General features: G+C 43.5%; 4 protein-coding genes across 4 annotated transcripts; 2 read left to right on the top strand and 2 right to left on the bottom strand.

Moving 5' to 3' along the window:
- Positions 1–21610: 21610 nt before the first annotated feature.
- Positions 21611–24149, bottom strand: LOC118795791 (carbohydrate sulfotransferase 2-like). Its single transcript, XM_036554522.1, has one exon. It carries the CDS (start codon positions 23520–23522, stop codon positions 22131–22133), a length of 1392 nt encoding a protein of 463 aa, XP_036410415.1. The 5' UTR covers positions 23523–24149; the 3' UTR covers positions 21611–22130.
- A 7278-nt stretch (positions 24150–31427) lies between these two features.
- Positions 31428–44191, top strand: pls1 (plastin 1 (I isoform)). Its single transcript, XM_036554394.1, has 16 exons — positions 31428–31542; positions 32186–32296; positions 33042–33205; positions 33671–33800; positions 34467–34599; positions 35465–35546; positions 36162–36327; positions 37691–37833; positions 37932–38027; positions 38822–39017; positions 40843–40921; positions 41472–41586; positions 42438–42571; positions 42752–42875; positions 43238–43362; positions 43989–44191. Exons 2-16 carry the CDS (start codon positions 32227–32229, stop codon positions 44125–44127), a joined length of 1896 nt encoding a protein of 631 aa, XP_036410287.1. The 5' UTR covers positions 31428–31542; positions 32186–32226; the 3' UTR covers positions 44128–44191.
- Positions 44192–44811: 620 nt separating this feature from the next.
- On the top strand, positions 44812–59796 carry LOC118796043 (short transient receptor potential channel 1-like). Its single transcript, XM_036554873.1, has 14 exons — positions 44812–44840; positions 45634–45740; positions 46467–46621; positions 47371–47472; positions 48347–48549; positions 49672–49803; positions 50601–50799; positions 51882–52218; positions 54148–54287; positions 55219–55371; positions 57190–57365; positions 58035–58236; positions 58564–58758; positions 59397–59796. Exons 1-14 carry the CDS (start codon positions 44812–44814, stop codon positions 59622–59624), a joined length of 2358 nt encoding a protein of 785 aa, XP_036410766.1. The 3' UTR covers positions 59625–59796.
- A 1342-nt stretch (positions 59797–61138) lies between these two features.
- Positions 61139–71224, bottom strand: LOC118795779 (procollagen C-endopeptidase enhancer 2-like). Its single transcript, XM_036554507.1, has 9 exons — positions 70897–71224; positions 70469–70577; positions 69077–69332; positions 67247–67371; positions 66565–66701; positions 65672–65835; positions 64220–64303; positions 63186–63353; positions 61139–62075 (listed from the first exon to the last, which is right to left on the bottom strand). Exons 1-9 carry the CDS (start codon positions 70965–70967, stop codon positions 61945–61947), a joined length of 1245 nt encoding a protein of 414 aa, XP_036410400.1. The 5' UTR covers positions 70968–71224; the 3' UTR covers positions 61139–61944.
- Positions 71225–71692: the final 468 nt, after the last annotated feature.

Raw genomic sequence — 71692 nt, 5'->3', positions numbered from 1 at the left:
ACTCCCACTCCAAGTCTACCCCTCTGAGAGCAGAATTTTCCATCATTCATGAGCCCCGGTAACCATCCCTGAGGAGCCGCTCATCCTGGGTACAGAAACAGCACTGTTCCAGAATCTCCAGCTCTCTCATTAACCATGCCTGCCAGACACGTTACACGCACACACACATACAGTATATATGTACATGCACACCTACACATCACACATACACACATGTACACGAACACATATATATTTCTTTCACTATTTTTAATTATGTTTTTTGTCTGCTGTTTAGGTTCTTGCATTGTGGCCATTGCCTTGATGTAGGATGATAGCGCTCATGGTGAGTAAGCACTGTATGCTCGCCAGACCGCAGACAGCTCCATTGTTCGAAGTGTTTGTATCAATTTCAGAGTTTTCTCCAGCGCCCTCAGAGAAACAATGGCCCTGGCCTTTTGTGAGAGGCGCGCGGATCATGTGGATTCTAAAACAGAACAATCGCAGATTGTTGAACTCACCAAGTTCTGGGGCACTGTCTCGAAGGCATGAAAAAAAAGCCCTTCAGACTTTTTGTTAATCTCTCTAGCTGGTGACTGCACAATCCCCAGTGCACTGGAATACAAGATCTCTGTGAGGGAGGGAATAAAAAAAAAAAAAGCAAACATGGGCGCGCCTCTGCCCAGACATCTGTTCCTGCGCGTGTAGTCAGGTGGGATTAGCCCTCGCAGAGTTATAGCCTCTCCCTCCACAATCTGGCGCACAGCGCTGTCATGTGTCTTCATACAGATTACAATGTGTCTGAGGTTCGGAAAAAAAAAGCAGAACAGATGGACTGCATTTCGAAAGGCTCGTGTGTGGGGAAAAAAGACACAGTTTATTTGACTGGTGCAGACACGCAGGGAGAGTAAGCGTGACACACTGCATTATGTCACTGATAATGTCAGGGATCTGGCTTGCACGAAGGATTCGTTGGCGGGGTGTCGGGGGGGAAGGGGGGGTGAAACAGGGGATGATGGGACTGCTGCCTCAGGGCGTACAGAAGGGCGCACAGCCCCTGTAAGGGAGACCGTGTCCCTGGAGCGCCTGGACGCGGACAGGTGACAGGGTCTGGCGAGCAGCGTGGATTCAGAACCTCTGGCGCTGTGCGGATTCTCTTTTATGAGCGCCCTCCTCAATAATGGATGCCGGTATTGAAAATTTCATCAGGCACTGCATGGAGTCAAATGGCTCTTGCAGTGAGGAGAGTGAGAGAGGAGAGGGGTTGGGGGGGAGTGGAAGTGGGATTGTGGGATTGTGGGAGGGGGGGGGCTATCAGGGCAGCGATTTCATGTGATAGACGAGAGGAGGGGGGCAGCGCTCCCTGCTCCCTGCTCCCAGGGAACCGGTGCGTGCCTGGGACTCAAAGTGGCTGTTTGACATCCCCGGGATTAAAGAGAGCTTTAGAGGTGTGGCGGGAGAGCTTAACCTGAGCTGACTCGGCCTATGCCAAGGAGGGCTACTTTCGTTTTTCTCCTCCGCCTGCCTCTGCTGCTCACCGGCTCATGGGCCTGGTGGCTCCCACACAGCCCTGGATTCAGCAAGGGAGCACAATCACCCTCACGTGCAAGCAGAATGCCCACAGGATGAAGTCTAGACTGTACAGCCCTGTGCAACCAAAGGATTGAGAAAAAGAGAAAAAGTCATCTTGGCTGCCAGACTTTTGTGTTTTAACTTGCTCTCCTGCGAGGCTGCCTTGCCCATTGGATTTATCATGACAGGAAAAGCTGCGGATTCATCATGACAGGAAAAGCTGATCCTTGCTTAATCATGTCAGTGGAGAAATAGGTAAACAGGAGCACCTAATCCGAGCCAAAACGGGAATGAAATGGCTTCACGAGCATCCTTACAGTTTCTGTAGAGTCGATCTCAACTCAAACAACTCAGTGTCTGATGGAGTTCACTTATCATTACTAAAAATCTCCAGAACTAAAATGTTGCTCCAAATATGCCGATAGCTCAGAGCACAATCAAACGAGACAAAGGCGTATCTGAAGGGCAGTGAATGAAACCAAATGGAAGTAATCCAAAGCATCTCTGTCCAGACAGTTACAGCTTTGTCTACAGGGTGATCATTTCTCACAGCCTTTCGAGTGTGTCAATAAGGAAGTTTCTGATAGTGATCTTTTTCCCAAGTCCTCAGGTTATGAAATTTGTAAACTGATTACGCTGACCTTTCACACCCATGTTGAAATGACGTGAATTCACAGGTCAAGATGGGTTTTACTTGGCAAGTTTAATATAGGCCTTGCACAATGGTGTTCAGGAACATATCTTGAAACAAGAGGATTGTATATGGACCTGAACTGTATCAGTAAACATGCTTTTGTGCAAATGGATCATGTGCAAAAAATAATGTAATAGATGCCATAGATCTTGCCATGAACCCCTCATGACCCCTAATGGGGTTTTAACACTGCCTTACAGCTGTTGTTTGGTTTACATACAGAAAATAAAACCCAGGGAAAGAATGTAGTTGGAAGTGCTTTCCAGATGAATTGGCATATTAATAATAATAATAATAATAATAATAACAATAACATTAACAACAATAACAATGATAAATTTATTATTATTATTATTATTATTATTATTATTACTGTTATCATCATCATCAACAACAACATCTTCTTGAATTCCCCCTCATATCATATCACATCTGTAAAGGCTTCACTGCATGCACAGTGAATAGTGGCAGCGCTCATTTGGTGCTGTCTACAGGTGCACTGAATCTCTGACTGACAGAGCTATGGAGTAACAGCTCCCTAGGCGCAGCAGTATCGGTGCGCATGGCTGCCTTGGAGACGCGCCTTTGCTCCCCGCTAATTACGCTGAGTCTCCCCCAAGTGAATAGGGCTAATTTGTTCCCCGGCAACCCTGCGGTAGAAAGAGAGTGCCCTGTGCATTAGGGGAGGCGCAGACAGATCGCTCCCCTGCTAATCCTCTACATGACTCATTTGGCTTAAGCCGTGGCGGGGTCGCTCCCTGGCTGTCGGAGACAGCCTCCCAACCCCCACTGCCTTCCCCCACTCCCCCACAGAGCACAGCCCAGGCCAGTGACTCTAAGACGGAGGCGTAGACAAACAGTTTCAAAGGCAGAGAGCATCAAAGCCACACTTGTCATCTTGGTACGTTCAGCTGGGAATTCTGCAATCCCCTTTACCTGGTCTGTACCACACTTCAGGCTAGACAGCTGAAACTCTGACATCATCTCTGAGACTTCAACATGCAGACATGTCTTTTCTCGTTTATTCCCAATTCACTCGAATACAGATTTACAACAGGAACGCATGACATGGTGAGAGATTAGCTACTGACAAAATTTGTGTCGGCACGTTCTGATATGGCAACAAGATGTAGTGTGATTTTTAAAGTACTTTATTGCTCGAATAAAAATCAGCAGCAGTGAGTTTCAGTTGTCTGAAAATCCTCCACGTTCTGGTGCTGAAGCGGATGCGTGCCGTCTGTGTGCATTTTCTGATTGAGTTCATGCCCCCCTTGGATGCTTTACTTCACTTGCCTTTCCCAAGCAGTCCGGATTTCTGTCAAACATCACATCACTGCAATGACTATTGCTACCTTGTGTTCTGTCAGCAATGGATATGTTTTCTCAAAAAAAAAAAATGCTGAACATACCGCCAGGCCAACAATCAACCTCAGTCATATTGTGGGAGAAGGAAATATTGCCCGTGACAGTCTAATTTCTCTGTCATTGACTCAATTTAACGTGAGCGGGAGCCTGATTTCGTTTCCTGACGTCCCGACTGGAGTCAATTAAGAACGTATGGTGTGACACGACAGTCAACGAAAAAAGTTCTTTCATATGACATCAGCAGTGTCGAGTGTTGAGTTATTGGCATGGGTATTACTGCAGCATTGTTTGCCAGGGTTTCTGGTTCAGGTCCAGGGCAGCGTGCTGCTGCTGTGACCTTGAGTAAGACCTAAACGGATCGTCTCAATGTGAAATATATGAAATGTTTCGGAAAATAAATGCATTACTGTCACAGTATAAGTCACTTTTCCTTCTAAGCAATTTTTCTATATGTTGAAAGATATTTGGATAAAACTAAATATATGAAAGTGGTAATTATGTATTCAATAGAACATACTGTGCTTGCAGCATTTGGACATGCATGAAATGCATTCTCTGAAAAGCAAAAGGTTTTATATTTTCCTTGATTACATTTGTATATTCTGGTCAGAATGAGCGCTACGATATCTACATAGCAATATTTCAACTGGAATCTGAAGATTTATTTTCTCTTTCATGAATACACTGCTTTATTGTTCTAAACCTGTACATTCTTGACATGCTCTGCTTTGCTAATATGAGTCAGGTGACTCCATCGAATTTCCTCATGGTAGTGTTGAGCGTATGAGCAGCTAAACTCTGACAAGGTGTTGACAAGAATCCACCTTAACATTCCAGTACACTTTCGGAGCAATACGTGTGGCTGCCCAAAGCCACGTTACGGGTGTACGAAAGTCATTTGTATTCACATGAGAGGAACCTGTAAATGCCAATCCAATGGCACAAAAATGTGTTGAGGATACAAGCGTCTGGTGTCTAGTAAGTGAAACTCTCCCTGCGTGCCCGTGTGTGTGTGTGTGTGTGTGTGTGTGTATCAGGTCTAAAAGGGGAAACACAAACCCCGAAGCTCTAAAAATAGTCCTGTTATCTTCAATTAGGTGAGGACAGCCGTCGGGGACGCGGCACGAGGCAGGAAGTGGAAAACAGGCAGAGAGAGAGCACGCGCTCACGCTGCTGCATGCGCCGCGGGATTGTTTTTAATGCTCTTGCCGTAACGCCTAAATCCGACAGCCTTCTCAATTAACGCGTCCCTCCCGGTCTCGCCACGTCGCTTTGTGGAGGCATCGATAAACTCAGCCAGCGCCGTAATTCTCAGTGGTTTTTGCACAGCAACACTCAACGCTGATATCATCGGGTCTTAAGAGGCAGCCCTGCCCTCGAGCGCGCTTCCATGTCCGAGACGGTTATGTCACTCCTCCGCTTCAAATCTCAGAGCAAATGTCTCCTTGGCAGCGGAAGACTAGTAGAGGTTTTGCACGTATGAAAGCGCACCTTAACGTGAAACACTGCAACACAATTGCACTGACAGTCGGGACTTATCTACAGTATAAGCTGATATTCACGGTAGCTTTCCATCCCTGCCTTAAGTCAAAGAAGGCCTTCTTAGCAATAAGGACAGCTGGAGCATTGCGTCCATGCACTGAATGTTATCAGCAGCAAGAAATTTAGATGCAATGGCACCTCTCTATACAACTGGGGCACACAAACCACCTTAGGACAGTGCCTGGAAACTAGAATTTAAACGTGAACCCTGCCTCCAGCCCTAGTCTTTCTCCTTCATCTTCTGTGGCAGGTTTGTCAGACCGATAAACACTCATCTTGCTGCACTCCTGTCCTGGTTTAGTTTCGAAGAAGAATAAGCTGAGCTGTGAGGTGTTCCTGTCTTCCCTCAGCTCACACCTCTAATCATAAACAGGCAAGTCCTGTGCAAGTAAACATATCGACACAGGGAGAAGGCACAAAAAACTAAGAGGTCCTCATTTTAGACCCAGATTTGACCTTTTCCAGATATGCATTACATTAGTTATTATTACATGAGACAAACATATGAATATGAACATATTAAAAACATATTAAAACAATGGGGCAAAGTCCAACTGAAAGACAGGTTGACATTTTGCAGTTCTAACAAGCAGAAAAATTAATCCAGATATCTGAAGCAGGACAGAGCCCCTCTCGTTCACTTACATCTTATGCTCAAGGCTCAATGTGCACCTTATCTTATGAAAGCTGGAAATGGAATCACAGTCATTTTAACACTGATCTGAATGTCAAGCATTTGTCAGACAAATACTGAGACTCTGACACTGACCAATCTTTTGTGTTGGAGCTCTGTTAAGTTCCAAGTTCCGGATCATCAGATATAGTTTGCCTGATGACATGAGAACCCTCAATAAATGTGTGTGTGTGTGTGTGTGTGTGTGGGGTGATAAAGACATGAGTTAGGGTAATGAAACCCAAAGAGTTTATCAGGGGAAAGGGAGGGGATGGCCAGTTTCCTTCTGAAAACAAAAAGCAAGAGTGAAGACTCTTGTGGAGCATTTAATATGGGATGGCGGATGTCACCCTGTGATTGTTTGACACGGAGGGTCAAAGCCATTAAGAGAGTGATTAAAAAGGCTGTCGCCGAGAGACGGCAAGAGTGCAGCATTCCCACACTGCCGAGGGAGGGTGGTGCCAAGCCAGGATGTTTATCTTCGTTACATTCCCTCCTCTTGCAAGTCAGCCAGGAAACTCCCCAAGATGGATCGACATCACATCCTCCACCCAGCATTTTCTCAGAACTCTGGGAGGAGATGCAATTGTCAGGGGAGTGCGTCTCTGCCCCGGCTCCCTGTTCAACGCCACCAAACTCTTTGGCGAAGGATTTCATGATGGTCTGGCTTGTCACATAGTAGCTTGTCATACAGTCTGAAAATGATGATTTCCGAGCAGGGGATGACAGCTCCATTGGAGACTGTTAATCAGGAAGACTAATTGCACTGCCTACCTTCCTAGTTTGGCGAGGTAGTTTCCTGCTGCTGAAAATGTTGAGAAGTTAAGGCGTTTTGGCAGTAATGACTTACAGTGGTATAAACTTTGGTGGCAGGGACAGAATTTGCCATGTGGAATATGTTGTGTCTGATTGCTGGTAACATCATGAGCTGTTCTCAATTGTCATTTGTTGTTTTTTGGGGGGGGGGGGGGGGGGGGGGGGGCATAGCGAGTCGAGCACAGAGAACGTTGATCTCTTCTGAGGAGGAGGGACTACGCAAAGCAACGTGTTCTTTTTATGCGAGAGTTCAACGCCAAACCGTAACTCTCTGGGGGGTCTGGCCCTGTAATCCCTGTAATCCTACACAGTGTGTGTCACATGGCTTGAGAAGTAGAGTTCACGCAGAGCGTGGGGAGAGAGAGAGACAGAGAGAGAGAGAATGAACGAAAGAAATGCTTCCAGCTATGCATCATTAATTCTGCTCCGGCTGCAGCGTCCACCAGTATTTCCTGGAAGGAACCCAAGTGGTCAGGGAGCGGGAAGCACTGCCTAACGATGTTCGCCATGCCTCAGATAATCGAGTCCTGGCAGTTCAGCCCACTCTGGCTCCTTAAACCTTTCCCTGTCCCCCCCCAACCCCTCCAGTGTGCATACATGCGCAAACAAGCACACTTTATTACACAGGCCACTCAGGGCACTTGAACTTCTGACCTTGCAGCTCCACTGGAGAGTGCCAGCATCTCTTGTGGTGTCATGTTTCCGGTGCAAGATGAGTTCACTTCACGGCCTCCCTTTGCAGTGATATTTCATCGACTTTAAAGCATATACAGCTCATGCCTACGCTTTTAAAGGGCATCTGGGTATATGTAAACATTCTGAAAAATAATCGGTGGAGCGGCTATAATTTTTCGATGCTGATCCGACTGGAGCTTGAAATAATTTTTAAAGCCTTTTGGAGGAGGCCAGTGAGTATTTGAAAATGATCCTGAGGGAAAGTGTTAAATTAGGTGCAACAAGCACACACTGAATCTGCAGCTCCTGCGAGGCAGCTTTACAGAAACATCCAACCAAACACTCTCTGTGGGTTTTTTTTTCCACACAGAGCCAGCTTTGATGGCTTTAAACAAGTTACCTGCTAACGAAAGTAGGTTGAGCACAACACTTGCCTCCTGGAGTAAAATATTGTTTCTGAACTTAAAAGGGCACCACAGCTCTGAAGAGGACCCTATGGTTGTAATCTCAGCTGCCTTTGTATTTGAAGGTGATGATAGACTTCTCATTCCTATTTTATTTCTTGGCTGCTGGGCAGTTATACTGCTATTGTCGCCCCCCCCCCCCATACCTCACTCTATATGTGGGGCTCAGCACACAAACCTCACAAAAACCTGCCCCCTTGGAAAAGAGGCTTATTGTCGACTAGAATCTCGAGGTCAGGATGTGTGCACGCTGTGGAACAAAGGTCTGTTGTGCCATCACAGGGGCCAAACTGGTCGTATCAAACCAGGATCATCTCACAAAGAAAGTTTACTGTACAAAGGATGGGCCACCCTTTGAAGTGAGGTCTGATCTGATTAATTTACCAGACAGCTCACAGACATTGTCAGTGTTAAAAATGGAGCCCATCTGGCGTACAGTAGGATTGCACTGCAGAAGGGGCATGGCAAAGAGATGAATCAGCCCATGCAAGGAATAATATATTGAGAATATATTTCAAAGAATATTTTTAGCTCAATCAATTACTTTTAAAATATGTAAATTACTGCAAATTACTGTAAATTTGGTATATCGCAATACATTTCTGCTGTAATACATTCCAAAAGTGTTTGCAATATAATCTTGACCTGAACAACATATTTCTCAGGATATTGCTATATATTACATATCCATATGGGAAGCATGAGGAAATAAAAAAGTATAATGGCAAGAACATTCACTGTTAATAACTGGAAAGATCGTGATTTATGAACGTGTCACAGCTTTATTTCATTTCAGGCAAGTTGAATTTGTCAAATTTACCACAACCACTGGGCAGATAAGCTTTTAAAGTTTTTTTTTTTACCTCACTGATTCATGACATTCTTCTGTAGACCCTACCTTCTCCCAAAAGCAAACTTTATATTTTATGTCATGGTATATGGTACTGTTGAGGAATTCCACCAGGACACCGGCAAAGAATGAACTCATTTCATTGCTTTTAATGCTATCCCTCTTGGCAAATATTTCTCTGTTGGTAAAGGCCAATATTATCACTGCTACTCTTCCACCTGCTTCAGATTATATGGGCTGTATTGTCTCCATGAGATGCGCTCTCTGACGTGACCCTTTTTTAAAGATATACCAAATAAAACCGGATTGATTGGTTGTGCCTGGCACACACTTATCACCGCTCAGAGTTTGGTCTTGAAGAATGCCGAGGGGGGTTCTCTGATTTCACTCCACAGCAAATCCCAGCAAGTTATTACATGCATTCATTACTCTCTGAGCAAAGAAATGCTTCCTTGTGGCAGTGCAATTATCCGCTTCATATTCATCTGCGTCTGACTTTCAAGGATCAAGGTGAGCCCATGAAGACATCACCTCAATAGCTGTTATAAGAAAAAAATCCCATCATGCACCAAAAGTGTGAGTGGGAGAGGCTATTTTTATATGCAGCTGATTGAGTTCAGCTTGTTCAGAAAGTATTCTGTTAAGAGATACCTTCTTTGCATGAAACACTAATATTTCACACTATATGGTAAAACATGAAATACGTAGCTTTAAGAATAAACATTTCATATATGACAAACTATATTGCACACTGTAAAAATGTATCAGTCATTGCCACTGTCGTGCATGTAGTCTTAGGAAATTATTTTCAATACTATTTAATTTGTTTTGAGGATATTCAAAGTGATGTATTCTAAAAAAGAATATTCTACAGCATGAAAAAAATCACATCCACAAGAGTGGCAGTGATTCATAATAGTGCATGCAGTTTAGTCTGACATACCTGAAGGATGTAACCTTCCAAATATGAGTTCTGTATAAATGTCATATTACCCATATTGTGTTGTAATACCACTGTGCACAAATAATAGGGGAGAGCTGAAATTCGGCTTACTTTTTCCAGTAAGTTGGAGCAGAAGAATACAGAGTTGCAGTGCTTAAAGACCCTCTCATTTCTGATACGCCACAGGCATATCTGGGCTTCATTAAATTCCATTCTGGAGATAGAGCATTGACATGCTGCATCTGTGTCAGTGCTCTTGCTCTTGAGTGGCATGGGTGCTAATAGATATTGTGAATGCTGCTGGGTAATGTAGGCATAGCTAATGAATAATATGTCTGCTTACAAGCCATGCAGGTGGTGTTGCTAATTTGGTTGGTGTTGGGTGCTGATGGATAGTGTAATTGTTACAACAGTATAAAGTTAGAATGGTTGATGGCGAATGTGCAGGCTGCTGGGTAATGTAGTTGTTGCTGCAGTGTAAAGTTGGTGTTGTTGCATTCCAACATGGATGCTGCTGGGTATTGTTGTTTCTGTTGTATAAAATTGCAGCTGTTGGTGGCAAAGATGGAGACTACTGCAAAGTGTAGTTGGGGCTGTTGGGTAATATGTGTGCTGATGGGTTGTGCTTTGTGTAAAGAGCCGAGAGGGAACAGAGTTGATTTGTAAAGTGCAATATTAAATGTTCTGTTGTGAATGAGCTGGTGTACGCTTCTGCCTTGACACTCAAACTGTCTTCAGTCATCTCTCATCTTGAATCCTGACTCTGATACAGGTCAGTGCTACGGGCAGTCAGTTTAATTCAGACCTTCATAGGTTCAGGTCTCACCTTTCACTTTCCAGACAAAGATACTCACCACAGCCACAACGCCAGTGTCCTTTACAGGCAGAGCACAGGATCCCAGCCCAGAGGGATTATGTCATGCCTGTAGGATCAGCATCAGGGGAGAAACACCACAATAGAGTGATTATTTCAGCTCTCTGTGCAAAATATCACTCTGTGTTTGAACCAGTGTATGTGTTTTTCTGTGAGCTGATCCTAGTAATGGCACAAAGATTAAGTCCTCCAATCAGATAAAGGAAGTGAGATTCAGTTGATCGTGCCAGCGTATATTTAACAGGGAACAACACTCTTAATTCTCTTCAATCTGCCTGATGTCATCTGTGTTTCATATGCACAAAGTTCTGCTGTTTATCACATAATGGCCTGGAGAACAGGAGCAGAGAGTTCAGTAACTGGATGTGGAGGCTGTGAAGCTCCAAGAACATTCATATGGAAATCCACGGTGAAACAGAGCCAGAGAAAGTGGCCTTCTCTGGTGGTTTGAGTGGTCTCCATCCCCCAGGTCAGGCCACTCACAGCCCACCCGTATAGATTTGGACCCACCTGAGAACCAGGTGCTCACATTCACAGGATGGTGTATTGGACCTGAGGTATGGGTTACACTCATTTCCATTGCCCAGGTCCTCTGGTCGCAGCGGTCAGCCTTTTGTATGAAAGCTTGCCCCAGCGCTTCCAATCCCAACCAGTCACCTGACCTCTGACCTATGACCTCCACCTTGATCAGAGAAGTCCTTCGGCTTTGTCCTGTTTCGTAACTCCAAGCAGAGATACCTGCACTCAGTGAAATCAGAGGGGATGCCAGAGGGGTATTGAAAAAGGCAATTACCACAGGATCAAAGAAAGAGAGAAAGAAAGAAAAAACATTGGATGAAATGAGAAACGAGGTTAGGCTGTCTTTCGCTTTGCTTAATTCCAGGTTTCAGATCAGCAGACCCCTTTGAAATCCACTTGGTAATTGTGAACAAAAAAGGATGCTGCCCTACTTATTTGAGCAGAAATAGGAAAATCTTGGCATGTTTGCGTGTGTGTGTGAGCGCTGTATGAGTGAGCGTGTGTGTGTGTGTGTCTGCTTACTTATCTTTGCTAGGTGAGAGAGTGAATTCGGGGTGAGAGGGTATGCTATTGTAAACAGAGACAGTAACATAATCGGCAAAAAAAAAAGTTCTCAAAGGCCGAGTTACATGTACAGTGTATTGAGACTGACCCAGTTTGGCCCAAAACAATAGCTGAGATGACAAAGGTGTCCAAGATTTTAATGGCAAGTCCTCTGAACTACTTCATCATCACCTCTATTATTATTATGAGGTCAAGTCACAGATACTCATATCCAGAGCAAATAACAGCATGTGTTATTAATCATTTCTTATGCTATACCAATGTGAACATATGCACACCAGTGAAAAGGAACAGTAAAAATCTAATAAAGTTTATGAATACATAATGATTATGGTGCCTGCCTAGGTCTCATCTTTTGGGTGGACTCTTTGGGATTGTATCTGAATGAGGGCCTCTAATCCAGCCTGTTTGTTCATACCAAAAGCAGAACAGTTTAACAGATGGATGAACAGCCCAGCTTCAACATTAATAAAATAACCCACTTACTCAGTATGCCAAGTTTCTGTTACAGTGACTCAGTATAATACTGCATTCATGAAAAAGTGATTAGCATGATTTTTTGTGTACTATGTGTGCGAGTCTAGAAAGATAATCTTTTGGCAAAAATATCTTTTTTTCTAAGCTCTCTGTGGAACTCGATAGCTTCATATTCTTTGTGCAACGTAGGTCAGCGTACGTCAGTACTCCGTAGGATGGACGGAATCTATTCTCATCCGTATCCATTGTCATCGTTCCAAGGGTGTTCTGGAAAACTCGATAGCCCACAAAAAATGTACTTTGCCGAGTTGAATAGCCATGCTTTCGGCAGGTTCATAATGAAACGACAAGAACGACACAGCGCTTGCTGTCTTGTGTAATGGGGAGAATTCTGTTACTTTTCATAATGAAATTGTGGATTATCAGTTTTTTTCTGGGTGCACATCAAAACCAAAAACCTGCTCATCGAGACTCTCGGATGAACCATTGGCTGAATGTTTCTCATAAGCTCGAGCTTTGAATTTCAAATGGCAGCGTGGTTACAACAGATGTGGGTATATCATGCATTTTTAATTACCAGGTAGGTATTCAGTGCGGGGACTGCTTTATTAGCATACTTGGAACAGATGATATGTTAATGCAGCTCGCACTGGAGGTCAGACTGAGAAAAGAACAGAGCCATTAGAGTCCCTCTTAATTTTCCCCATCAACAAGAAGGTGGTCCCTGACAAAAAAAAAAAAAAAATTAAATTGTGCGTTAGAATATAAAATCCAAAGTGGGAGGAATTTATTTGGGTTACATGTCACAAAACAAGGCATGTCTTAGAAAATAGACATTTATACACACTTACAGGTACACACACACGCACACACACACTGTGTGTATGCATATACATAATATACTTATGGGAAGATGTATAGACATATGTGTGCCATTTTGTACATAAATTAAAAAAACAATTAGAATTTATATATTTTGAAGTACATTTATTTGCCATATATAGCTATATTACATATAAAATTGACATTTTAATTCAAATGTATCCATGTTTTAACATATGTTGATGTATTGCTTTTTTATAATGAAGGGCATCTGTTTGCATATCTTACATTTCATATTTTGTGCTGGAAAAGACGGGCATTTACTGAAGCAATTTGGACTAGGTCATTTGCTAATGTATCGTAATGGCAATACCCCCCCCCCCCCCAGGATTTGAGACTGCAACCTTTGTACTACAAGCCCAGCATACATTACATTACAATATGTCATTAAGCTGACACTCTTATCCTTAGCAACTTACAGAGGTTACAATTTTATCCATTTACAGCTGGATACTTACTGAGACAATTGTGGATTAAGTCCCTTGCACAAGGGTACAACAGCAGTGCCTCAGTGGGGAATCGAACCAGCAACCTACCAGTTACGAGCCCTACTCCCACTCCCACTCACTATTCTCTGCTATGAACACAAGGGGTGTGAAGAGCTTGGCTGCATCCTCCACTCATAATTAGTGTGTTGGGTGTTTAGTCCCCTGCCCCCCCTCCCCCCCCATACACCCACCTGCATCCCCCTTGCCCCCATTTTGTCCCAATTCACATTATAGGGCATAACATTCCATGTAACTATGGCAACAGTAGCAAGCATGGACATGTAAAACCTTATTGTACCATTAATCATGTGAAGATGGTAAGGCTGTGCGTTATTGTAATGACAGGCATTATGGGTGCAAAGGTGAGAGTGTGTAGGGAGAGGTAAGGCAGCTGGGGGCAGGGATCAGGTAGAGAGGGGTTGTGCCTGTTTGGTTTTTTTAGGTTTGTTGCTGTTGTTCATTATTGTTGATGTTTTATTCTGTTGACGTTTCCTGTGTCAGAAGCTCAGCCATCAGGGAGCATGAGGGAGCTCTGTACTATGGAGCCCGTGACATGCCTGGGCAGACAATACCATCTCCTTGCGCAGGTCGGCGCTTGTGTAACAGGAGCCACGTGACCATTCCAGTGGCTTCCAGACACTCTCTGTGGAGTCACACCTTGCTCCTGCTGCCAACATAACAGGCGGAGCTCTCTCCCTCTCTGCCTCCCGTAGCTTAGATGAAGGGTAGGCCGCAGAGGCCCAACAGGTAGTTTGCCTCTCCCCCAACAATAACCTCCTCACCCCTTTTTAATTTGATGTGACCCTTTTCTGCCTCAACTGGTGTGACTTATGAGAACCTCTTTGGTGACAATATTCTGATGTGTGCATATAAATATGTTACAGCCTGTCCAAAAGCAGTTTTATAAAACCACCAAGCACTTTTACCTTATAAGGACCACAATTGGTTTTGTGTGTCCTTGGTACAGTACTTGGTACAGTCATAGGGTTTATTTTAAGACAGATGAACCCATAGACTGTTTAGTTGGACCTACCAAGCTGATTTTCAATGGTCCTTATAAGGCGGCAAAAAAAACATTTGTAAATGTTTTGTGCATCCAGCTAAACACTTCCTCATGGTTTTAACCTTCTGTGGGACCACCTCAGTTGTCTACAATCTTAGGGAGTGGAGTTTGGCTGATTTATCAGCAAAGGTTGCCACTACAGTTCTACACTATATTACACCACACTCCAGTACACAACATGCGTACAGTATAGCTTGGTAATGAGTGTTGTGTTGTGTTGCTTCACACTGATCCAAGATCTGTCCTTGATAGCAACGCATATCTACACCCAGTGAATGATTCCAGGTGTCACAGCTGATATGGTTGAATTTAACTGTAGATGCAGCTGCCACAGGTAAAGTGGTGTTCTTATGAGTGATGATAGATGATAGGAGATACAGTAGATTCTGCCCCAAGCACTCATCCAGGAGCATTACCCACAGGTTAAATGAATTGTTGAGGTTAGTATAAGAGCTGATCCTGGCACAATTGCTGGTAAGCAGCGATAAGCAAGGACAAAAGCTAATAAAGTGATACAGCACACATCAAACATTACAGACGGAATATATTTGAAGACATATAAATTATTGCTATTTTTGCATGTGCATTTATAAGCAATGTATACATACACATTGGGATGTACAATGTATGTTTTTACATAAGTAAATAAATTACTTCTATTTCAGATTTCACCCTCTACCATGTATTGACATATACAGCTTTTTTTTTTCATTACAGTGGCCAGTGTAACACACAGACGCATGCTTTTCCTGCAGACTCCGAGCCCAACTGCGGTGTCAGGAGGTTATTATTGTTCATAGTGGCTGCGCTGATCTCCCACAGCAGCAGTTATTTCAGGAATCGTAGAACTGGAGGAGGCTCTTAATTGCTGCACACAGCCAACTCTCTCCCGCCTTTCCAGTTTCCACCGCGGTGATGGAGCAGTTAGAGAAAAGAAGGAGGGCACCCCATTTCAATTTGCCTAATTCCCTAATTCAAAAAGGTGTCCCGGCAACTTCTTGCTCTTAACATTTCGACGCTCTGCTGAAGTAAATCCTGTTAGCACCTGGCACAGTTCCTTGGGTTTCTTTGTTACAGGTGTCGTAATTTACCACACAGGACCATGAAAAATCATTGTCTCTGTCTGTTATTGGAATTGCTATAACGAGTAGCGCACATCCAGGAATATGGGGTTTTTTTTTTTCAGATTACTAGTATTACTAAGATATTAGTTTGAGTGTTCAGTGTTATGACACAGAGTCCGAAGGTGAAAAATGGCATGTTCACCTTGATCTGCATTTCCACTGAAGACTTTCCAGTGGAAAGGGCAGGGCTTTGACCCCAGCCACACGTCTGAACTGGCCGTACCACGTTTTTCTTCCCATTTTATTCCTATTACAGTTTCAGCACCTCTGAAAGATCAAGCCACAGTGATTTATTCTGCATTTTGCTACAGTGGTAATTTGAGATTTCAAATATATATTACAGTATTGGCATTTAGCAGATGCTCTTACCCAGCAACTTACATTGGTTATATATTTTTTATATATAAAATATATTTACAATGTTATCCATTTATACAGCTGGATATTTATTGAGGCAATTGTGGGTTAAGTACTTTGCCCAAGGATAAGGCAACAGTGTCCCGGTGGGGAATCAAACTGACAACCTTTCGGTTACAAGCCCTTCTCCTTACCCACTATGCTACACTGCTGTCCACATACCAATAACAATGCTTCATGTCCAATGAGGACAGGGTCCACAGCAACATCTGCACTCCTCCATAACCTTGTGTTAGTCTTACCAGTGAATAAATTACATGCTAACAATGAATTTTACTGCTTAGCTGGAAATGGGAGCATTCATACATTTGAGCCGTAATTCTATCTGGCTGAAAAATGACCATAATAATTCTGTGGCTCCAAGAAGCATGAGATCTATGGCATTCTTCATCCCCCAAGACAAAGGTCTTCTAAGACTGTCCCTGTTTGAAAGGGCATCATAAAGAAATAACCCTCAAACAGAAAGCTTCAGCCTCTCACAGAGGTGCTTCACTAGCCAATTGTGTGGTGGAAACGAGATAGAGTCCACTGCCATATCCTCACACCTGTGAGTGGTGTGGTCACTTCCTGTTTTAATTTCCCTCCCAGGAAGTGCCACCAGGGGGCCAGTCAAGGCCCATGTACTCCTTCAGGCCTCATAGTAACATTGTTGCATAGTCTCAAAAACATGAGACCTAGAGTTACTGGGTCTGTGTGTGACCTTCAAGAAGTTTCAGACCAGTTTGAACCCTGTGGTCATTGCATACCTGTTCACTCTCTTAACATCTTCCATCTCCCTGGCCATCTCCAAACTCCCTGGTATTTATGTGTGCAATGTTGGAAGGAAGTGTACCTCAGAAATCGAACATAAACACACTCCAACCATTTAATAGAGATCTGCCTATGTTGAGTAAGACTTAAAATATGCCCTATATTTGTGTCCTTAACCAACTCCTCAGTTGCATATGTTCGCTTCGGTCTTAGTGTCTCTTTGCCTACCTTTTAAATATGGCCACCTTTTATGGTCAACAGACCCAAGGGTCCTGGAAAGTAGTTGCATGTGTTTGTTTTCATGAAAAATGCCTGCAAAAGAGCTGAGAGTTGTAAACCAAAATGTTGCTGGTTCAATTGCAAAATGGTTGTCTGCTGTTATACCCTTAAGCAAGGCACTTAACCTGAATTGCCACAGTAAACAGGCGGCTGTGTAAATGGACAACATGCAAAAGGTTAAGTTATGTAACTCTCATATGGTACACATATGTGTCGTTGCATGTAAGACTTATAAGTCAATGAACACAACAGAAAAATTATGTCAAGACTATATCCCCATGCTGTATATTTCTATATTTTAAACTTCTGTTGATACCTGTGATTTCCTTGACTCTTGTAACCCCAGAATAACCCATTTGAATTTCCTCTTAGCTCTAATATGCAATGTATTTAATAAGCAAAAAGGTTTACTGTTCCTTGGCTTGTTATTAATATCATGTTTTGGCTTAATAACTGTCATGCTGTTTCAACAAATATTACACAGCACTTAATATGGGAAAATACCTTATATTCACATGGAGTTGATATTCCTTAAAGGCTTTGTTTGAAATATCATTTGTTAAGGTCTTATCTCTTTCATGCATTTGATCTGCATAAGGATATTTAGGATTAAATTGTCATTTTTATAATAATAAGCGACTTACTTCTGTTCTTGTTCTTGGACATCGAACAGTAGAAAGATTTCATTTATTGGTGCTGAATAATCTCACACTTTAATTTAATAAGACCTGAAAAGGCATGACATGAAATTTCTCCAAGGTCACACCTCTTGCTTCATATTAAAGTGTTTTTTTAGAGTCTGATAAGCCATACCAACTTTGTGAATTTCTCTGCTGTTTGAATGTATACATTTGAAAGATGCAATCATTTTGCCTGCTGGGAGCCATCTGTACCTCTTTTTTCCTCTTGTGACATTTCATGTCAACATTTCATTTCAATTGTGGTTATTAAGGTAAAGGTCTTTTTACTTTTTCCGTCTCTACGCATGAAAGAACTACAAAGTCTTATGCATTGTGTTTTCCCCTTATCTGTGCATTCAGCAGAAAATATTGAGGAACACAATCAATGGCAAGTGTTGACCTGTTACAAATTTCCTATCTCCGCCACTGTATTCCATTTCCTGGTTTGAAAAGACATTGCAATTACCATTTTTTGTTTGTTTGTTTTTCATGGAGCTCTTTTGAGGATTACGATGTTTTACAGTTCTCTGCATGCTTCAACTATATGTACACCAAACTGCAGAGTATGAGCATTTGAAAATGACCCCCCAGGAGCATTTGTTTTGAGTATTTAAAAATGACCCCCCCAAGGAAAGTATCTAGTTGGACTCCTAAGTAAATGACCCATGCAAAGTAGATACCTAAATGCTCCAGTCCTTCTTTAGTTCACTCATGAGTGTTTATTCCAGTAACCCGAAGCATCTTAAACATATAACCATGCCCTACGCTTTAATAACTATAAAACAGATCAGCATTGGAAGGCTCACTGGACAAAAACTAGGTGTTTGCCAAATCACCAGAGAGCGATTAGACACAATAGACAGCACTGTGGGCTTGTAACATGAAACCTCTATCACATAGATTGCAAACCAGAGGCAGAACCATGGCACCGATACTGACCTCAGACCAGTGAGCCTGGGGGAGGATGTGGGGAGTGGTGGGGGTACCACACTGAGACTGTTGGCTGCTTTCACACACTTGGGTTTGTGCAGAAGAAGACCAGGGACTGGGAGACAGCATGATGCCACAGTGATGTACATATGAGCACACACATGCATGCACACACAATTGCACAAACAAAACCCCTGGTACACACACAAATACGCAAGTTCACCGAAAAACGAGACTAGACCCCCATGTGCAAGTGGTTCAGGAGGAATCAGGCTAGGTGTGGGAGAAAAACAGCCCAAACCAGCAGCAGACATCTTAGTGATTCTGCTTGCGAAACATGTCCTGCACAGCCTCCAATCTTTTAAAACATTTATCTCACCTTCCCTTTTGAAGTGGCATTTTCCAAATATTTAGACTTAATATTCTCAGCACAGTCTATAATACTGTATGATTATGCTGAATAATTAGAGGGTTGCTGTCTATTTTTATAAATTTTTATTCAAACTTTCCTTCCTATGACAAATGGATTTTCAGCTGAATGCTTCTGCATTTTCAAACGTTTGGGCATGTATAGCGCTCCAAAGTCTGTCCTCAGTTAATTATAGGACCGAATGAGCTGAAAGCTTTTCAGAATGTCTTTTTCGATCGGCGAGCAATTTACACTCAGCATGTCAAACAAAATTATACAATACCCATATGCAATGCTTCCACATTTCAATCCTTAATTGGTGTGCGTATTATATAACTCTCTTGCTCTTATCTGAAGTTGGTCTTAATCCCTTATCGCAACTACCGAACCAAAATCCAGCCCGTTTCACAGTAGGGGCTCACTGATCTCCATAACAAATCAATGCCGGCCTATTGGTCACTTGCATGTAAATGCAGCTCTGTAATCCTCTATTAGTTTCCATCTTTGCACAACAGTAAATAATCCCAAAGGATTTTACGTAATATTTATAAAATATCAGCTTTGGAAAACGGAAAAAAATGCAGCCTAATTGTGTAGTTTTAACCGTTCAATATGATTTTCTGCACGATGGAAAATGCATTATAGGAGGCCCTCCAAGTGTCCTATCATGAATTAGCATGTTTTCTGTTACCTAAATAATGGCTGCAAGAAAAAAAACATCTCGTGACCACGCCGGTCAAAGCCTCTGTGAGGTTCCCGAAACCACCAAAACTGAGCAGGAAGTCAAATCGTCGTCTCAGAGTGACGTCGTTTTTTTTTTTTTTGCTTTCTCTTTGAAAGCGATGGCAGAGTTCAACTATTTTTGTGTATGTCGAGTCAGCGATTTGGCCTTTGATCAGCAGAGCTCTAACATCAAGCGCGGTAAAAGGCTGAAAGCAGTTTCTGCGTCTGCTTTCTGAGTGAACCCATTGTCAATGATCAATATGCCATCTCCTCAGCTGGCCTGGTTCCCTCTCCCTCTTGGCTGCAAAAAGCTGTTGCTTTAACGGGGATATAATGATGGGAGTTACTGTACACGGCCATTCTTGTGCACCGCATTAAATGAATTCATTTATTTTCACCTTCTTAACGGTTTCAGCAAAAGTGGTATTTGCGGAATTCAGTTCTCGCTAATTATGAGAACCCATTCTCATACTCAACACATCACACGCACACCCAATGCATTAATGGCAGGTACAGGACAATAAAATTATTGAAAAAAAAAAGAAATAGAATCCGCCTACGCTGGTTAATATTTGTACATAGTGATAACACGGACGTCTCCATCATCTCGTCTTTACAAATAACCGCCACTTCAGCTAGTGTGATTGACGTCATAGCTCTAGGCTCAATTAGTTTTGCCAATTAATTGTGTACAGTGTGCATCATTGAGATTTCAACGATAGCCTATTGTACAGCACAGCACATACTGTGTGTTATTTTATCATGCACTTGTATTTTTTGTAACTGTACTGAATTCATTTTAAATTGTGCAAACTGGAAGTTATCTACACAGGTGAGACTACAATGTTCACTGTCCTGACCGCCGGCTATGGAGAAATTGTCCGTGTAATCAGTATGTGAATGTGGACCCATTCGGAAGCATTAGAGTAGCGTGAAAGCTCTTTTTGTGCGTACGAGTACAGTTCAAATGAATGTTTACATAACACAATAATGTGCTGACTAGTTTTGCTCTACCTGCAGTCATATCTAAGGAGTGAGTGATACCTACTTTGGGACAGATACTGTGATACATATATAATACATGTCATATATTTATAGGCCTGATGCATTAATTAATGGTTCATTGATCGTACCTCAATATAAAGTACCACCACCGTACCTGTGAGGTACACGTCACACCACGGGTTCATTTTGTGAGCAAAATTGGACCGCTGTTGAGGTGAATCTGACACTCTTACTCATATGTCCTACGCTCACGCCTTCAGCTGAGGTGGAACACACAGGTCGCGCAACAACTGTTCAATTCATGCGCCACACAGACAGCGGGAGTCTCTGTGACAGAGGCCGAATGCCCCAGGATTGTGCTGACGTCCACGTCGGAACAAAGAAAATCACGGAGGCATAAACACACTTCGCCTCCTTGACTCTCCCGGGTAACGAGAGCGTGTCTGTTTAGATGACGCATCGCGGCTAGCCAAGGGGAACACGGGGTCACTGTTCCCCTCTGTGGCTGATAAATTGGTACCAGGTGGGGAGTATATGATGCGCGGCGTGTCACTTTTGACCCTTTTTTCAAACGAGCACAACCGAGCCGTAAGATGTACAACGATGAAACCTTGATGAATTGTGAATCTGAGAGCCCTTTTGTCATATCTGGAGCTGTTAAAACACAGGCATTTTTTCCTCGGCAAAAGGGAACTTATATCCAAGGTTGCGAGATAAGACTTCGTAAAATCCACTTACACGCGGCTGCTGAAAAATATAGACTCACACTGTATTCAAGGTGTGTTTAAGGCTTCAGGAAAGAGATAACAGCTTTGACTATACAATTACACAACATAATTATTCCAGACCCTTTTAATGATTGTCTCCGATAAAGCTGACCCACGTACCAGTACTTATACACATATGTAACATATGTAACATTATCAGTTCAGACAACGACTTTTTAACCATTTGCACATCTGTCCTACAATTTCCAATTTTACAAACAGGAATGGACTGTATAACCTAACCAAATCCCATCTGAATAATTGTTTAGAACGTTTAAAATTACTTCAGAAACATTCACTTTTAAGTGCTACTATAAGATGCATTGTACACATTTGCGGTTTTCTTCTTAATAGTCCAAGATTCAAGTTGTTTTTTATAGGCGTTGCATTGTCAGACATCCAGTGGTCCAATTACAAATCTAGTGGTCCCGTCAATTACCACTGTAACGTATTTAAAACAATCAAAAATACATTCCAATGTGGCATATGAAATTCCCAAAGAACACTGAATTTGACATAAAGCTTTAACAGATCTGCAAATTGCACAACAAACTGAACTGATGCAAAATTAATTTACAAGTCATTATGTCTTTGGTGGCAACATTGTCACAGTTTAGGTAACGTCAGCAAGGATTTACTTAAGTCTTTCGCCTCCCCGGCTGTTCTTATGCGTTCGTAACCTAGCAAAGCCATTGAATGGTGACAATAGTCTTCGACTTGTTTAATTTGTTGGAAACTCAGTACAGTCCTCCACGCGCTGGCAGCTTGTGTCGCATTTCTGGACGAAACGATGAACGGCTTGGAGGATGAGCTACTTCCGCTGGTCATATTCATGGCGAAAGATTCGATGTCGTGGTTGGCAGACAGGTTAACGAAGCGATAAACGTTCCGTAGCGTCTTGATGGGATTTTCAACTAGGTCCTCATAACGCACGGTCATGTATTTCCCCTTGAGCCAGTTGGGCGGATTTAAAGCGGTCCTCAGCGTTTTGGAGGTCCGGTCGCATATCACTTCCATAGCCCCGATCGAGTGATAGTCCGACCCGTCCTTTTTGTTAACTTTGTGATTCGGGTCCACGAAAGGGATCCGGCGAAGTTTGGGGTCCCTGCTCCGGACCACTTGAAGGTTCTCCCGTATCAGCCCGTGCCTCGACTTGATCCTGGAATTCGCCACGGCCCTGGGGTCTCTCACCAGGTGAATCACCTTCAGGTCCAAGGAGGGGTCCTCCATCAGCGGGGCCAAAACATTGACATCCAAAATACGCACCCCTTTTATCACCACGGTGCTGTACTTTAGGCACTCCTCTTCCAACAGTCGCAGGCTTTGCGGGGGGCACTTCTTGCACACCTTGTCATCCACCATTCCCACAATATCTTTCCTGTACGCCGAGCAGAGAGGGTAAGAGCATATTACCTTGTTGAGAGTGGCACCGAAAAGCCCAAGGGAGCTCACATTCTTACTCCCCGGTGTATTGTACAGCTGGAAAACAGAGAGATCACACCGGTACAAAGAGCTTAGCATATCTCTGGCCGCCCCTTGCAACGATACCGCATCCCCGGGGTACAGTTTCTGCCAGATGTGCCACATGGGTTCGTACAAGAAGAATACTTCTGGGTTTTGGTTAAAGAGCTCTCCGAAAAAGGAGGATCCGGACCTCCAAGTAGTCAAAACATATACAAGCTGCCTCTTCTTCGCCAGAGAAGGTCTATAGAGGAAGCGGATGTCGGATCTGCTTTGATAGGTAGTGCTCCGCATCTGGTGGTTGCATTGTTGTGGCTCTTTAGTCCATTTGTAATTAGCCAGGTTCAGCATGGTCAAAACCAGCAGCAAAAAGTAGGCTATAAACAACACGATCCTCTTCCTGCGTAACACTTTCATCACGATTCCCGGGTGTGCGATTATTTTGGTGTGATTCCTGTAGGTTTTGAGCCTTCTCCCGAAGCTAGCATCCTTCTCCCAGGGTGCTGTTAACTTCAGTTGATACTGTTTGCTTTTCATTTATGACACAATTGGGGCTCGTATCGCGCCGACAATGCCTCTCACATTTAAATTGCACACTGTGTCCAGCGGGCTATTCTGAGGGGGCCGGGGCAGCGCTTCTACCAGCCGAATTGCACACAGAATGACTATAGGTTATCTTGCCTAAAGAAGTGACTGATTTACTGTCAAATTTAGCATCCAAACACGAGAGCAAACGCAGACAGGTTTTACTGCAGTGCGCAAGCGTACTCATTCGGCACAAAATACAGTGAAAACATATCCATAACGTTGCAGTTTACGTTTGACTCCGTAAGCGATGAAAAAGGAAGCGGATTATTTTCAAGAAGCATGTACACTCTTGGCTACCGACATCGTATGCAAGCATTTCGGCACAGTTAAAGAAATCTGAGGTAGCTAGCTAGCTCTACAAGCGACCAAGAAATGGCTTTAATGAATAAAATGCACATAATTACGTTCGCCGGCTTCCACATTGCTCCACGCTATGTTGATAAAAAAGAATCGGCAGCCTATTCCCAGCCTGGTAGACCTGTGTTTTGATCCATATCCGTTATTTGCTCGCTGTATTGTGCCATATCTTCACAACTAATTCGAACTGGACAGATTCAATCAGGTCTAAGGGGAACAAACCCCTCCCACCCTTTGCTCTGATTGATGTAAGTAACAGGATTCTGGCTTCAGTCCACCGCTCTATTGGTAGCTTCTCACGTCTGTCAGCTTTGACGAGTCCCCCTTGTACAAAGCACGGAGTTTGTGGCAAGAACTGGCTGGCGCGGTTTAAATGATGGAGAAAGATGCTGCTGAGCAATAATTTTGTAGAACTGCATGTCTGCTGTTTTATGCATGGCACAATGTCTGCATGTTTTCACATAATAGGCTGTGGCCCTTTACTTTTATAATAAATCCATGTAAAACGTATCACTCCGATTATTTACGGCAACTCTGTGTAGTTTCAGTTCTGTTGTGCAAATAATTTGTTGCTCTATATGTGAAATGCTAAGACTATTACCACAAAGATATATAAGCGAGTGGCTAATTCTAATTTATAAAAAGACCCATTTCGGTGCGCAAGGCTTGCTAAGTAGGCGGAGACATTTGTTGTCGGAGTGATAATGTGTAAATCTCAGCGCTCTTTCATATGTTAATGAATTCTGATATTAAAACGACAGCCTGGTCAAAGGCAAACTTAATTCATATGGGAAAGGCGTTTAAGGAAAGTTCAGAAACCATAAGAGCCCAGTAACAATGTAATTGAATCCCCAGTTTAGCATATCTATCGTTTATGGTTTATATTGTTTACTCTTATGTCGTATTGCAACCGCGAAGGTGTAAACGGCAATTAAATGTATCATACCGAAATGGTTTGTGGAAGGTGCATCGAGGTTTAACAGATATGTCGAGCATGGTGCTTAAGCTGTCGCATCCGGAGGCATTGAAAAACGGATGGTTTCTTCTAACCGTCCAGGTCCCTAAGTACATGCGCAGAATGTATTTTTCTGTTGTAATTGGGACAAGTCGATTTTCATTGTATATTTTGATTCTACTGCGTGATTTAAAATCGTTTTGGAATCCAAACGTATCTGTCTCAGAAATATAAAGCTGTTTAGACTTTGGGGAAGTAGTTACTATGTAACCCAGTTGGAAACTGAGCAGAAGTCCCCTTGCTGCAAAATATTTCAGTTTCACAATTTCACAATCAAATTCTGACAAAGCTGGGGGAAAGTGGTAGTACGTCTTTAATTAGGGAAATGTATCGGTGATACAGTCAAGCTTAAGAATTTCTCATGTTCAGAGTAAGATTCATAGATAGTAAGCCAGCTAAGGCGTACGTATTTGTTTGTCTCACTACGTTGTAAAGCACAATTCAAGCTATTGAAAGACTTGACCCCAGTATTACGCCTGACTAGACCCTAATTGGCATCAACACAATGTCATCCTCCAAAAAGATACCATAGCCTACTGGTAGGCTATATTACTCGTTATTAACAGCACTTTAAAAATCGTATAACCTACATTGTATACCTTCTCAAATATAACGCAAACAAAAATACCTGTAGGATGGACACATGGACTCGTCCATGGAAAACAAAGACATTCAACAAAACTATTAAATGATCCTCATTTCACCAAGAGCCGAAGTATGAATTTGCTTCAGAATTCTAAAGGCATTAATCAAAATCAAGCATGTGCTGTCGAGGACATATATTGAGAAACCAACTCCCCAGAAACGGTAATGCAATGTATTAATCGCTAATGCAGTAATGCATTGTCAGCAAGATCAGTAGTTTTCTTTTGCATATGCCATATGAATCGCCGTTAGTGTCTTGCATTAACTCTGACGGAAGTTGTTGCTAACATTTTAAGTAGAAAACAATGGGAAGCTTCCCGTGAGATGAATTAACGCTATGTCCTAATGATGTTGACACAGCTGCAACTGCTGAGACGAATACGTGCAGGACTTCAGATGAACGGGAATTGTCCGATTTTAATGATAGCCATCAGTCTGTTTCCACGGCCCGGTCCGGGTCTAGTGGTAATTGCTGAGGGCATTTCCACCGTTAAAACAAAACAGATGCACGGTCTTGTTGCTGTAGATGTTCTTGGCACAACTAGAACTAGTGTATAAAATTCCCAGTCTGTATTCGAGGGTGGGCAGTAGTTCGATGCTGGGTTAGACGTTTATTTACCAACTCTACGTTCTGTGTAGGAATTCCAAGGCTTTTCGTTTGTATAGGAGCGCCCTCTGCTGTTGCTATGGAGTTTGCATTTCAGCCACCGTAATATATTCGCTTTGCTTCAGATGCCCCAAGCAAAGTAAAAAGGAAAGAAGCAATCTTCGTCTGCGTTGTCTGTATGCGTTGTTGCTTAAGGTCTTTCTTGCACTGCTCTCTTCGGAGGACGCATTTCTTAACAATTATTACCTGTTTGGCCTGTATTTCTTGGATTTAAGCTTCTTAACTGCATTCACAGTCAGGAATATACTCACATGCTACAGCGATATATTGCCTACTCCAGAGTGATGTCAATTATGTGCTCATCCCCTAACAAATTTAATTATTAATTTAATTTAATTTAAAATTCCGTAAGGGTGACCGTCATGGCTATGAAGGAGGCAAGGAGGTGGAGATAGTTGTAGGGGAGTTATATAACTGGAGAATATAAAATATTGTATATTATATATATAGCTGGGGAAACCTATGCAATTGTAATCGTTCTCTGTTCTCTGCCAAGGAGCTAATGGCCTACATCAGTGAGGGAGTTAATGACGAAGTCTCTGTGGTATTCAGCAATCAGAGAGTATCAATTTTATGAACGAGTAACAAACGAATGTCCATTTGAGCTGATAATGGTAATCTAATTTGAAGATATGCCGTTGGTGGCTTTATAATTAATAACACTAAAACCCCCGGTGGTGATGATTAAGCCAAAAAGTCATTCACGTCCGTTTTCAAAAAGGAGCAGATACTTTGCCAAATTGAATTTAGAATTCAATTAAAGTGCCTCACTCCAGTAACTGTAGTTTCACTGACACCCAGGTATATACCGCCCACTCGTGCAGTCCTAGATCCACCAGAGATTGTGTGGCAGGATGCTGAGAGACGCCGTGAGTCTAATAAAACCAGAATGCTAAAAATGCTACTACTGCTACCGACAGTAATAAAATGAGCAATTTGATTCCATTGTGGTGTCACCCACTGTCTCCTAGGAAGAGATATATTTTTCTGCAAGGGTCACATTGCTCCCGTTTTCTCCTTGGAGATTTGTGTTCCTTCAGGGAGGAGTTGAAATTTGGACAAATCTTTCCAAATTTGCTCAAGAAAAATGCTTTCTTTTTATTTATTTATTTATTGCATTTCAAAATGTAATGTTGCTCTGTCCCAAACTCTGTCTCCATAGCCAGGATTTGCTCACAAAATTTATGCTTTGTCAGTGTTTCTCTTAGTTTTACATTTCTTACTGTGGTCAGATAGTCTGCCATGGTATAATTCCTTTTAGGGCTGGATAGCACGCTGTTTTGCTTTCCCGATGATGCAGGTTTGTTTGTGTTTTGCTATAATTTATCTGTGCGATGTTAGCAGGCATTAGTGCTGTAAGCCTCAGGACCAGCCGACTCAGGGCCTTATTGTGATAGGAATGGGATTTGCTAGTTTGTGGGTGTTTCTAGAATTTAATGGTCATTTAGTGACTGTTAATGTTGCTATCTCTCTCTGTCTACCTCATTTTCCTCTTGCTCACCTCTTTTGCTCTTTCAAACTCTCTTTATCCCTCTGTCACCTTGCTTCTCTCTTACTTCCCTCTCTCTCTCTCTCTCTCTCTCTCTCTCTCTCTCTCGCTCTCCCTGCCTGACAGCTCAGCCCCTCTCGTTGTGCCTCTCCATGGCCCACTGGTGTCACCCTAAGGCCTTCCGAAGATGGCCGCTGACAGTCATCCTGGAGAAGGTCGGGGACCTGTTCCCGACGTGACACCTGACTCCTCGGCTCTGCCAGGACCAAAACCGGGCCTGCGGCCCAGAAGCCTCCTGCGTTAGAAGATCTGTCTGCAAAGGGCATGGAGCAAGAACCCACAGGCAGCCTCAAAGCAATAAGCTCATTTCCAAAGCAGCTCACACCCATCCAGTTCAGTTTGCTTTTGCCTAATCCTATCCATCTGACTTGCTGCTGGTTTGTGTTCTTGAATGAACCCTAGCAGCAGCCATTGCTATTATTGCAAGTAGAGAGACACGTGACAAATTGGCCAGCGAGGTTCCCTATGATGTGGACACAGTTGTTGTGTCCACAGTTGTTGGGATGAATGTTTGCGGCAGCATAGATTGATATGAGTTATGTCATTTGAATGAAGGCTATATCCAGAATCGTGTTGCCAGTTTTACACTGGGTTTGGTGGCGCTGTGGGTGGAGGCCATTTTTCATTGTTGAGAGCAGAAGCATGCTCCATCTTGTTCTCAATGTTACATTACTCTACATGCATTGAGCAGATGTTCATATGCATATCCACTGCAAGAAAGCAGACGTTTATCCATCTAAGTTACATGACAAACAGTGACAGACCAAGTTAACAACATTCCAGACCAGCAAGTGCATGCACAACACCATTCTGTGGTATTCTGGTCATATGTTGTATCAACAACTGTATGAAATATCAGTGCTGTGTTTGACGCTGCACAGTCATTCAGTGAAGTCAATAATAGGCAGCAGTTTGGTGCACTGATGTGCTGGTCAGCAGACTGGGACTCACAAACTGCAGACTGAAGTTGAAGAATCAGGTGGGGTCATTTTTTTCAACTGTTGAGCAAAGCACTCAACCTGAATTGCATCACTAAATATCCAGAGCTGTATAAAAAGAGTTTTTAGAGTTAAAGTCACCCTGAATGATGGTCTTTTACTGAGCCAATAAAGGGATATGGATAACAGTAAAATGTCATAATGTACTGTTCACTCGCGAAACAACTCCAGACAGGTATATTGCCTGGCAGCTTTGTAGTAGTGACCTTTATGTTCCTGTTCACTGTGGTGTGCCAAAAAGTGACATCATTTTAGGGCAAAATGTTGTGGAAGTGAGCTTATCCCTACCTAGGTAGTACCCTTCAAAGTTCCTAAGCTCACATTGTGCCGGGTTGTGATATGAAATATACTAGCATCATGCCAGGCAACTGCTGGTTGAGACACAGTGGTGTGAGAGGTGGGATCGGAAATGGTGGGCTAAGGTAGAGCGCCTGAATTGGCATAATGTGTGTCTACCGGGGTGGGGGCGGTGGTAACTGAATCCGGCCGCGAGCTACATCAATAATGCAACCATGCGGCCAGCGAGAATAGCGGCCAGAGGGAGGAAGCCAAAAGCCTCCACCACTTCTTTTCAGAGTCAGCGAGCTAGCCCCCCAGATCGGGTATCAGCTGAGCGACCAGTCCGAGGGCTTGTGGCACAGGAACTGTCACCCCGGTGGTGTTGGCCGGATTCAGGAGCGGATATCGTGGAGGAAGAAGGGGCGGGTTGTAGGTGGACAGAGCGGAGTGTCAGTATGGATTTCCCCACGGCTCGCTCTGTGCACCGCCGTTGCTAAGACTCCGCTCACATTCAGCAGAGAAGGGAAGGGCGACTCCGATGCACCTCGAAGGCTTTCTCACGGACCCAGCTGTTTCGGTAAGCTGATTACGGCATTAGGCCTCTAATGAAACACTATATCTGCTTTGTTCTGGGGCTTTGGGTCATGTATTTAGACAATACATTGGTGACACTAAAAACTGCTTATGTATTGTTTAGTAGCGTGAAATTAATACGTTTCTTTCCAGCTGACTGGAATTCAGAACATTTTAAGTACGTTCGAAATATTTTTTTTATATATTAAGCAAAGAAATAGGTTTTCTGACTAGTTGCTTTGTTTGTTGTTGTTTCTGAAAACTTACCAAAATGCTTAGTTCTGAGAAAGGCCGGTTTTATTTGTCCCATTCTCCAAGCCAGTTCGTCGTCATCATATCAGGTTGCTGTCTGGGCAACAGGTTTTCAGCTTTGACTGCGGTTTGCATAGAATATGAAGGACTGTTGAGCTGAAACGGTTTATTTCTTTGTGCTGAAAAGCACTGTGTTTGTGTTTATAATATAACGGTGGGATGAATGTTGTGTACAATTGTAATTTTTATTTTACAATAGCTGCCTCTGATTATAATCTGTTATCAGGCATAATAATATGTCTCGTCACACCGAGTGCGGTCTGCAGGTATCGGATCTGTCACTTTGCATGGCAAGCAGCTGCTTTCTGCCACAGTGTACTGTACCGGCACAGAGCTTCCAGTATGTTCCCTGTCACAGTATCCTCCGCGCGTCCGTAATTATGTTCCCTCCAGCGACAGGTTTAATTAGCGTCGCCCTCCTCTTCTGCCAGGTGTTCCGCGTTGGCTTCCCTCCATCCTCTCTCCTAAAAGGCGCCTGTGAAATCCACCGCTCCTCAAGTACCCATGTCTTTTGTCTTCGGGGGCTTTTGTTTCTTGTGTCCAGTGCCAGGGTCACGTGACTGTCTTTTTTTGTTCCCCTGCAGACTGATGGGGTAGGGGGCCACAAAGTGCCCCATATCTTTTGTTCCTTGCTTTCACCCCTCCCCCCGCACTCCGGCAGTGCTCTTAATGCGTTAATTTTATTCTCTTTCCCCTGATTTTGTGTAAGTCGTGGATCCTGTTGACAATAGAGTGGGCGTGAGAGAGAGGAGTCACCCAAAGAGACAGGACCAATCCCACAGAGTCATTCTTACCTAGACAACAATGCATCTCAGCAGATAAACTGTGGGTCGTGCTCATCCCACTATGCCTCTTTCAATGCGGTCCGCCTTATTAGAGCTCACTTTCTTACATTCTTACATTTTCCCAGCGTTTAAACTGCATCCAATGAGTAGAGCTGTGTTAGCATGCCAATGCTAAATCGAGTAGGCCCAAAACTCAGAATCAAGTGTGAATGCATATGAACCTTTTATATCTCTAATATGTATATATAATTTACAATTTTCCATAGTTACCTTAAAATATGTGTCTGATTGCAGCTTGAAATTAAAGTCTAGGGTTTTTATGAGAAAGTCAATATGTATTTGGAAATGAAGGCCAGAGAAAGTGTGTAGCAGGGTGCCAGTGGGCACTTGCAGGGCAGGTTTACAAACGCTTGGCAACACGCGTCCAACCAGATTCTTTTCCCCGTGTTGCACTTTCTGACACAGCGGCCTTAATTGCCTTATGATGGGCCATAAAGCCGCAGGGCGTCTCTGCTGACATGGTGTTACAGGAACGCTGCTGCACGGCCGCCTGAACTCCGGCCCAGGGTGTCGCCGGCGGCGCCACCCCCTTGGCAGGGTCCGGGAGGGCAAAGTTCCGCTGCTTGCACTTCCAGCTCCACAAGCCAGCAGGGAGAGAGCAGGCAGCACTCCAGGGGAGGCCCGGGGGGTAAACGATCCCGCTGTTTCACGTTCGTAATCTGGACGCTCCCGAGCGTGGCGCGATAGGGAAGGGACTGAAGGACAGAAGAGAAACGAGGCCAGAGAAAGGTACGGCTGTGTCTTCGGAGGGGCGTGGAGAGGTGGGGAAGGGTCTTATCCCGGACTGCTATCTTTCCCTTGCGTCTCGAATTCTCAGCATGGGTGTGTGACTGGGGTGCTTTTCGAAAACCTCCCAGTGACATCTCTTCGCCTCACGCCTTTTATTGTGACAGCCACGGTGCTTGACCCTTATGTTTCAGAGGGGCACATTTTATGCAGTCAAGCACTAACTTTGTTTTCTGTTCGGAGCTGTATGGTTGGCTTCATTTCTGATGGCCCGTGCCAGGCACTGGGGCAATGTGAAGGGCAAGTCCTAAAGATCAAAGGGGATCATTTGCTTCGGGCCAAAGCTCTGCCTTTTCAAAAAGCGCTGCTTTTTTGTTTTGTTTTGATTCCTGTATTTCGTGTAAGCAAGTTTGTGCTGCAGACCTTGCATAAGACTGAAGACCTCATTTCTGTGATGCCTTGATTAAGATTAATGATTAAGAAGCCCCGGTGAGGACCGACAGGGTCTCAACTTCTGAGCTGATAATTCTCTGCAGAGACAGTGTTTCTCATTGATCTGAGCCCTTTAGCCAACCCTTACCACCCCCCCCCCCCCCCCATCCTACTCCTGCGGTGTGCTGTAACCCCCCTCTCCTGTCATTCCCAGGTGTGCTAAGCGGTGCGTGACGCAGTCCAGAGTCCGACAGCATGGAGAACAACATCACGCAGATCTCTCGGGAGGACCTAGAGGACCTGAGAGAGGCCTTCAGTAAGATAGGTCAGTGTCTCCCCACTGATTGTGGATCAGTTGTTTTCCTTGGCTCAGGTGTTGCTGTGCACTTTTAAACAGCCTTCCTGCTCGCTGTGCTTAGAGTGCACACTATACCATGACCTGCCTCACGGCATGACAAATCCTCATGTCACATGACACAAGCAGGCATGTCAAACATTGCCAGCTTTTACGGGAATGACAGGTATACTACTAAGACCTATATTGCTTTATGGCACATGAAATGGTATTCGGCATACAAAGGGTAGATAGTTATAGGTATATAAATAGCTATGCAGTCCAGTTTGGATGCAACGTATTCTTTATTTTTACTATTTTCCACATTTTAGAATAGTAGTAAAGACAGCAAAACTGTGAAACAACACAAATTGAATTATGCAGTGACAAAAAAGTGCTGAAAACAAATCAACACTATCTTATATTTGAGATTCTTCAAAGTGGCCAAAATTTTAAAAAATAAATAATTTTTTTTTGAAACTTCAACTTCACTACTTATATTTGTCTAAGAGACAAATTTCAAGCATTTAAGCATAGGTCTTTAGATCAAAATGGCTTTGAATGCATGTTTCCCATCATCTTAATCAGGTGTGTCCAAATTTTTGACTAGTACTCTATAAAGGGTAGTTAAAAATAGTTATAGATAGTAATGAACTTTAAATATATAGCCGTCAAGAGATTCCAATTCTCTGTTGCTTTCAGTGTTTCCACAAAGGCAACATATTTCTCTTTTCAGACATAGACAACAGTGGCTATGTGAGTGACTTTGAGCTGCAGGAACTCTTTAAGGAGGCCAGCTTCTCGTTGCCCGGGTTCAAGGTCCGAGAAATTGTGGAGAAGTTCATCGCCGCCGGTGACACCAACAAAGATGAACGGATCAGCTTCGAGGAGTTCGTATCGGTGAGCTCTCCACCCTGTCCTGTGTGGACCTGCATGCCGGACCCCTGCACGTCACGCCATACTTGCAATGACAGCTCAGGCTGTCAGGTTGCAGCTGATTGGCAGGGCACTAAAGGTGCTGAGGCTTGCAGGTTCAAACTCAGGGTGGGACACAGCTGTCACACTCTAGAGCAAGGTGCAGTAATTTTGACCTGAGTTGCTCTGTAAAAGGAAATTTTTTTACAAATGTAAGTGATCCAAGTCACAGTGGTTTTGAGCATCTGCTACATGAACAAATAATGAATGCAGTGTAATGCGAAATGTCCACTTTGCCGCACTCAGGAGAGTCACATAGCTCTGAGAGTCAGCTCTGAATCTGAACAGAACAGACATTATGTCATGTAGACTGAAATGTGATCAGGACCACTGATAAGTTTTCTCGGAATGTATCCTAAATGTTTTCTCCTCCATTGTCATCCCACGCAGATCTACCAGGAGCTGAAAAGCAAAGAGGTGAGGGAGTCTTTCCGCAAGTCCATCACCAGGAGAGATGGAATCCGATCCTTCGGGGGGACTTCGGGCATCTCCAGTGAGGGGACACAGCACTCATACTCCGGTAACTGCTGATTCTGTGGTTTTTTTTGGCGTGTTTAAAGGCTCATTGGATTGCTCCAATGTGGTCCTCTTGACCTTGTGCTGCAGTCAGGAGTAGAAAACACATCCCATGGTTTCTGCCAATTTCACATGTGTGAGCATTGAGGGAAAGTGAGATAAGTGACCATCAATTACCTGTTGTCATGGTTTGGTAAGCAAGGGCGCCAAGAATCGCAAGGTCCTTCCCTGTGTGGAAGGGCTCAGTTCAAGAGGCCCCATTCAGGACCAGTGTATTTCTGTTGTCTCATAATTGGAGCACTTTCATAATTGCACTTTCCAATTACAAGTTAGTGAAGCATGCTTGACATTTTATTTAATTGTTCACACAAATGCAGCACTGTGCTAAGCAAAATGCCAATTACCATTTTTGGCAGCATTTTCCCCTGTTCCCCCATCTCTTGTGTAAGTGTAAATAAAACACATCAGCACACCTGATGAAGCCTCCTGACACAAATATGTGGAAGGATTTAAAAAATGTGCAAGTAGCAGAAGATACTTTTGTGTCTTGTGCACAACAGATACAGTTTCCTGAAGCTTCAGCACAGTCCTTTGACACGCAGACTGCTCTCTGGCCTTTGAACCATTTGACCATCTCTGTTTTGTCACTTGTCATAATGCTGACCCTCAGACGAGGAGAAGGTGGCCTTCGTGAACTGGATCAACAAGGCCTTAGCGGACGACCCCGACTGCAAGCACCTGGTTCCCATGGACCCCGAAAATGACAGCCTCTTCAAGTCTGTCAGGGATGGCATTCTAGTCTGGTAAAACACGATCAATCAGTCAATCAATCCGTCATTTACTCAAATTGTATTACATCTAGCGCAAGATTAACAAAGTAATCATCAGAATTTTACAGAGCATGTTGCACTGCATCATTGCAAGTGGAATAACATTAATAACAAGGAGGAATAAAGATGCCCTTGGCAAAAGTGGAGAAATCACCAGAGATGATATTCACAAGTAATGAGATGTACTGTACCTGTACTATGCTACTCGGTAGACAGAAAAGTGATTTGATTTAACACCTTACTGTTGCATAAGGTAAAGTGTCATATAAAATATTTTCCCGTTAGAAGATTAAAAACTCATAAAACTGCTGTAAAAAAAAAGCCACACAGATAGTGTTGGTGCTATATCTGAGTGGCCTTTGTAATGCCGTATACTTCATGTCACATGGCTTGCTGTTGGTTTCACTTTTTGTCTGTCTTCTGACAAGCTGCCAAAAGCACAAACATTGACTCAGAATAGAATTGTGCCACACTGGTCTTATTGGAGCTAATGTGTGCATTTATCAGCCAAACATGCAGAATGTTGTTGTCAAAGCTGATGTATAAAAGTCCAAGGTTATTTCATATATCAAAAAAATTTTACATTATCAAAGTGACTTTGTTCATTAAATTTATTAGATTGGATTTATTATGCTATAATACTTCATGTGCAGAAAGACGATGTCTTTTTGTGTTCTTCAGACTATTGTGAAGGGCTCTGTGACAAATTACTTGTAAGGATGTGATAAACAAATTAAATTAGATTGATTAATTGACGTGAATGCAAGGCCTAGCACCATCTCAGTATGTTGTGTTGGATATCACATTTTTGCATTGGTGTAATGTGTTTTTTTTTCAGCAAAATGATTAACTTATCCCAACCAGACACAATTGATGAGAGAGTTATAAACACCAAGAAGCTAACAACATTCACCATGAATGTGAGTACCACATACAAGCCCAAGCTGATGTGTTTGCCAGGAATGCCTGATACCTAGTTACTTGTTACTGTTACGAATCACTGCTAGTTACTGTCCATTTGTCTTTGCTTCCCCTTTTATTCAGCTCTGTTGCAATGCGATCATTACATTAAAGATGCTGTTCAGTTTCAGTTCAGTGCAACCTAATAGTTCCCATCACTCAACATAGAAAGCTTTCAAAAATATGGCTTGTAGGTGCGTTCATGGTCCATGTTCAGAAAGTTACAAAGTTTTTTCCAGAACATATGAAATGCATTAAACATACACGTTATATGAGATGACCTTCAGATGAACCCTGTTAATATCAACGTTACAACCCCCTTCATCTCACATTATGTGAGCACACCATGTTAAATGAACTCTTTCAGTATCACCTGGAAACTTTACTGAAAGTAAAAGTTTAGCACTCTGTACTGGAAGGGTGATACTAAGCAGGTTACAGCGTGCTGATAAGATTTCAGTCCCAGGTGCCCTTTCATTGAGCGTGCCACATCACCCCGCCTCACATGTGACAGAGGGGGGCCAGCGGACTGGTGGGTGCTGTCTGGACAGCCAGAGTCTCTGTGTGTACCGCAGGAGAACCTGATGCTGGCCCTGAACTCGGCTTCGGCCATCGGTTGCACTGTGATCAACATCGACGCCCACGACCTGCAGGCCGGGAAGCCTCACCTCGTGCTGGGCCTGCTTTGGCAGATCATCAAAGTCGGCCTATTCGCTGACATCGAGATCTCCAGGAATGAGGGTGAGGGTGGCCTTTTTGTTCATTTCAGTCATCAAGCAGCCATTGTAAAACGCTTCCCACAGCGGGCAGAACATCGGAGTTTCTGGCCATCCTCTGTTGCATACTGTTGAATTCAGCTAACTCATTACGACAGAAGAATCTTTCCTTTGCCTATACAATATATCACTGTAGGGTATTATTGCCTCTTGACACTAGCAGTGTAATTTCTTTTAGCGTAGCACTTATTCTGTATTCATTGTGTCACTGGTTATTGTGCATTTCATTACATTGTAGTATATGCATTTATTTGATGTTCTTATCGAGAGCAACTTCCATTACAGAAGGGAAGAGAATGAAACAGAAGTGTATCACCAGCAACAGAGAAACAGAACAGTATTATAATACTGTGAGGTGACCATGAGTTTAACATGTCTGCATGTGGTCAGTCATTTCCTGAATGCACTGTGGTCCACGTGGCTTTAATCTATGCGCTCTTGCACCTTTGCTTTGCTAATTGTTCTGAATCGGAACATCTGCGAAATGATTCTGTTTTCTCTCGAATGTTCTCCCCGTCGCTTTTGGCAGTGGGGGAGGGACAGGGTGTGTGGACATGAAAAGAGATGCCCGGAAGTCTCAGCCACGGTCCCATACTAAAACCTTTTGATAAGATGATTTAAATGGAGCCTAATGTCGAGATTGTCCATGTTTAACTGCACTGAAATGGAAAGCAAGATTAGGCAGTAGTGGGTGAGAGTGAGGGGGGACTGTGGGTGCATGTGTGCACAATTATCAAAGATATTATATCAGTAGTTACTGTCAGGGGCGTTTTCTAGCTGTTGAAAAGATCAGGGGCTAAGTCAAGTTTGCCTGGGTCTTGTCTTTTTTTGAAGGGAGATCAGCAACGATAGGTTGGGGAGGTTATATCTACCTTTATAAGAAATTAATATTATCACACCTTCGGACGCTGCAAGTCAAGTTCGGCGCTGTCAGTGGGGCGCTGTCTGTCTGTTGTTTTGCTTTTCAGGGCGAAAATATTGGGGACTAGGCTTAAAATATTCGGGGCTATAACCCTGAATGATTGGACCTAACGACACTACTGGTTAATGTATTTTTAGTCTCTACAGAGAATGTTTTCTTACTGGATTGTTGACTCTAATAGTATCAGCCAGATGCTTGTCAGAATTCATATTCAGTCTGTGCCTCTGTGTGTATGCTTGTGTGTGTGTGTGTGTGTGCATGGGTGCGTGTGTATGTGTGTGTGCGTGCATGCGTGCGTGTGGGTGTGCGTGTTTGTGTGTGCGCATGTGTGTATATGGGTGTGCACGCATGTGTGTATGTGTGTGTGTCTGTGTGTGTGTGTTTGTGTCTGTGTGTGGGTCTTCAGCACTCATCGCTCTCCTTGGGGAGGGGGAGGAGCTGGACCACCTGCTGTCCATGTCGCCGGAGGAGCTGCTGCTGCGCTGGGTCAACTATCACCTGGACAATGCAGGCTGGCAGAGAATCGCAAACTTCAGCGAAGACATCAAGGTGCTGGCCCGCCACGCCGACTCGCCCTCTCCGAGCTGTGTCCGTGCACGAACTGCGCATAGGCATTCCACGAATGAACTGCCTCTTATCTGTTTCAGGACTCCAAAGCCTACTTCCACCTGCTCGACCAAATAGCGCCCAAGGGGGAGTGTGATGAAGAGCTGAGGATCTTTATCGACATTTCAGGAATAAACGTAAGGGAGAGAACAGAGCCGCACGCTGCCTGAGTGTGCAGGCGCTTTGGAAAAGCATTGCTGCTGTAGAAACTGCTGCTTCATGTAGGACATGCTGCACGTAGACACAGATGTGAGGCAAAGCATGGGTGAATAGAAACATAACGTGGTTGAATGCAAACAGATATGGGTGAATACAAGCATAGAGATAGGTGAATACAAATAGAGATGGGTTAATAAAACAGAGAAGGGTAAATACCCATTGGTAAATACCCAGAGATGAATGGCAGCATAGCATAGTGGTAAGGAGAAGGGCTCATAACTGAAAGGTTGCTGGTTCAATTCCCTACTGGGGCACTGCTAGGGCAAGGTATTTAACAGTAAATACGCAGCTCTATAAATGAATAACATGTGAAAATGGCAACCCATGTCAGTCAGTCTTGATAAGAGTGTCTACTAAATGGCAATAATGTAATGTAATAATGTTAAAACAAACTTAGAGATGGGTGAACACAAATACAGAGATGGGTGAATGCAAACAGAAATGGGTAAACACAAACATAGAGATATGTGAATCTGCAAAAGGATGGGTAAACACAAAGAGATGGGTGGCAATACACATTGGGTGATGGGTGAATAGATATATGGATTGGCGGGCGAACACAAGCATGTAAACACAGACACCAGCATCAGTTAAAGGGAAGGGCCAGCCCAGCTGAGAGATGAAGTGCTAACTGTACACACATAGCCACACGGACAGACGGAGGGACAGATGTGTGGACTACATACTCACAGGGATCGCTGTCTGTCCCCAGGAGCGTGACGATGAGCAGAGGGCGGAGCTCATGCTGAGACAGGCGGCGCGGCTGGACTGCAGGCAGTTCGTCACCCCTCATGATGTGGTGGCGGGGAACCACAAGCTGAACATGGCCTTCGTGGCCAACCTGTTCAACACGTACCCGGCCCTGAATAAGCCCAGCGACAATGGCATTGACTTGGCCCTGCTCGAAGGTGGGTGTCGGAGACTCGGCCTCTCACGCAGATGAAAATGACGTTGTGCACATTATGACCACTAGGGGACACTCAGCTCCAGAATGAACTTTGGAGAACGGTGAAGTCCAGTTTAATGGTTCCCGTAACAGTGTGTAGAGCTTGAGCCAGTCAGGTTAGACATTAGTTGCGGACCAGAGACAACCAGCCCAAATAGTGAATTCCTCAAGGGTAGCCAATTGCCATCAAATATACAAGTATTTGAAAGAGGAATGTTCAATCATGCAATAAGTAAATAAAAAGAGGCCAATCCTTGAACTAAAAATGGTCAAAGCTGGATATGTTCAGACACACACACTCAAATTTAATAAGAATGTTTGTGTGTATATATATATATATATATATATATACATATATATATATCCAACTGATCAAATTTAGTTCAAGGATTGTCCTTTCTGTATTCTGTATTTACCTGTCAATCAGTTAGGAAATTAGCAATCAAGTCAGAGGGTACTATTAGTGGGTGTAGTACAGGGAACTTCAAATCCTTTGATGTTTATGAGCTGAAATTCTAAGCTTTCCACAGACTGTTTCCCAACAGCCCTCAAATGTGCGGTTGCAGCTTTATTGCCTAAGACCCATTGCCTTAACTTTGGCTCGTAGAAGTAATGACTCAGAATTGATGGGCTTCCTTGTTTGTTCTTTTCCTCTCTGTCTCACCAACCCAGATCTGACCCCTCCCATTGTAGGTACTGTGTTCAGTCATCGCCTGTGCAGAATGCCCTTTCCTTTACTGTCTCTTCCCTCACCGCCGCTCCCCCTCTGTCTTGCTTAAATGTGGTGTCCACAGTTTCTGATTCATGCGCTGGGTGGAAAATGAGCTGTTCCGCGCTCCGCATTCCACCCTTCCACGGAGGTGCCGCTCTGCAGCCTCTCTGAGCGCCCCGTTCCAGATGGTCTCGATTTGTCCTCGTCGTTCCTGTGTTCCGTTCTGTTTCGGTTTTCGTCTGGGTTTGTTTGATCCCGTCGACTCTCCGCTGCATAGCCTGGAGCTGAAAATGCTTGGACGTGGCTATTTGTCAGCGCTGATTTCCCTCTATCACTCCAATACACAATTGCTGTGTCAGCAGATACATAATGCAAAGGCTGTATATTTCTCAAGATATTTCTCAAGACTGAAGCTGTATACTTCCCAAAACCTCATATACACACACACTAATATGTGTGTATATATATATATACATATATATATATATATATATATATATATACATATATATATACATATATAAAACATATACACACACAGAGAAAGAGAGAGAGAGAAATGGATGTTCTGTGTATATGGTAGGAGGTTGTAAAAGTTTTAAGTAAACTGGGGAATAATACAGGGTTATGTAATAATGTGGATGTTCTTCCTATGGCTGTGATACTGTACACATTTGTCTGTATATACTATCCTTGTTCTTTATATATACTCTCCTTGCTCTTGTGGTTTGTGTTACAGCATGCACTGTCTGACGTGTGCTCAATGCATCCATATATCCTTTACTGCAAATAAACCTGGATTGCTGGTTGGACATTAATATCATGTTTATGTGAGATGTGTAAATCTCCACATATAACAGTGGACTCCGGGGCTTGATGCTCAACTCGACCCTGTGTCATGATGTAGCATTTGAAGCTTTAAAGTTTATGCTGTTCATTAGCATTAAAACACACAGTTCAGGGTAACCTTGGCAATGTGGAAATGGACCAAAGGCCCCAGGTAGGCTCGCTGGTTGCAGTGTCATACGCCTGAGTGCTCTTCTCTGGCTGAGTGTCACCACTGCCATCCTCACAGGGGAGTCGAGAGAGGAGAGAACCTTCCGGAACTGGATGAACTCCCTGGGCGTGACCCCATACGTCAACCACTTGTATCGGTAACACCACAATATCTCTCATTACTATCACAACAGCAGCAAATATGAAGCTTTTATCATTATTACTTCTTTATTTGGCAGATATGTTAAAAGCCCAATATAGCATATTAGATACATTAAATGCATATATCCCTGGAGCAGTTAGCATATCTTCAGGTACAGAACAAATAGTACCTCAAGCCTAAAGATGAAATGGAAGTAGTTTACTTTAATTACTTAATTACCCAGACCCTCTGGGGAAGTTTATTTAAATGCAGCTGAAGGTTATTGTATTACCCCATTTTTCCACATTATTACCCCTTTACTCTCAGCTGTTAAGTAAATGGAACTGCTGAAAAGCAGTGCTCTTCATAAACATGCAACGTTAATTGTTTTAGTGTGCATATAATGCAGTCCCTAATAATGATCCAAACCACATTTAACATCATAATGCTTCTTATACTGCAGAAAGGGGGTGCGTGTTATTTTTTCAGCTGACTGCTGACTGCCAGAGCAGGCTTTTGCTCTTAGCAGACTGTGTCCGCACTGAGCTGAATGTCTCTCATTCCAGTGACCTGGTGGATGCCCTGGTCATCTTTCAACTGTATGAGAGAATCCAGGTCCCCGTGGACTACAAGAAGGTCAACCGACCTCCGTATCCGGCCCTGGGTGCCAACATGAAGAAGGTCAGTGGGGTGCACCATGCAGAGGATACAGCTGTGACTGGAGTGGACTTGTGGCATAATCACAATATTTGGCAGGCTCTGGTTATGCACTTTTATTAGCTGTTGGCTCAGCATATTCTTTTTTCAGGTGACTCACGCCTCTTACATTCTTAATATTGCCCTGTTCTAGAGGGATATTAACTGAAGAGTTTTGTTGCACTTGCCAGGGGTTTGAACCTGCAGCTTTTGCATGAAAGGCGGTAAACAGAAAAGATTGATGACTGTGGAACGTCTTTAATGCTTGTTGAACTGCATCAATGTTCACCTGCTACAATGATGGTACTATTTTTATGTGGTTTAAACCACGGGTCTATTCATATTTTTATGTAAAAATTAATCACTCAAACAAGAAATTGAAAAATTATTATGAGCACCTGTTGGGTCAATTTTAACAATTTTCTTGACAAACACCAGATGTTTCACTATCTGGAAGACGAAGCCTCAAGCAATCTTCAGAACATCCGGTTCAGATTGCTGCCCTAATTAAATCAGATCCCATGTCACAGTGCTCTGTTTTGATACTGAAGATATGACATGAATTTAATGAAGATCTGTCAGATGTTGAGATCAATCACGTGGAAGCCACAGTCTGAAGGAACTGCACGTTAACGCAGCTTAGACACTGAGAGGAAAAGTCTCGGATTCGAAAGCAAGCAAACCAGATGCCGAACGGAACAAGTTTGGCAGATAATTTAAAAATCTGTGAAATGTTTAAACACGTGCAAGCACTGTCTTTGTCTGATGACAGATGACGCATATATTTTTCACCGCTGCCATGAGGAGTCATCCAGACATTTGTTTGTCTCTTGTAGCTTGAAAACTGTAACTATGCAGTGGACCTCGGAAAAAGGGAAGCCAAATTTTCCCTGGTGGGAATCGGCGGAGAGAACATCAATGAGGGTAGCCAGATGCACACCCTGGCCTTGGTCTGGCAACTGATGCGGAGGTACGGGATTGCCTGTCGGCAGCTCCACGTCTTACAAATGTTCAGCTTGGCCTTACCGTCGTAATTGCCCTAGAGCAAAGAGCTGATTCAGGGTCAGATAGCGTGGATGGGGGTGGCCGCTGTTGCACCGATTTGCCCATCCCACTGTGTGTTTACCCGGTCCGTTCGCTTCACGCTCAGGTACACCTTGAATGTTCTCTTTGATCTTGGAGATGGCGAGAAGGTCAACGACCAAACCATCATCAACTGGGTGAACACCACTTTAACCCAAGGGAAGAAGAACACAACCATCTCCAGCTTCAAGGTAACTGGGTCGGGTGTGTTACACATTTTGCATGATTCCTCCTTTTGCTGTGTCATCTTGGTGCTGTTGTCATAAATCTGCACTGCAGATGTTCTGGTCTAAAGGTTATATCCCCTACGGTGTTACATCACATGCAATCTGTGGTCTGCCTACTTCCACAGTTGGATTTAACTAATGCTGCCTGTTGCAATGTCCCTCTCACTTGTCTAAGGGGTACAGCAGCAATGTCCCATATGGGATACTCACCTACAGCCCTTAGGTTATAAGTCCAGTGCTCTAACCATTACAATGTAGGCCTATTCCATTACAATATGATCAGTACTATATGATGTTGGTGATCGGTTGCATGAATATTATTTCAGGACAAATTGATAAGCACAAGCCTTCCTGTCATCGATCTGATCGACACCATCGCTCCCAACGCCATCCGAGAGGAGATGGTCAAGAGAGGGGAAATGACAGCCGACGACAAGCTGAACAACGCAAAGTAAGATTCACACCCCGGAGTGACCTAAACGTTCAAGCAAAGGGCGTCAGAGTAGGCTCCATGGAAAAATAAGCCTGTTTGGTTGTATGTACCAGTCAGCCTCATGAGAACTGTTGAGATGGTGCATGCTTGGTATGTCCAACCAAACAAAATAAAAAAGGGAAACTTCAGTTCAGTTCTTCAGTTTAGTTTGTTATGACAGCCCTTTGTAGTGCATGGGCAAATGTTCAAATGTGGTGTAAGGTTTCCTGTACATGCTATTCTTTGTGTGGCCTTACTATGTGTCCATATGTACCTTAGGTTTGTAAATCACTCTGAATAAGAACATCTGGCCAAATCGTTACATTTTTGTTTCCCAGAGATTGGCCTAACGTGCCCATTAGATATGCAGGTATGTACTCCTCTGTGCAGTGTCCCCCTTCACCCAGGGCTGGCGCTACTGGCTACTGGCTGGCCCAGTTGTCTCCTTATATCCCGATGTCTACATAATAATTATTACGTTTTTTTGAGATATGATGTTTTGTGCACTCCTCTGCATTTTCTCCAGGCGCCCAACCTGCCTTAACTCCACCGTTATTTTTAATATTAATATCCACAATTAATAGTTTTTCCTGCTTTTCTCACAGGTACGCCATTTCCGTTTCTCGTAAGATCGGGGCGAAAGTGTACGCTCTGCCCGACGACCTGGTCGAGGTGAAGCCGAAGATGGTGATGACGGTGTTCGCTTGCCTGATGGGCAGAGGGCTGAAGAAAGTGGATGGCTGAAACCCCCCCCCCAAACAACACCTGCCCATCTGCAGTGATTTTACTCCACCCCTGATGTAGACATGCCCCCTCAGAATTCTTATTATACAGCGAATGTCTCATGACATTTCTTAATGTGACTTTATATCCGCTTGTGTTGAAACAGCTAGACTATGGTTCTTGTATGAAAAGATGCAAAAATGAGACGCTGTTTGTTTCACTCCTGAAATGTTCTAAAATAATAATAAAAATGTGAATTTCCTTACCATTTTTTTTTTTTTAATATTTTCAGGTTGTGTGAGATGGGCAAATGATAAAAATCTGTCTCACACTTCCAGTTCCTGAATTTACATAAGGAAGCAAATTTGCACATATCTATGATTTTACCTAATTCTATATTCTATATTTAAATGTACAGTGATTAGATTGCATGTGTTTTGTGTCTTGTTTGTTGCAGCTGATGGTTAGTATGGCTACTTACCAAAGGCTGTCACCAAAAAAACATGGCATATTTTAGGAGATTGGGGACAGGGGATATGTTTTAGGGGATTGAGAAACATGAAAAGTGAAAAATGTGTGACCTTCTGTTTGCTTTCTTCATAAAAATGACCTCAGCCTGCTGGCACTGGAAAGCTCAAACTACCGTCACTGTTGTGAATATCATTACTAAAATAAAAAGCTAATAGAGACAAGACACATGCCACTATGTGTGTGACCTGTGACCTCAGCATGTGGTCAGTCGGAAAGTTCCTGTCATAAAGCATTTTTACATTGATCTTTTGAGACCACGTTTCTTTGGCCCTCAGGCCAAATGTTCTCCTTGTTGTAGCGCTGGGCCATGGGTCGCATGCCTGTGGTCCGTTAAATGTAGAGGAAAAAGAACGATTGAATTCGTCACTTACTGACATGAGGGTCAATGTTTCTAATATTTCTAGCGCATTTAATCCGCATACATACTTATACATACTGTCCGCAGGAACAGTTCTGGGAGATTATGAGGAAATAATTATATTACCACCTAAAACCAAATGATGAGTTGGCGTGTTTATTGCGACGGTATTTAGTTAAAAGAGAGCGAGCCCGGGAGCAGAAGAAGCAACCGAATGATGCACATGCGCACGGCAGCAGCACCATCAGGACCCCTGCGCTATCAGATCCTTGCTGTGATGTTGTCCCGACAGTCTTCGGCAAACAGCACGATACAGGGCACATCTTCGGTCAGAATGGGTCTACGAAGAAGCCGTCCTGACGAGCGCAATTGGAATAAAGTGTAAAGCAATCCTTGGAAAACCAAAGAGCGTTATAAACTTCACTGCATCATAAAAACACATTTGGAGAAACAGGAGGCAGACAACTCCCGTGAAACTGACAGCACCACCGGCGTGACCTCTTCAAGTACTAAACTCGGGGGAAACGAATCATTTAACCCCGCTCAACCTGGTGATTTCAAATGGACGTTTTTACTTAGAGCGGGGCACGCCGAAACGCTGTCTTTAACCCTCTCGGAGCGGCTTCTTTCTGTACGAGCGCGGACACTTCCTCTACAATGAATTATCTAGCCCTCAAAGACGTGAGAGATCTGAAGGGTGAAACAACCCTTGACGAAAAGCTCTTTTTACTGGCTTGTGAGAAAGGCAAGTGAGAAAATTTTTTGTCAGGTATACTGTGATAGAGCGAACCACTTAGCATTTGGTAACAGCACAATTCACGATCATAAGGTAGTTATTGTTATCACTTAACGTTGCATGTTTATCTAACATGATTATGATAATGGGCAATAACGACCCATACGTGCCAATATGCATGCCCCAAGTCTAGCTGCTCCCGTCTGCGCTGTGGGATTTAGCTGAGAAAGTAGTAACCTACATCAGCACTCAATCTATCAATACAGTTTCTGCAAGCTCTTCTGACATTTCTTTACTTCCAAAACGACACATTTGGCCTTGGCTGCCTGCAGCTTGTTTAACAAGGAAAAAATATAAAAGGTAGGGGTTACTCTCCAACAGCAGGTGGATGAATTAGGAGCCAGACTATTGCACAATTCATTTACGTTTTAGTGGTGCTTTATTTCAGGTAAGCAAAATACAGTATCAGTGGGTTTGCATCAGTTTATATTAATAAAATGTGGGTTCTAGTTAAATCAACAATGGTTGTGAGGGCGGAAGCCATTAGTTCTGCCATGTAAACGTACAGTTAACTAGCTTTGTGTTGTGTCTTTTAGCATAAGGAAATGTTTTGTTCAACTCTCCTTGCTCAGGGCAAGAGAGCTCTTCTAAGGCTGGCTGCTACTCATGGTGATATAATCACTTAAGTCTGAGTATAATAATAACTGTAAATATAATCACTGTCTCCATGGAAAGGCGACTGCTATATGGTGAGCAGGCTGCTGGAGCAGAGGCACAGCATTGGGTTGAATATTGACTGCGTGGACGTGCTGGGCCGCAGCGCCATCGCCCTCTCCATCGAGAACGAGAACCTGGATGTGCTTCGGCTGCTGCTGGAGCATGGCTGTGAGGTGACTGCATGCGTGCAAGCACACACACACACGCACACGTGTGCACACACAGATACACGTACCTGTACACACAGGCATGTGTGCACGCACACATGCATTCACACACGCGAATACATGCACCTGCACACATGCATACCATGCACGCACCCACACTTTCACCTACACATATAACCATGCACACACACACGCACACACACACGCACACACACACACACACACACACACACACACATACACACACACCTGTACACACGCATGCATGCACACATGCACATGCACACACACGCAGACACGTCAGTGGAGAACTGAGCCTGCAAATACACTTAAAGTAACACAGTACCTCACTAACCACAGCCCACACAAAGTGAACTGAAGGGTTGCACTTAGGAACAGCCCAGCCCAGATTAATGTTTAATGCAGTCATTCTCTATCTCTCTTAATAATCTTACCCTGAATCAGTAAGATCCTCTTCCTGATTAATGGCTTATGCTGAACAGAGTAATGGCGTGGTACCAGTAATGATCTCGTATTCATCCTAGATCTGCTCGCTTAGAATTTTGTCTCTTCTACCAAGCCGAAATGCATGTCCAGACTTGGAGGGGTTTTGCAGAGAGAAATTTACATTTTGGACCTATCGCAGGAGACATAATTCTATGCGAGTGGAATGATGGAGCATGTTAAAAGGCTGCCTGAGCACCACTGTTATCAGCTCCTCTGAAAACACCGGCTCTCACTGTTTCTGTGTCCAGACCACAGATGCGCTCCTGGTTGCGATCGACTCGGGGGTGGTGGGCGCCGTCGACATACTCCTCAACCATCGTCCCCGGAGGTCCTCCAAGCTCTCCATTGCGGTCAGCCTCCTCACAGCTCCCCTTCAAAGGCACTTAGTGTTGCTCTGCAAGCAGGCAAAGCCGACCTTGCTCGTGACGAGTAAAATAACATCCCGCTGGTCAACATTAGCTCATTAAAGTTATGAATGCATTTTCTTTTTGCCAAAGCTCCTTCCTTACCTCCTCATCTGAGGGAATCACATTTTCATTTGCCACTAAAAGTGTGGCAGTAGTGTAGCATAGTGATGAGGAGCAGGGCTCACAACCAGAAAGTTGCAGGTTCAATTCCCCGCTAGGACACTGCTGCTATACCTTTGGTATTTAAGCCACAACTGCCTCAGTAAATATCCAGCTCCATAAACAGATAACATTATAATCTAAGTTGCTAAATGACAATAACGTAATGTAATGAAAGTTGAAAGTTAAATTAATTTTAACACAGCAGGCCCAGCGCTTAGAACAGCCCCTCAAGTGTAAGTGTGCACGTGAGTGCTGGTGAAACGGGCCGTTGCGGGATGTGTCTGGAAGTGTCCCACGTTCCCCTCTGTGACTCTCCAGTAGCAGCCAGGACTTGGAGCGAGACATCTGGTCTGAATTTGACTCCTCTGGAAAGAAGCATGGCTTTTATCAGATCCTCTGACATCTGGCCCCACGTCTGTTTATTTTTTCAGTAGAGCTCTACGTTAGTAATTGGATCAAACAATGGAGACTTTCAGAGCAGAAGTCTAAACTGTTGACAAAAGCATTTCGGTCAGAGAGAGGCAGAGGTGCCCTGCTTTGTAGCATTGAAAGGAGGGGGTGGGGTAAAGTTGTAATATGCTGGAACAGGAATGAAAACAGTGAATTTTTTGGCAGGGGATTATATGGTACGCTTGGGGTGGTATGTTTCCCTCAGAAACTCATGCGGCGCATTCAGAACCCGGAGTACTCCACCACGATGGACATCACCCCGGTCATCCGAGCCGCCCACCGCAACAACTATGAGATCCTGGCCATGCTGCTGAAGCAGGACATCTCACTGCCGCGGCCGCACGCAGCCGGCTGTGACTGTGAGCAGTGCCACACCAAGAACAAGAACGACAGCCTGCGCCACTCCAGGCACGTGACCTCCGACCCCAGGGGGTGCACACGTCCACAGAGACACCCCTGTATCGTGTGTGTGTGGGTGGGTGTGTCTGTGTCTGTGTGTGTGAGTGTGTGTGGTGTTTGCATGCATTGGTTTGTGTGTGTGTGCATGTACAATTACTGATCTCTGCTAGGGTTACTTGCTCAGAAAAGTGGAATGCTAGGAAATGCCTTGAATCACTGGCTGTTAAGTCCTGCAGTTACTGTAAAGGACCAGCGTTTTGACTCAGGGCCTATAAATCATCAGTGAAAAATGGTTCAGCCTCACAGCTGTTATAACATTTTATGAGGCTGCATGCTGTATGGGTTTCCCTTGAATTTTGCTCGGTTGACTGAGTGGAATGGATAAAAAATGTAAAGCATTTGGGCATAATGCTTCTCAAAAATATACAGTTTTTATGTATTTCAACACATTCTGCATATTGATAACATTTGTGTGTTGTTTCTGCATTTAATTTGTCACTTTTACAAATTTAAAGGTGTGTATTTGGTATTACTTACGTAAATAATGGGCTAAATTTATAAAATCTTACAAGTCATGCACAGTGCTGCTAACCTTCCTGTTGTAGATATCAGCAGAAATGTGGTGATTTCTATTTTAAGACCTCTCTTTTATGACATTCATATTCTGTACAAATGCAGAAGGCTTTTATGGAACATTTCAGTGAGCCAACACAAAGAAGAATGTCTGATGGTATCCTCGGGGTACGTGCTCATGCACTTGCTGGGATCTGAACGCAATACCTCAGTCAGACAAGAGCCCTTTCCCCTCCAAACTGCAGTCGCATTGAACACCATCCCATTAGACTCTCAAACAGGCTTGGAGTCATCTTTCAATAGCAGTGTCCGTGGCAACTTGTTATTGCTGCACCTAATGTTCCCTCTGTTGACTCTGTTTCTGTCTCTCCCTCCCTCTCTCTTTCCTTACACTTACTCCTCCCTCACTCTTTCTCTCCTTCTCTATTTCTCTATTGCTCTGTCCCCGTCTCTCTGTCTCTCCTGCACTCTCTTAGTTTCTGTCTCTGTCACCTTGAGTATCTCTCCTTCTCACTTGCTCCCAGTCTGGCTCTCTCACTGTCTCTTGCTCTCTCTCAGGTTTCGCCTGGATATCTACCGCTGCCTGTCGAGCCCCTCCCTGATCATGCTGACGGAGGAGGACCCCATTCTGAGAGCGTTTGAGCTGAGCGCTGACCTGAAGGAGCTCAGCCTGGTGGAGGTGGAGTTTAGGTAGGGGCTGTGGGGTAGGGTGGAGCTCCTCAGCCTGGTGGAGGTGGAGGTTAGGTAGGGGCTGTGGGGGTAGGGCAGGGCCTTTAAAGGACTGACAAAATGGGAAGACCATTGGATGATCCTGATTTCTGAAAGAAATATACCTCACATTTTGACATTTGTGACAACAAACATTCTAATATCAAAGCTCCCAACAGTTTTCAAACAATCTCTACGCAGTTAGCCGAATCTAGACAAACTGGTCCCATCCACGACTATAAAAATCCCACGTACAACTTCCTTTCAGCGTTATTTGTTCACGGCGTCCTTCTTCCACCCCACCTCCCCCTTTCTTTTCCTTGCTTGTGTTGTTTATGCAATAACCTTGGACTGTGGCCAGGTGCGATCCTTCATCAGATTACAAGCCAAATAAAAGTACCACTATAACCACATCAGACACAACCTTCACGCCTTGATTGTAGAGAAATATCTACTGAACGAGCAGATATTACACACCTGAATTCCTCCCTCCTTCATGTAGGAGGTCCCAGTTTGTGGGGGGAGGTTCTGGTGCGCCTACCTGGGATCACTGTGGATGCTCTGATTTAGACCACGCCCATTCAAGAATGTTCATAATGAGCCATATAAATCTGCCAAAATAAATCTGAACACTTACAACACTAGCAGAGACAGAATTTTCAATGTGGAACTCACTGAGCTGAAAATCTGTTAAATTATAAAATCTGTGGCACCACTTTGGAGAACAGGGTCTAACGTGCAAAATGCTGACTGTTTTGTTTATGTGGGGGGCGGGGCAGGAATGAGTATGAGGAGCTGGCCCAGCAGTGCAAGACCTTCGCCAAAGACCTGCTGGCCCAGGCGCGAAACTCCCGGGAGTTGGCCACCATCCTGAACCACAGGTCCGGCGAGACCCAGGGGGACAAGGAGGAGGGTGCGCCCGAGGAGAGCGCCAGCCTCAGCAACCTCAAACTGGCCATCCAGTACAACCAGAAAGAGGTGCCACGCCCACTGCCCTGTGACCCCGCCTCCATGACCATCGCTCTGAGAAGTGGCTGATGCTCATGGGGGTGTAATATGTGATTTGTTTAACCTAAAGAAAAAATACCATAGGTTAAAATCTAAAATCTCAAATATGAGATGAATATTATAAATGTATGTAAAAACACAGGCACAAATTTTATAGAGCCTGTGAGTCATTTCCACCCTATGGAAAGTATATATCATTGCATGATTATATTGCGGTGCATATTGCGAAATAATATTTATTTAATTCCTATAAATGTGTTTAAGATTGGGAGAAAAATCTTTGGGTGTTCTAAGCTTAATAATAATGCAATGAAAAGACTTGCTTACAGCTATGGATGAAGTGGATTTCACTCAGCACTTCTAGATTGTTCCAGCACAGAGCTGGTACACAATGTCATACACTGTGCACGTGTTTCACAGGACCTGGGGTTTGATCGTGGAAATTCCACAGCGTTCTGCCAAAACCAGGATGGGAAGTTGTACTTCCTGGCTGCATCAGCCCAGACAGCAAGGAGAAATCCTCCACTGAGAATTTCCAGTTTTTATTAGCTTAGTGGTAAAAGATGGGGATTATTTATGGCAGAATACTCTCAGTTCTCTCTGTTTAGGCAGTATATCACGTTGTCATTAATGTGCAATTCTTATTTCACTGCCAGAACATATGGTGGTCGTGTCATAAATCTGTCACGGTGAATGTCCAGTGTCTAATGTTTTGTGATTAAAGACAGTCTTGATCAGAATGATTTGTAGATTACATGGCCCTGAAGTTTTAGTGTAATTGCAATTAACTACAGCCAGTGAGATGCAGCTGCAGCATTTGATTGAGATGCCACTTGGTACTTGTCCTGAGTCCAGGTCATCTGGAGTGACTGGTGGCATATGATGAAAGTAATCTGGCCTTTGGCTTTGTCTGTGTCTCTCCCTCTTTATCTCTGCTTGTCTCTCTCTTTCTCTGTTTCTCCTTCCTGATTCTCTCCTTCTGTTTATTTCTCTCTCTCTGCCTTCTTCCCCCTCCCCTTGCCCCCTTGTCCCCTTGTCCCCGACCCCCCCAGTTCGTGGCCCAGTCCAGCTGCCAGCAGTTCCTCAACACGCTGTGGTTCGGGGAGGCGTCCGGGTACCGCCGCAGACACCCGTGCCTGAAGCTGCTGACGCTGCTGGGCGTGGCCGCACTCTGGCCGCTCCTGTCCGCCTGCTACCTGCTGGCCCCCTGCTCCCGGCTGGGCCGGATCATCCGCGCCCCCTTCGTCAAGTTCGTCGTCCACGCCGCCTCCTACTTCACCTTCCTGCTGCTGCTCAACCTCTGCTCGCTGGTCTACAACAGCGATGAGAGGCGCTGCGCTGGCCCCGCCCTGGAGACCATCGACTACCTGCTCATCCTGTGGATCTGCGGTGAGACGGACCCACACTCTGGTGCAAGGCATGCTGGGTAGCATCTCCACACTGCTGCTGGTCGCACAGTGGAGACGCTTCAGTGCTGCCTGTGGGCTTTAAAAGCAAGGCATTTCCGCATTGCTGTAGGCTCCACAATCAAGGCGGCCCAGCTCCGCCAGGAAACTGTAACTCAGATTACTCAGGAGAACTTACGCTCCCCTGGAACAGCTATGAGGTTTTTAGGGTTTACTTCATCCTTGATTAAGAAATCCTTTCATCTTTTTTGCCCTTGATGCTTGATTGCCTTGTGCTGGAAGGCACAGAGGGTGGTCCTTTGAGATAATAAAACCCAGTATGAGTGTTTGGTTGGACGCATCAAGCGTTTCTAAATCGGCCAATGACTTGATGAATGCTTGGAACGCCTGAAAGAATGTTACCTGGGGTTCATTTCCAAATATTTTTGACATTTTAGTTAAATAACTTAAATAAAATAGCTCCAGGTTCCCTTTAAGTATTAATCATAGCCTTAGGTTCTCTTATAGACTGTACGTATACTTCTATACTGTTTTTGGTGTGTGAAGTAACATGTTATCATATGTATAGGACGTCATTAGAGACTTTTATACAGATAATCAGTCTGATCAAAGATGAATGAGGTCCTTTTCCCCATATTCTTGGCCCAACACTGTGAGAAGCAGAAAGAAATGGAACATGCTTCTTTGCCTTCCCAGAAGGCTTTGCTCCCATTAAACAAAGCCGTGAGCAGAGCAGGAAGCAGCGTCCATTACTGCTGTTGTTCCCATTGTTCTGTTTCTCTTTTCATTTCAGTCCATCTCTGATGCTGGACAACCTCCATAATGGGGAAGTCAGACAGGCTTAGCTTTCTCAGTTTCACACCAAGGTAGCAGGAACAAGAAACACAAACAACCTGGGATCCCATAGAATAGATAATATTGGTATATGTAAATGAATCTATTTTTGAGTCACATTGCAAAATCACATATATTGAAACATACAGTATATATAGATGTTTCCACTTAGATTCCTGGTACTGTATATTTGAGTTTTTTTTTGACTTGCATACCTTTTCTGTACAAATTTGATTTGCTCTTGCCACTGGATGTCAAACTCAGGCAGGATATAAGATGAGACAGCTATAATATGCAGTTCCCAACTAGGCTATGGTTTTCATAATGATTAATGAATATGCCATATGAATTTTAGTAATAGTGAACTGCCAGCGGCATCAGGAAGGAGATTTAGGCTTGTGTGCATAATCACGGCGCAGGAGTATAATCTATATTCTCCTGGTACACACAGCATAAATCAGATCAGATGCACACCTGCATTATTGGTGAGATTGAATGTCTTGGCCAAGTCAAGGAGTAATCACTCAGTTATATCTCTGCCCATCTGCAAGATCTAAGGCATGAACCTCGAAGGCACACGGGGAGAAAGTGGAGTCTCACAGAGGGAGACTCTGTCAAGGCGCTTTGCTGGGATTCTACCTGAGGTTTTACTGGCAGCGCTGATCTGGGATCAGGTTTTGATAAAAAAAAAAAAAAAAACTCCTGGAGAGAGGAAACAAGAAAAAAAGAATGTGGCTGCTGGAGACCTATGTAATTGTTAGTGATGGTGATGCTGTGTCAGGAAGTTAGGAAGTCAGACTCTGTTCTTCATATTGAAACTTCCTGTGCCTGCACTGTTTAGGATAATAGTTCCGGGGGGGGCTCATGCATATTCATTTATAATAAAACCGTTACTTTATTTGTCCTGATTCCAATCACTATGGATACATGCACAACTGTCATAACAGCCAATCAGTATACAGTTGTACTCCAGGCTGTAAATACTTTTTTGGAGGAGCGGCTCTTTAACAGACGTAAGAAGGAATGCAGAGTGAAGGATCTTGCTGTTGATGAATGATCTCTGACGGCCTCTCCTCAGGGATGGTCTGGGCAGACATGAAGAGGCTGTGGCACGAGGGGCCGGACAAATTCATGTCGCAGTCGCGCAACCAGCTGAGCTTCATGATGACCTCCCTCTACCTGTCCACCTTCGCCCTCAAACTGGTGGCACACAGCAAGGTGACCATGCACACCGTGGGCCACGTGAGCCCAAGGCCTGACCAGGAGATCTCCATCCTATCTCAGGAGATATCCATCCTATCTCACAATACCGGCATTACACCACTAAACCATTGCAAAGTAGGACAGCGCATTACATTAACAGTAAAAGGGTAGCGCTGTAGCATATAGCATTAAGGCGCAGGGCTCGTAACCAAAAGGTTGCTGGTTCAGTTCCCTGAACTGGGGAACTGCTGCTGTACTTGGGCAAGATACATAACCAGAATTGTTTCAGTAAAATATCCAGCTTTATGAATGGAAAATGTGAAAATTGTAGCCTATGAAAGTGGCACTGGACAAGAGCGTCTGTTAAATGACAATAATCCAATATAATGTGAAAACTGTACAGTGTATGAATATACTCCCAGCTTTTTGCTGTTGTGGCAATGTTTTTTTTTTTTCCAAAACACAAAGCATACTTATGCTGTTCCTTGAAAAAATGAGAAATCTGTTAATAACAGATTAATGTACTTTCTGAACATATTCAGCCTAACTGCAACAGATTGTTATGACAAATGACAAAAATGACTGACAAATTAAAGCAAATGTTACATATTTCCATTCATTGCACTACATTTCTCATTCATTTCAACAACAGCCAAGCTTACAATGATTTGTAAGAAACCATTTAAAATTAAGATTCAGTATGTTACTCATATGGATGCATGGTTATGGATAAAATGCATTGTGGTTAGAATGTGGTTAGAATCTGCTTCTGAATCTGCTGAATCTGCTTGGCATTCTTGCTGTTATGTTACAGTGTTAATGAATGTACTCCATTACTGAATATAGTGTGATTTTACTCATTAACAAAGCTAACACACTGTCCTCACGTTGTGTATAAAGATGAGATGACTATGTGAAATTAGTTCACCCTACATCTCGGTTTTAGTTTAAAAGTGTGGAAGACATGGATCAGAGGAAGAACTGGGATGCGTTCCACCCCCTTCTTGTGGCTGAGGGTCTGTTCGCGTTCGCCAATGTGCTCAGTTACCTGCGCCTCTTCTTCATGTACACCACCAGCTCCACCCTGGGACCACTACAGGTACCCTGCTTACATCACCACCTCCACCCTGGGACCACTACAGGTACCCTGCTTAGTGGTTACATCACCAGCTCTGTCCCATGAAAATTACAGGTACCCTGCTTACATCACAAGCTTCATATTGAGGCACTTACTGGCCCCTCCAGCACTAGAAGCCAAAACCTGCCAGATTCCAGTTCAGATTGCTGAACCAACACAGATTCCCACACTTCAATGTAATCAAAGCCCAGCTATTGCAGCAAGCCGAATGCTGTCTGCCTCTATTTTTCTGCCTTTATTCACTTCTTCTCCTCTCTCTGCCAATCACCTGTTTTTAATATTCCATTGTTTGTGTAATCACGCAACAGCCAGCATCTCATTCTCTCCCCCTGGACTGTTTTTACTCCAAATTCATTTTTCTAGAATATTCAGGCTAAGGCCCGCCAGCAGCAATCAACAAAATATTTATAAGTTTTCTGGCATTTTCTTTGTTGGGTGGTTATTGACATTTTCCTCTATTTCATAAATTACACCATCTTGACCTTTAATATGTTTTATTGATGGTCTCACGGAAGATTGTCAGAATGCAAACAAATAATAGTATAATTTTACCCATCACATCATGGGTGAAATCATTTTTGTTCCATGGTCAATTTTCTGCTGTCATAAATAAGTGTTTACTTGCTGTATCAGCTTACATCACATGACTATTCACATGAATAGTCTGCACTCTGAGAGTGGTTGCTTTCATAGGCACTTTTCCCCCACAAATCCTGTTTTTTTTACACATCACTGCACTTAACTAGAACAACACTGTCTGCACTGACTACCAGTAAGTGTGCAGTACACACATACATACTCATACACACAAGCACGCAGAGGCACACACGCACACACATTTCCACAGACTCACGCTGAGTCTTGTGAAAGCCCAGTGGTGGAAATTGAGGAGAGATAAATAGTTATGGGGATATTCCATTCCCCCTGTGGGCTGTGCTTTACCCCCCACTGGAAAGGGCTTCCTCCCCCTGCTCTGTCAGAACATATGAGCTGTCCCAGCTCTTGCCCCTCCCCCAACCCCACCCCCTCTCCTACCAGATGAAAATCACAGGGAGGGGCTATGAGCCCGGGGGCTTCACCCGCCTCCATGACTACAGGGCAGGTATTGGGACCTGTGATTTGGGCACAAACATCAGCCCTGACAGGAGATGGGATGTACCATCTTTCCATGCTTGAGTGAATCATTGCTATGAGCTGTTGACCCCCTACATTCCTGTAATATCTGCATGTACACACCAAGCATGGGGGGGTACTCAGGAAAGGCATGAATGCCTCACGAATAAATCGCTTAGTCACTCTAGGCAGACACATGGTTTGAATTCACCTTCACAGTGAAATGGGTAGTTTTTTTTTTTTTTTTTTTTACATCAGATACATTTCCCTAAGCTTTACGGTGCTGAGCTGCTGAAAAATGGGGTGCCACTGCTTATATGTTCTCTAGCAATACTTAGCAAGTATGAAATGAACCCATGGGGGATAATACTTAGGAGGCAACACTTAATAAGTATTAAATGAAACCAAGAGTATGCCTGGTTTAATAAACCAAGAACACATCAAGTCTTTGTCCCTGACAAGGCCCATTTATACATTCTAAATGTAAAATACATGTACAAATACAACTACATAACATTGTACATGTTAGGGCTACCCTTTTGTTTATTTTTATTTAATTAACTTCAGTATTAACACACATTTATTTAATCAGATTTAAGTTTAATGTGCTCTGCATCACATTGCAGTTTTGATGCTCAAACAGTGATACCATGTCTGGGTTAACAGATATCAATGGGCCAAATGCTCCAGGAGTTTGGGAGGTTTCTGAGCCTCTTCCTGCTGGTGCTGGTCTCCTTCACAATTGGGCTGACCCAGCTGTATGGCAGGAACCAGGGCACCCCCACGGGGGGCGTGGAGGAGGATTGTGAGGACCCCTCCTGCAACAATGATGCCTTCAACTCGTAAGTCTGGGCTTCACCACACCCTCAGCAACATCCTGTGTGAACCAGGCAGTCAGTTACTTTAACACTCAGCCATGAAATCAACTTAGGTCAGCATTTGACTGGTTGTCAGTTGATAGAAAAATGAATAAAAGTCCAGGGCTGTGTTCTTTCTCACCATTATTCATAAAGACAAAGCTAAGAGCCTTGGCTACCACAGACCACAGAACAAATAGCTTTGTAAATTGCAGTACTGAATTACTACAGTATATAGCTAGCATGGCAGTGGATGCCTTCTCATTTATCATGTAAAGAAACTGCATTAAAGCATAATGGACAGGCATGGATATTAACTGAAGGAGAATTATTAGTGCACAAGCAATAAGACAGTTGCAATGGAAAATGTATTATTTATCAGGACCCTCTTGCTATCTTCATTTACATGCATTTGAAGAGAGATAAATAAATACACAAAATAATTCATTGATATTGCTCCTTTCCCTGCCTGGATGGGTGACTGAATGCAGATGGCTTTGCAGATAGTCATGAGGTAGTGCAGATGAGGTAAAAAGAGCTGGTTTGATTATTTGGATAGTTATCTTTGGGGTCCACTCAATATTTGAATATCAAAGGACTCCACTCATTAAATGATACCTCGAGCCCTGACCCCCGCTGCCGGCCCCACCGCAGGTTCCTGGGCACGTGCTACGCCCTCTTCTGGTACATCTTCTCCCTGGCCCACGTGGCGCTCTTCGTGACGCGGGTCAGCTATACCGAGGACCTGCGCTCCTTTGTGGGCGCTCTCATCGTGGGCACCTACAACGTGGTGGTGGTGATCGTCCTCACAAAGCTGCTGGTGGCCATGCTGCAAAAGAGCTTCCAGCAGATTGTGGTGAGTGGCCTGTCCCCTCGCTGCGGAGGAAGATGTTTTGCATGACAGAGACGGCACTGCTTTTGCCTGGACCTGTACTGGCAGATAATGCAGAGAAGCTGCACAGAAATAGAGCCGTCACTGAATCTGCGATGCAGTCAGATGCCACCTCCTTTCGAAAGTAACACCTCATGCTGAATCCAAGTCCTGAATTAACTGTAGTTCTACTGACAGCAAAGAAATTGCCTGAAACCTGTCTACCTGTTCTCTCAGCTTCTCTGGTGTCAATCTGCACTGCCTTCTATCTCTATATCTCTCTCTGTCTCTCTCTCCCTCCCTCTCTGTCAGAACCACGAGGACCAGGAGTGGAAGTTCGCCCGGGCCAAGCTGTGGCTGAGCTACTCTGATGACAAGTGCACTCTCCCGCCTCCCTTCAACCTCCTCCCTCCCCCGAAAACGGTCTGGTGCTTCCTGACCAGCCTGGGCAGGTGGATCTGCTCATTCACCTCCACCGGCAGGATCAATAGGGAGACCAGCCTCAGGGTGAGTGCTCCCACTGCGGGCCCAAATCACACGGTTCATCGGCTGTAACGGTGGCAGCTAACATTTAACATATGGCTTACTGGAAGGCCAAGATTTAATTTAAGTCCTCTGCAAAAGCAAAGAAAGCGTCTGAAAATGAAACCCGGGGAAAGTGTTTGGTGGGACGCACAAAGCATGCACTGTAAGTAGGTGACCCTTGACCATGCTGGTTGTTAAATTCTTGGTGCCTCAAACCTGAAATTTGCCCTTTCTTTACTTTCATTGCAGCAAAAACCCAGGTGCTCTCTAAAGTGGTAGGATGGATAATTCCATCTGGGCCTACATGCAGGCCCCTGTCTAGCCTGCAGTCTAGTCCATCTTTGACGTTCAAGGGTGTCATTATTTTACAGCCCTTACAATAACAATCATTTTAACAACCCGTGCAGGATTGTAGCTGGTAATACTTACCAGCACAAGCGGCTTATTTGAAACCATATGTTTTCCCCCTGTGGGTGACAATTTGTGGAAGACGTAAACCCCCAATAAAATCAGTTTGTGAATCGCGTACGCGTGCGCGGTTTCCTACGAGCTGATACTGTGCATTGCTCCTGATGGTTTGAAGGAAGTTCATTCTCCTCCGTGTGCACCATTCTGTTCAGGAGAGCAGGACGAGGAAGCAACAGCGAGATGAGAGCTACCAGAAGACTATGTGCTGCCTGGTGCACCGCTACCTGACCTCCAGCCGGCGGCGGTCGCACAGCACGGAGCAGGCCACCGTGGAGAGCCTGGGGGACCTGCGGCAGGACCTCTCAAAGTTCCGCAACGAGATGAGGGACCTCATGGGCTTTGGCACCTCCAAGCATGCCACGTTTAAGCCCAGAAGCTAACTCCTCTCCCCCTCATCCAAACAAATTTTTTTTCTTCCTGGAACAAAAATTAGCCATTTATAGTGTGCTTCCAACTTACTTATCCATTCCACTAGAAGTAGTAGCCCTTGAAATAGTAGTGTCCTTCACTGAATTTTTGAAATGAACCTCGCAGTACCAGGTGGCACCACTAGAGGCACCAGAGGGCAGAAAGGCCAGGGGTGGAGGACTTGTAGACGCTCAGGTCTCGTTTTTGCTAAAAGTTGTGTCAACGGTTGTGTCAATTCGTCAACAATTTATAAAAAGACCAACCAAAATAAATGGCTGAAGATTTTTCTTCATTGTCATTGCAAACATGAAAGAACAATTGGGACCGTTTTCTAAAAATGTGTCAGTTAACATTTTTAAAAAAAAAAATTAGCACTTTTTTGTGTGCCTAACTGCCATTGAAATTAATTTGACCTATCCCTGAAAAAAACAGTAACAGTGAGGGTGCAACAAGGGAACAGCTCCGTCCACATCTTTTATATAGCTGATTTTAATGCTTGGGATGTCCAACCAAAATGTAAATAATACACGCTGTTATATTTTGACATCCATCTCTGGTGCTCTGCGAAAGACGTAAAAAGCCAGAGTTAGTGTATTTCAGCTTGGTTGTCTCCATCTTGCTGCAAAGAAGCATTTCGTCATCAGGTATTGCAATGATAATTCCACAGAGCACACCATGCAGGGCCAGATGTAATCAAATGCTGCCCTCCTGTCAACCTTCCACGCGCAAATTTAGAAACACAGCGAACGTGAAGAAGCACAGGTGCATTTCAGTGTGCCACGGAAAGCAAACACACACAGGCCTTTGTGGTGAGCATATGAAAGGGAGATAATGTTTGACTGTATGACACACTTACAGATTCATTTCAGATTTAACCCAATGTTCACCATTTATTCAGCGCTAAATGCTAATGCACTTTGTTTCTGCTGGATGTCACCCAAGTGTATTTACTTTAAGATCCCTAAGATCCTTGATTGTGAATGTATGTGACCCTTGTGTCTTCTTTGTGAACATGACTGCATAATGTCATTAATGGCAAAAGTGTTAGGTACAAAAAGTCACATTTTTAACATTTTTTAAACTGAAAAAACCAGTATGTACATTTGTTTATTATGTTTTCCCATTGAACCAGGGGTATGAATAAGTATGTCACTGCATTTGTGTTCAGAATCAGTTCAAGTACACTTTGTAAAGTAAACATTGCAAATAATTTTATTTTCAGTTATATAAAAATTTAATATAAATAGACATTTACCCTCTGAGACATGTGCCATGTCATTTTTATGGACTGCATGTTTCTAACTTCACTGCAAACATCAAATGTATAACTACAATAAAAATGGATATATAGAGATCTTTTTCATACACAATACAAATAAGACAAGATGGCAAAAAGGATGTAACTAACTACTATACCAAGAGAAAAATAATTTCTTAAGAAAATACTTTAACCGTTCTTTAAATTATTGCACTTGACGTGACCACACAGATTGCTTTTCATGTTTTGACCTCTGAACCACCACCTACAGAGAGTGTAGAGCACTCTTAAAGGACCTGTATTTGCCCATCATTTTATTTATTTATTATTATTATTTTAAAAGATTTATTCTTGAATGCAAAATGTTTCATATGGGTTTATGTATCCTCCTTATCCTATAGAATTTGACCATTATAAGCAACTGATTCTATTATCAGTGATTCTTCTAAGCAGAGTGCACTGTATTTTATACACGTTAAGTCAATAAGGTGAATCACATGATCTGCTCAGCCAAAAGACTTGCACTGCTGACCCCTGTGCTGATTTTTTCCTCAAATATGGCCCTGTCCTTGTGTGATGACTGACAGTGTGGGCAGTCAAGAAACCCTCATAAACAAAGTACTCTATGTTAAAATATACAATCCAAATTATTATACACGTTGAAGTATGCTGCTTAGATTAGAAAAAAATGAACATATCAGCTGTTATCACTTTCACATGTGCTGTTTCACACATATATTGTACAATGCACAGTCAAATTATATATTTGACTAAATGTGAAACTGAACACATGAATGTGGCATTAATTTAACTATTTAAAATATACTACATATGTAGCTATTTGTTCATTGCTTATATTTTGGATGTCATATTTTACCATATGCTGAATGCTGTGCTGCATTGTGAGGAAGAAAGTGGCCCATGATCAGATTCATCTTTTTACACACATTGCCAGGAGTTAGAGTTAGGGTGTGGTCAGCTGGAGAGTGGGGTCTGGGATCTGTTGTTTGGAGCAGAAAAACATTCTCATACGTTCAGCAGCGCTGTTTCTTCAGAGCAGCCAGGATCCTCTGGTTTTTGGCTTTGAAGGCCATCATGAAGTGGTGAGGGCCGATGATGCCCCGCCCCTCCTCATCTGATTGGCCCATGATGATGTAATTCAAGCCTGGCGAGTCGAGACAAGAAGAGCATGAGTTCAGCAGTGGAAAGGTAAATACATTCATATAGGCTGTAATGTAGCAGTGAGGTTAGGGAACAGGACTTGTGACCACAGAGCTGCGGGTTTAAATCCCAGATAGTGTACTGCTATCCCCTTGAGCGGGATTAGTTGAGTTTACAGCCCGATGTTTATAGGTAATAAACACCGTCTTTCAAACTGAACAAGGGAGCTTACTACACATACAAGTGAAATGATTCAAATGTGCCTGAGATAAGCAGCTCTACAAATTGTATTTATTATAGTCAGAATTTACACTTCTACCTGTATTTACTATCCTCGGGATCCATTTATAGCAACATGCTTAGAATACAGTGACAGCCCAACATAAAACATTGCACATCCAACCCAAACAGTTTTAACTACCACATGACAGCACCGTAACATTAATTATATTCAGTATTGACATCTCACAGCTGACCTTTGACTTAATGTCAAGCTCTGTTTTTGGCAAGCTGTGGATGTAGCGATAGACGGACTAAACATAACAGTGCTCTTGGTCCAGCCTGAGGGGCTAAACTAGTCAAGCACTACTGTTATTCTCAGAGTATTTCATGCACACTCTGCTTCCAGCTGTCAAAACAAATCACTTCTTTTGTGGCTTTCATTCAGTGTTATTCTGGGAAAGAGAGCCTCTGCTGTTTGTGCACAAAGACTTCATTTGCTGCCGTAGACCTGTTATTCACGCACAGAATATTAATATTTATGAAGAATAGTGGGGAGATACGAGCAGCTATGACTGGGACTGTTAATTGTTTTAGTTTTTATTATTTTTGGTATCTGGATGTGTAACCTGATAAGTGATCTCTTCTATGCAGGAAAAGTAATATTAATGAACATATTAATGGAATGTTTTTAATATTTAAAACCAATGTTGGTTGATAAGGAACTGGCCGAAAAGCTATGGGAAAAAACAAAAGGGTGGCCTACCAGTGAAGACACCTCAAATTAGGAAATGGCCACCCACTCCCCATATTCAAAATCTCTCAGCAGACCCACGTCTCTTAATAAAGAGGAACTTAACCACTCCCCATATTGAAAATCTCCCAGCAGACCCACCTCTCCTGATAAAGGGGCACTTTTTGCAGAGGATGACGATCTTGGCGCTCATATTTTTGCCCGCCTGCTGGATGGCAAGCGTCCCCTCCTTGTACACGTTGATGATGGAGACGGTGACGTATGCACTGCCTCCTCGTGCCACCGCCGTGATGACTGTGCCCGTTATCACTGGAAACACAGGGAACACGGATGGTGATGTCACAGCGGTCACAGGGTCAAGGGTCAACATCAGTCTTCTTATGCACTTTTACAAGGCACTTTTTGTGGAAACAGAAAATACACAGAAATAGTATTGTTTGGACGGTCCCACTCTAGCATTTATAAATGTCCTTTTTATGGCCCACTGAATCAGCCACTGACGTGCTTGGCACATCCACCTAAACAGTTCCCTGGAGTTCACTTTCAGCTATTCATTTGCCTCTAATTGCGTAAAATAATCTCAAGCTGCAGATATTCAAGTTAAATGATCACTCAGAACGATAGGTTTTGTGAAAACAACCCTTGGCACCACTTCACACAAGAAAGAACTGCATCAATTCTTTATAAATAGCTTTATAAGCAACTCTCTTAATTTGCCAAGTGAGATTTTCCATTGGGGACTTCCTTTACATTGCAAGAGAGAACATCCCATGTGATTCCATGGAAGGCTTTTCCTCCACAAATCCAAGGGTTCTCTCTGGCAATTAGTATGTATGAGGTGCATGTGATAAACAACCTCTGGAGCTTAACACGTAACGCCATGAATAAACCAGCCATCATACAGCACTTTTATCTACATCTTAGACCTGCTTCATTACACCTGGGTGGTTATGTAACATTCCAAAATATATCCCCATTCCCCAGGATTCTTATGGGACACACAGATGGAGACCAGAAGGCCACAGACAGGTTGGCGCAGGACCCACCAGGGGCAAGCCCTTGATCGGAGTGCAGAGAACCACTTTGGGGCACTGTGCAAGCCAAACAGCAGTCTATAACACTGAGAGCACCCAGACTCATGTTCCACGCCTGATGGATAAGCGTAAATTTCTTACCGAAATTGCTTGAGCAGTAGTGGCTCTCAAGGGTGCCCACACGCTTGCATTTCTTCTGGCAAAGAGCTGCCGAGTAATTCAACACTGGAACAGAAAGAGTACATGTAAGTGTGGCTTTTTACAGTGCTCCCAAACATTTTTACCTGGTTCCTGCACATTTTGGGATTGTGTTGCTGTTGTACCCTTGAACAGTGTACTGCAACCGAATGCAACTCACTTTAGTAAACCTGAATTACTTGAGTATAGCTGCATACTGCTGCTGTTTATCACACAACTACACCTGCATTACTTTAGTAACAATCAAGCTGCATAAACAAATAATGTGTCAAATGTAAGCCAGGCAAGGAGGGCTGGACACAGACATCTGATGATTAAACAAAAATAATATTAATGAAGGCAGTGACTGGCAAAACTCAAGAGGTTGTGCAGCTCTAACAGGTTAATTCTACACATGCCTCCTTCTGGAAACTGATCTGCAGAACCAGCATGTGAGAAAAAATGTAAATGTTTGAGTCCTGATGTAAATCTGCTACATCTGTTTATTTCTGCTGTTCCAACACATATAGGTGCAAAGCAGACATCCTAGAAAAATAAAGCCACTGTTCTCATGTTATTCTTCCTGGGGGAGGAAGAGAAAGCATAAATGTAAACCAAAATGAGCGACAGTCAGTACATGATGTCATCACATCAGAGGGCTGCCAAAAGCATGGTCTTAATTCGTTTTTTGATGCAGCACATTCCGTTTGGCTGTATGTGGGAGAAGCAGCTTGAGAAATGCAATGACCCACACTCACTCTCTGACTGACTAGCTGACTCACTCAGCAAGCAGCTCCTGCAGTATCAGTATTTCACCACTAGAGGAAGACTAAAGAGCCCTGATCAGTGGGCCTGAATGAGCTGATTCATGCCCCTTTTTTATTTTCCAGGCCTTTTGTCAACTATTTCCGCTGGACAGGAGCCGGTGGGACAGAGACTGTCCACCATATATTATCTTGTCTGAGTGACAACTTGGCAGACACACTGATAATGCATGCAGATAACTGGCTTGTGGACCAGAAGCTGTCCCCAGTCTGGGCATTTGCATCAGAGATCAGTAATGCAGATCAGCTACACTGTGAAACTCCAAATCCTCAGTCTGGGAACAAACTCAAACTGACGCATCTTTTTAAACATTCCCCCAGTTCCTAAATTTCCCTTCTGTGTGCACTTCAACTGAATGCCACAAACATGCTTTGATCACACCTCAGAGTAGCACATAATTTTTTTTACATGTATGTGCAAGGCATGTGTGACTACGGGCAGCAATGAAAACAGCTATTCAACTCAAACCTAAAAATGAGGGGTTGGAGAATGTGTGCATAGCAATAGCAGAGCAGGAACACCTGGTTTGGAGGCATTAAGGAGCACAAAAACAGGTGGCAAAGATAAACCGAGAAAATCCGTACCACCTACTTGGGGCTATGGTCGTGACCACTGGGGCGGCTGTAGTTGCTGGGGCGCTCGTGGTGCGGAACTTCTTCGGCCTGAACTTGTAGTGCCCGATGAAACCGTCCGCGGTCAGGCTCAGGTCAGAGAGAAACTGGATCAGGAGCTGGTTCCCTTCAGAGAAGACTGGGCTGGGAATAAAAGCAAGAGTGACCTCAGTCAGCACGCTGCGGTACTCAACCTTGTAAAAACATCAAAGATGCATCAGGTCCCATTTACTACGAGAAGTCTCCACAACTCACAAACAGGTTATTAACAGAATCTTTAATAACGTTTCAAGGAAAGGGACATCAGGCAGTACACATCCAAGCTGCCTATATAAGGGCACACTCAGAGTCAGACCAATAAAGGAATGGGTCCTTACAAACAAACAATACTGCTTATAGTTATAGTTTATAGTTTATAAAATTCCGTTCCCAGAAAGCTTCCCCGCAGCTTACCTTACAGTTATCTTTTACTGTGTGTATGTAATTGGAGATTATAATGAAATGTTTTCTGGAAGAAGTCAACAAGCATTTGAGTTTCCCCTGGCAGAGGATGCAGTGAGACGTGCCAAATACAGCTTGAGTAAATGGCCCTTGCAAGAAGGCTTTACAAACCTTTGTCCAAACTCACACCTTACCTGGAAGTTATTTTCTCATGGAACTGGCCTAGGAGGATTTTAACTCTACCATCATTTATACAGGCCTGTAAAGCAGTGTGTACATAACAAATGATACTGCAATGTGGTTTAACTACTGTCTTTGCTGTTTTCCTGTACACAGCCAGTATAGCCCGCATAATCACACAGTATCAAGAAGTAACAACTAAGCCATCGCCTGGCTCTGATGGCACAGCAGGGCATTGCATCTGTCACTCACGCTGGGGGGGTGTCTCCGCAGAACTTCCCGATCCTTTTGTTGTCATCCATTTCCCCCCCGTTGAAAATCACCACGTGGTCATAGCGGCAGTAGTTGTCTCTTTCGACGTCAAACTTCTCAAACCTCACCTCGATGATCTGCAAAGACAGATTGCCAATGGAGCAGAGCATGTTGTATACAAAACAAACAAAAAAAGTGCATTACTGTGAGATTGAAGATAAAAAGCCAAACCCCTGGTAAAATGAACACACAATAGAACTACAGATCCATTAATCTTTTCATAGTGCCATTATCTCAAGGTTACACCTAGTTCAGTCCACTCACTGCTCATCCTCTGATACATGACTATGGACGGTTCATCACTCTAAAACCACTGGCTGTGCAGTATTTGAAGTGAAAAAAGAAACAAACAAGTATTCAGTTTTTTCAGTTGCAGAAAGTAGTATAATACAATGCACCAACTGTCCCCATACTACATGCTTCTAAAAGCAGTTTATTTTGTCAGCATACACCAGACACTGATTTGATCAAAGGTTCATCTTTGTCCAGACCACTGTGGAATAAAATGTTATCCTGTGTGCACCAGCAAAATAAACTGCTCTCAGGCTATGTTTGAACATTTGATTCTTTCAGCAGTGAGTTACCTCAGTTTGTCTTTGTTATCTCTAGTCTCTGGTCTCACCTGGTTTCGAGGTGCTATGATGTGCCAGGAGCAGGAGACCCCAGCAGGATAGTCCTTGTCTGGCCAGTTGGGGGTCTTGAAAGACCCTGAGGGTTTATCCAGACGTCCCCCACAGTACCGATCCCCTATAGGACAAAGGCATTGTCACTGTAAAGTGAACTACCAGTCATTTTCCCAGAAAAAACCCTGGGTGCCCTTTAAGCTGTCTCGTAACAGAGGCCAGAATGCTTCTCAAAACTGTTGGCTGCTAAGCAGGGAAGCTTGGATTGTTTGACATTGAGTATCTTCGTATTCGAATTCAACAGCTAGCTGAAACTGAATTGGACCAGTGAGAGGCCTCGGTCACAGCTGGTCCAGATGAACCCAAACCGTCTATTAGCCATCTAAACACAAGGTACACCCTGGCATTAAAATTCCACATAAAGTGTGAGTGTCACAGAGGAAACATTACACCGCTGAGTTCTGGCGAATCAGAGACAGCTTGGCTCCTTCGTGTTCCTCCGACACTCTGAAAAACAGAGTCCTGCTGTGAAATCTTCCACTGAGGCGACAATCTTGTTCTTACTCATCCACCTCTGTGCTCTGAATGGGAAACAGAGTTTAGCTAAGCCCCAAAACAGCCATACAGATTAAAAAAATCTTTTATACTGCATATCCCTTGTTGAGAGCATTTCACTCTGTTGTTTTATTTGGTTTTATGGAAATTTTTGGTGACAGAAATACGCTTAGCAAAAAAAGACAACACTGGCAGTAAGACCTGAGAATTCAGGGCATGTGGTCAAGGCACGTGTAATATTTCTGTGTACCCGAAAAGGATTAACTAGACTGAGTTCTTAATTTGCAACATACAATAACTGCAACAGCTTTTAAATACCACTGAAATACATGATTACAAGACTTGAAATTGGTATCATTACAAAATCTGAAACGGAAATTTTTCAGGCCCTTTATAGCCAGCCAGTTGGCCCGCACATACTCGAAAACTATGCTGTTGTAGAGAATTGAATATTTTGCATTTTCACTCAATCAGCAACAGACCTAACACCTCATTAGTTAATTAGTGCACCGTATGCCATACTCTTTACATGAAGTGTTGTTTGACATGCAGCGGGTTTAATTTGAGAGCAATAAACATCCTGTCTCTGCCATGATCTAGTACTGGATACCCCTGTCTAGGATGTTAGGAGCTGTGTACATACTGAACCTGTATGCAAAAATATGACACTACTGACACACTCCCAAGTAAAGTGCTCCCAAATCCTGGACTCGATGTAGTACTGTGCATGCTAAGTTTAGTATCAATAGCTCTTATTTCATTACGTTTTATATGGTGTTTATTAAATACTGTAAACAGATGTCCATATTCATTACAGTACTTACGCTCATAAGCAGGCCCATTTAATACCTCTTCTAAGCCCTATAATGATAATCAAAATGAAAAACTAACTACTTTGAATAAAGTAGAATAGTAATCTATTAGTTACATTGATGAGGCGTCAGGAAATGAAATTATGTTGAAGGAAATCTTTTGCAGTGATGTCTCTTTTGGCAAGCTCCAAGGATATAACTCTCAAGAGGTATCTAATTGAAGTCAGTACTCAGTGGAGAGTTCATCAAATCCAATAATACAAACCAACAAACCAAACAATCCAGCATACACAAGGATATGCCAGGATCAGAATCTGGTAACACCGCACTAGTAGACCCTCAGCGGTCTCTGCATTGTGGCAAAATATGCCAAAACCTCAGTCACAAACAGCAGCATGAGTGGAGTGTTGTTTCGTTCACAGAGAGGTGATGGAAAGCTGGCCATGTTGCGCATCCCCCCACCTCGTTCATTTGGCAGAACAGCGGAGAACGTGGCCAGGAAGCCGCTTCCGGCAGTGTTGGCGTCCGACACCATCTGCACCAGCATCTTGTTGGTGTTGGAGACGAGGGCACCAGGCCGGAAGGTCCCACAGAAGCGGCCGAGCCGCTGCCCGTTGGCATGCCCGCTGTACACGTCCACATAGTCGTATTTGCACAGGGGGTCGCTCTCCAGGTCAATGAACTGGAAGGAGAGGGCAACCACCTTACCTTCAGGGACCTGCAGAAAAAAACATGAACACATGAACACATCAGCATTAAAAGACACTACAATGCAATGTTTAAATGAACAAATCTGTCGCAGGTAATGTCTGGGCTCTGTGACAGAATGTCCACTTTTAAAAAATATATAAATGATTCATTTTACACAAAAGAATTTCACTCATAAAAAATGCTACCCTACTGTTTTAACACGTAAAATAATAAATTTGGCTAAAACATATGCCTTAATGGTTTGGTTAGATATGATAATATTTGCAGCACTGACACCTGTACTCAGAAGTGTGTCTTACCTATAACTGGATGTGCTGGCTAAAACACTGTGGTACATGGTGGACACCTTGGCACTTTGTCCTTACCTTTGTCTTTACCACCTTAAGCCGGTCATTTTTCACAGTAATTTGGCGTCTTGTACAATATTTTGGTTTAATTTCAGTGACTGCCCAACTCCCAACTGCTGAACATAACACCATTGTAGTTAATACACAGCGCCATAGCGGTTACGCTGAATGACCACCTGGTCTCTGCAACTGTAAACCACTGTAGAGGCTCCTACACATCGATTCATTCAGAGAGCAATTCACTGGTGTAGAAGCTGTGACTCTTGTTGTAACATTTTGAAATAACCCCATGATATATAAAGCATACCCAGCATGACAATCCTGTATTCAAAACACTTCACTAAAAAAAAAAAAAAAACAATGCCACGTGATTTAATATTGTTAACATTTAATATAGTATTGTTGTCGATACTTTCAGGTTTATTCGTAACAACGACAGTATTAATAAAATAAAACAACAGGCAACAATAATAATTTCCTCGCTTGGAATTAAACTACATTATAACAAAACTTAGCAATTAAAAGAACAGACCCATAATATTTCCAGGACCGCAAATGGTATCGACAATATACCTTCAGGGGGCTGAATATGTACCACGTAGACACACTGAAAATGGAGTTAACAGATCACTGATCACTGCTCTACTGCTGAAAAAGGTTCAACGCAGCAAGCAAGGATATTCAGTCATTTCAAGTGCGAGTGAACGGTCCAGTATACTTCGCGTTGTATTGAACTCTCACAGTATAAACAAACATGCAAACAAATAAAAGGCAAAACAACCCATGTGTTGCTTACCGTAATTTTCCAAACACATTTTGAATTGGGAGGATACACCCCCGGGTATCCTTCGCTACCGATAACGCCGGAGTCCCCGGTTAGGTTTCCACCGCACGGATATACGGGCCTAAAAACAGTACGGACGTTAGCAAATTATGAACTTTTTCCCGTGTCTCCTTAAACTTTATATGTACAGTGAAGTTTCAACATGAAAATGTGTCAATAACTTCGGGCGGCTGAAGGACCACGCCAGCGCACGTTCTGTATGAACGTGTATTTAAATCTTAAATTACGATGGGTTTGTTATCCCCCGATACCCTTAATAGCACCAACTCCACGTCAGAGCGAAAACTCCAGTTGCCAGTGGATAAATGGCTGGGCGAAGGTTTTGATCATCTCTCAGTGCGTTTAAACGAAAAGTTTTATGCACATAAAAATCACAGTACCTCCGCTGATACTGCGCATGGACCCACGTGAACAGCAGCGGACACAAAATACGGCAAATGATACTCCGCATAGTCACCGTCAGATTATCCGTTTTAACGAAATTGCCCTGGCGCGCAACACTATGCACAGTAGTTTGTCGTTTCGCGAAGGGAAAAAAGTAGTCAGAAGTTCCTCAAGGGATTTTCTCTGGGCACGATGTGAACCATGTGAATATAACGTTTGTTCCGAAGAGTAGGAGGGAGCGGCTGTCTACTGCCTCCTCTTCCCCCCAAAAAAATCAAAAAAGAACAGAATGAACGTGAGGAAGGTTGTAATCTTGCTCCTTTTCCGGATGGACACCTGACTAACTGGAGTGGATTTTAGTGTGTGGGTGATTTTAGTCACGGTAATGCCAGGTTTCACAATGCAATCCCAAATTAGGTAAAACGGAATGCGGTCTTTAGGCTAGCTGATGTAGATACATCTGTAATTATGATCCCATTATATTGTTTATAGATTCGTATTAGTGCTGCGTAATTATTTTCATTTTCATTTTAACAGTGAAACGTGGTACTGTTTTTCATTAGAGTGTAGCCACTATACGACCGTTGTTCTTCTGTGCTAGAAACAGAAGAGGCTTGTTAATTGATTAATGCTGTCCTCTTTGACAATACCATTAAGCATAATATAAGAGAGACGGTGTGGTAATGCACATTTTAAATTGAAGTATGTTCAAAAGGGGTTTTCTCGAAATGCTGTCTTAGTGACTTATAGGTCACTTATTTCATAGTGACCGCGTCGGTTTGAATTTGGTAG

Source organism: Megalops cyprinoides, chromosome 20, assembly GCF_013368585.1.
Source record: "Megalops cyprinoides isolate fMegCyp1 chromosome 20, fMegCyp1.pri, whole genome shotgun sequence".
In the NCBI taxonomy this organism is placed as follows: Eukaryota; Metazoa; Chordata; class Actinopteri; order Elopiformes; family Megalopidae; genus Megalops; species Megalops cyprinoides.
Note: the sequence above shows the minus strand (reverse complement) of the source record. Positions and strands in the feature narration are given on the sequence as shown.

Coding starts and splice junctions, on each gene's coding strand:
- LOC118795779 (XM_036554507.1), bottom strand. CDS start 70,967: ATGCGGAGTATCATTTGCCGTATTTTGTGTCCGCTGCTGTTCACGTGG. Junction 64,304..65,671: donor GGTCACGACCATAGCCCCAA/GTAGGTGGTACG, acceptor TTTCTGTTCCAG/TGTTGAATTACTCGGCAGCT. Junction 63,354..64,219: donor CTACTGCTCAAGCAATTTCG/GTAAGAAATTTA, acceptor CTGTGTTTCCAG/TGATAACGGGCACAGTCATC.
- pls1 (XM_036554394.1), top strand. CDS start 32,227: ATGGAGAACAACATCACGCAGATCTCTCGGGAGGACCTAGAGGACCTG. Junction 34,600..35,464: donor AGGGATGGCATTCTAGTCTG/GTAAAACACGAT, acceptor TTTTTTTTTCAG/CAAAATGATTAACTTATCCC. Junction 35,547..36,161: donor TAACAACATTCACCATGAAT/GTGAGTACCACA, acceptor TGTGTACCGCAG/GAGAACCTGATGCTGGCCCT.
- LOC118795791 (XM_036554522.1), bottom strand. CDS start 23,522: ATGAAAAGCAAACAGTATCAACTGAAGTTAACAGCACCCTGGGAGAAG.
- LOC118796043 (XM_036554873.1), top strand. CDS start 44,812: ATGTGTGTGACCTGTGACCTCAGCATGTG. Junction 44,841..45,633: donor ACCTGTGACCTCAGCATGTG/GTCAGTCGGAAA, acceptor TTTCTGTACGAG/CGCGGACACTTCCTCTACAA. Junction 46,622..47,370: donor TGCTGGAGCATGGCTGTGAG/GTGACTGCATGC, acceptor TTCTGTGTCCAG/ACCACAGATGCGCTCCTGGT.